The sequence below is a fragment of the Pinus tabuliformis genome, chromosome J (genome assembly GCF_031772625.1).
Source record: "Pinus tabuliformis cultivar Carrire ecotype Pingquan chromosome J, CPIR1, whole genome shotgun sequence".
In the NCBI taxonomy this organism is placed as follows: domain Eukaryota; kingdom Viridiplantae; phylum Streptophyta; class Pinopsida; order Pinales; family Pinaceae; genus Pinus; species Pinus tabuliformis.
The window spans coordinates 674,034,465-674,106,553 of NC_142295.1; positions in this window are offsets into that span (position 1 = coordinate 674,034,465).

Sequence of the window (72,089 nt, forward strand, 5' to 3'; positions counted from 1 at the left end):
AACTCTGCTTGGATTTAGTTTCATGTTTACACAAGCTTGAAAAAAAAAACTATTCTTGCTATAAGTTTGCATGCCCCCAACATAACGACTCAATTCAAGGTACATGCCCCCTAAGCGTCATTTTAGTCAACGAGGTGGATGGAATGAAGGTTCACTTTAGAGATCCAAGAAAGACTCGATTGGGATTTTATGAGATCTTAATCAAAGACTCGATTTGGAAAAGGGAGTTGTTGCATTTTTTAACGAGGTTGACATAGTAACAAACTATCCTCGAGACCCTTGTTTCATTTTTAATGAGCTTACAAGCAAAGAACTATGCTCACACCCTTTATTTCATTTTTTAATGAGCTTGACACAAGACTAGGAACTATGCTCACACCCTTTGTTTTATTTTTAATGAGGTTGACACAACACCAGGAACTATCCTCATGACCCTTGTTTCATTTTTTAATGAGCTTGACACAAGATAATGAACTATGCTCACATACTTTGTTTCATTTTTTAACGAGATTGACACAAGAAAAGGAACTATGCTCTGTAACATTTGTTTATGAACCATACGAGAACATGGCTCCCAAGAGGTCTTCACTAGAGGGAAGAACCACGCTCTAGGTGCAATACATGTCATTTGGTACCAAAGATAGATTGGGTTCCGAATCCCCCAGTACATAATGTAATATATCATCTGTGTGATCATTAGCAGATGCTTAGATGGAACAAGTAGCCACATAATTGACCTATGGCAGGGAAGGTACTTCTTGCAAACAAGAGCCAATAGGGGATGATGGTTGCAAAGGAGGCCCTTGGTGACCAATGAACGACAATTGATCAATAGTCACAATTCTTCCTTCGTGCAGAAAAAAAGCGAAGGAACAAGAGCTCCCATGACATAAACATAGTTGCGTCCAAGGAGAAGATTGAAATCTAAGGGACCTTGGACTACCATCACGTCTATATAGATGGTATTTCCTCCCAAAGGAATAGGGAACTTCGGAAGGACCCCCAATGGTTGACTGGTTCCTTTGTTGAAAGCCAACAGATTCTGAGGGACAAGCACAAGCTGTGGGGAGATCAAATCTTTCCAAGTAGTAGAATACATGATGCTAATAGATGCACCTTTATCTAACATAGTGCCATGTACTACCATATCATAGGCTTGTACTGTAATATAGGAAGGCACATAAGATGGGAGGTGGAAAGAATTCAAGTGACTCCAATCGAAAGAAATGATAGAACTACTTGTTGGGGGCATCATATGGTTGCGCCCATGCTGTACAGGAATCGGAGAAGGACTCTCCTGAATAATTGGGATGGGACGGTCACTCTTTGATTCATGAGAATCTGAGGAGATGAGAAGAACATGAGCAGTATGATCACCACTCTCTTCCAGAACAGAGTGATCAACTAAAGACAGAGACAAGTTGACACTCTTTTCAACCAATGGTTGGTCAGGAACAGACACAAAAGAGTCATGCTCAGGAAGAGAGGGATGGGAAAGAGATGAATCCAAGTTAGTCTCTTTACCAATCGGGAGAGTATTAGAAGAAATCCTCTGATAACCAAAAGGAAGTTGGGGTTTAGGAGCTACAAGATTTTCCATAATTTTGGAAGCTTTATCCATAAGAGGACAAAGGTGAAGAAGATGCTCTCCTTCACATAACCTGTAGGGGAATCTAATATTCCCTTTCTTCTTACCATCACTAACAGAAGGTGCAACATCTACATGATCTCCAAAGGTCAATGGGAATGGCTGATCCAGATTTTGAGACCATACCTCTAAGACTCTGGGAATTCCAGGACAGTCTCGAAGGAGATGGTCACCCTTACACATCTTGCAAGGGAATCTAACATTCCGTGGAGGATTAGAAGGTTTGTCTACAGGAGGTGCATTTGGAGTAATAGCTGCATGGTTGGCCTCTGCCTGATCTGACTTCTTCTTCTTTGTCTTCTTCTTCTTCTTCTTAGCCTCCTAGTTACTAGACTTGAAACTTTCACCAGGTGAAGTAGAAGAGGAGGGTGAAGAAATAGGGGAAGAAGGTGAGGGGTCAACCTTAGAATCATTGTGACGTGATTCAAATGAAGGAGACGTTTGGATAGGAGTTGGGACACTCGGGACCATCGAGGTCGAGAATAACCAAATAGGTAAACCAATGCTTAACCTAGGGAGGGACAACATTCCCATATAAGGAGCACCAGCATTTCCAAAAGAAGGAAAAGGACCAAGATTTCCATCCTAGGTGAATCCTTGACTGGTAGACTCTGGAAATGTTTCCATTGGAAACAACCCTAAAGAATCACTAAGTAAGATAACTTTTACGAGGAATATTTCGTGGGAATTTAATTTTAGAACACTGAAACAAAACTTTACCTTTTCATGTTTTAAGATTCGAGAAAAGGACGAAAGATGACTCTAGTCTCTTTCGAAGTTAACGATCTCGAAAGGAAAAGTGCTCGATGATCTTTTCAAATTTAAAGAGTCAGTAAAGATCAAAAATGATAGCTCCAAATAATCTACTAAGGCAAAAGGATTACTAGGTAACCGTGAACCGCAAAATACCTCCCAGCGACCCGAGAAGTATGGGCAGGCAATCTCCCCGAATGTTGTGTTCGATGTATCACGTTTATAAGGTGGCAGACTCGGCTTCCTATGGATAAAGGATTGTAGACCTAGTTTGATCTCCCTTCATATACATGACAGTATGAGTAGCACAAGTCCATACTAGCATTGTCTAGTGCCGAAGTGAATGACAACGCTAGGTTTAAAGATGCCGGAACACGTCTCTAGCCTAGACTACTAAATGTGAGAATTAAGTTTCAATGCTTCCTTAGGTTAATTCAATAAATTTTAATGGTTGATCTTGAATTAGGTTTCAATTACAAGGCCCTACTACTGTCATCTTAAAACTCCTATATGCAGCTATATGAGAAAAAATATCTTTGTCTTCGATGAAAGTTATCACTAATTGAGAGATAGAGAACACAAAATTAATGCAACAATCGAAGACTGAAATCTTTCACTAATAAATCTCCTAAAAGCACTTAATATTATTATAACAACATAAGAAGTTTCATTTCATTTCCAATGCTTATGATGATGCAATTCTAACTTCTCAATAATGCTACTAATGAAATATTTTGGCTTAAGTAAACTAGAATGATGTTCTCCTTTTCATAAAATGCAAAATGAATATTTCACATAAATCACTTTAAATGAAAATTTTCACAATTCTGAACAAACAAGCATCAATCAAATCCAAAGCATTATAAATGAAACTAAAAGCAACTTATTCCTTGAATTGAACAAACCAAACACATAAATGCTTCAATCATCAAACCAAGCAATGTAATCTATGCTTGGAAAGAGAAAAGAGACACTCGAAATAAGAGAACATATGAGACTATTTCACTCATTCAATTGAAACCAAAGCATCTTAGTCACTTTTGGGTAGAAGAAGAGAGTCTAAGGGTTAAGACACACCGGCACTGGAATGGGAGAAATTCTACTTTTTCCTTAACTCAAAGACTAGAGCGACTTGGGCCAAAAGTAGCACTGGTAGGCTTGATCGGCGTGACTGTTTGGCCAAAAATAGCACTGATCGAGGGATTCAAAGAAAAAATAAAAAATAAATTCACACAGGGCCAGACTTAACACATCATAGGGTGGGCTATACCAAGCAAGCACACAAACCAAGCTAAATGAAGCTTTCTAGTTAGGATGAAAACGGTCTAAAAGGCTTACATGGTCGAAATCATGAGAGAAAAACACACTGGCCAAGATTTGGGACAAACCCTAATCTTCACTTACAAGCATCGACGTAACTTCCTAATTGGTAACGAGCACTAGAGGGAGGTCGATGCGATTGTTTCTCCACATATCGCACTAATCGGCACGACTATCAGTGAATTAAGCATGCTGAGCGAGGGAGCCAAGAAGAAAATATATATATATTTTAAGCTGGGACCAAATCTGCTACTATGAATTTCAACCTTAGACCAGTAAGCAAAGGAAAAGAAACAGAACCAAAGGAAAAAAGTGGAACTAGAAAAGTTCACACAAAATCATGAAATCTAAAACAAGACAAACAAAAGGATTGGCTCCCTAGTATGGTCACCAATTTGTGGTGAAGTAAAATTATAAGTGCAGACACAAAGAAATTCATCTAGCCACAACCGATACATTCTATGGAAGATTTCCTTATGTTAGAACCAATTAAGAGGGCCTACCTCTTAGTACGCTTATCCTATTTGGTGATGACCTTGCTTGCTCGCTCCAACTATCTCTCGTTTCCTTCTCCAAACACCTGAAACAAGTAAACAACAGTAAACAACAACCATTATAATAGAAAAATTATAACTCAACCTACTTAACAAGTCAAGAAACATTAAGCCATGAACATGTAAGATGAAAAATCATGTAGGAAATCAATCAATAGTTGCATATATATTGAATCAAGAAGATATTACAACCATTGTCTTGATGTTGCCATTCTCCTATGACAAAACTAGGTTCCCACACACTTCTGCTAGCATTCCATGATGGCCTCAACAATAATATTTTTAAGGCTCTTCCCTTTAGGCTTCAAACAAAACCAAATTGACACTTATCTCTCACATAACTAGAGAGCTACAACTATGAATAGCTTGTTGTTTACTCCAAATTTAATTAGCACTAGCACACCAATATTAACACTACAACACTAACACAAGCTTGTGTTTGGGAAAAAGGGAGGTTTATATAGTATGAATGGATGTGAGATGGATCCCCTTCTCATGGGATAAGGTCTTATCTCTTGAGGTAGTTCCATCATTATAGGGGAAAGGAGCCCAAATTGAGATCCTCAACCCCATCTTGCCAAACCATTTACCAGACTTCCATTATGAAGTTTCTAGAGATGGAAGCTTCAACACTTTATTTAAAAACTTTCCATAACAAGACTGATGTGACTGGAACAAATCTCAGTCGCTTTGGTTGGTGATAGGGATAGTGTTAATCCCTGCATATTGGTGGAAGGAGGACAAAGGCCATTAGTGTTGGTCTTGCAAACTGGGAAAAATAGAAGTTTTTGGGGAAATGGTGCAAAAGGGAATTGTTTTACTCATGAAGATGGACAATTTGGGAGTTTCTTCATGAAGGGAAAGCATGTAGGGTTCACTATAGAGGTCCTCTAGGATCAAGGAATAGGGAGTATAGAGACAGTGACAAAATTTTGTGTAACAACCCCTTTTCTGTCTCATGTAGGTATCCAATAGGTAGACAACGAGCATAAACAACCTGTGCCATGAATATCCAACTACTCTGTGCCTGCAAATCACACAGTAAGATCTGCTACCCCAACTCCTGATGAGGTTCCTAGGTACTTTCGGAAGCCTAGGCATCATCCTGCCAAAAATACTACTGTCCTCCACACATCATACTCACCTAATGCCTCGAGCTATCCAACTAAAAAAGCACCATGTAACTCCCTCTTGGTCACCTCCCCGAGTGTGACCCTAGGGGTGGAACATATGCTACCTCGACAATCAACCATGCCATCCCTAAGCCTGTAACTGTCAACTCATGCATCTACCAAGTGTCTCAACTAGAGAGTCACCTCCTGGCTCATGACAGGAGGTATCTCATCCAACTACCTAGGGTGATCCTCCCAAGCCTTGTTTCCTGAATGGAGAGTGTCAAGGGGCAAAAAACAAACACTCTACAACTGTAAGTAACACCAGAGGAGGATGGGTGTCATCAAGATTCCGCCAGAATGCTTAAAAGTAATCCTATGGACAACGCCCTCTCTATCTCGAATCTGTTGATAACCCCCTCGAAGCCCTGTATCCACTAAAAATGGTGTCCCCAGATGCTCAATAGTGTCCTCATCAATCCTAGGTGGGTTGCATCTAGTGGTACACATAGTTCCCCTATCCATAAGTCTCATAGGAGGCAATGCTCCAAGCACTTGTTGCGTTGCATGATCTGCTACTACATACCACCTAGTATGGCCACAATATTCAACATGCCACTATACATCACAACATGTCCTGGTACACCAATGGATACTCCTGACTATAGCTATACCATCCTATACCATCCTATGTCCCACCTGTGTCACTGCACCTGTCACTCCTTGCATGTACTCAATGCAATGTGAGGCACTCCCACTCCACAATGTAGTCCAACATACTACGACACACTCCCATGCGTCTCAATTCCCATCTACGGACCGCTAGTCCACACTAGATTCTCCTACCCATCACTGGAAGTGATGACCTAAAGTTGTGTCCAAATGTGTCGGCCTACACCTGATCTGTATCATCACCTCCACCATCGCATCACTATGCTCTTTGATGAGGGGATCTCCCCTCCAAATCCTCTCTGAGGGACCCAAGAAGTGAATCTCCCTAGGTACGAGTAACAATTCCACCACTACTTTGCTCCTCCATGTCCTCCATGCCCCACACAAATATGAAGAATCCCCAACTCCATACAAGGCATTGTCAGGTGGCCTATTGATGCCACCTCCTTTGAAAAACTCCCACCTTTCAGTATACCCAATGCATGAAATCTCTTGTTGAGATTCATATCTATCCATTAACATCTCCATAGCCCAATGCACCAAGTACCAAATCAAAATCTCTCAACATCCAACCCTAAGAGAGCGATTGAATATGCGAAATCTCATATGTAGGACAAGGCCTCCATCCAATGAATCATGCACCCTGCACCGCTCATGTCGCCTCATCTCTTTGGCCTAGTAAACACATAAAATATGTCAAAGTTATCCCTCCAAGGTGTAGAAGCAAACTACTAATGCTACAAGCCCCATGTATGTATTTCTGAAGAGCATTTATTCGATGTTCTAAAGTGTGGTCAAGTGTTACCATTAAGGAATCCAATTGTTCCCCAATGCGAGTTAGTTTGGACATTGAATCAGAACAAACCACTCTCATGCCCTCCAGCTCCTCATTTTGTTGTAGAATGGCCTCTCGTATTGTGGTGACTTTCTCTCTCAATGCGAGAAGGTTGGCCTCGAACTAATGAAACTGCAATGGGTATCTATCACCTGCAAACTCAGTCACAACTTTGGATACCTCAAAAACTATCAACATCTCATTCATGGGTGGCTCCTCCTCAACAAATGGCTCTATGTGTGTAGGGTCTATCCTCTCCACCAAGGTGTCAACTAGGGCTATCAAAGAGATCTCGAATAATGGTGACTCCAATGCCACACTGGGTAGATTGATGTGCTCCTCACCATCCTGTGGGATCTCAGCATCATGCTAAACATCATCCTCCGGCTCCTGATATCTAAAGCCAGGTATCCACCAGAAAAAGCACCCCCTGGTCTCACCCTCTAACTGTCCTTGTCCTTCCTGCTCCATTTCAGGAGATCTGGTGCCCAGATTTTGTCGATTTTCCCCACATGGTGTAGATGGTTTTACTCCCATGACTTGTGCACCTCTAGTGTCTCTACTCTAAGGAAAATGATGGATTTGATCTGACACTTTCCTCAACTAATCCAATTTCTCATCGTTCCAATGCATTCCACCCTAGAATTATGCATACTAAATCTCCCTTGGGCCATGGGTATTGTATGGTTTAACCCGTCACTGTGCATACATGCCCAAATCTCCCATGATCTTATTGGTTACCCACAACTAGACCAAGATCATGCTACGATACCACTGTAATGTTCCAAACTTAAATAAACAGTGATATGAAAAACAAAATTGATTTGTGACACAAGAAATTAAAACAATCAACAAATGCTCATTAAAACACCATAAGTGAGAACCAGTTGAGCCATTTTATTAATGAAATGGAGCAAGTAAAATAATATGAATAAATGCACCTGGGTTTTCCTCAAGGGAAATCTTGATAGGACCCAGGTGATAAAACAATAATCTTGAAGTTGGAAATGGATGCTCCTCTAATGCTCTGTGCTATCCCCTAGAAACTACACTATTGGCTGGAAATGAAATACAAGAAACCTTCTCTCCAGTGCTCAGAAAATGTTGAAACCTCATATCTAGGATCATTGTCAAAAACCCAGAGAAACCCAAAAAGGCTTTGGATTATCTCCAAGATGACGTCAAACTCATAAAAAGGTGCAAATTCCCGAGCTACTGGCAATTCTAAAATATTAACCACATGATGCTCTCAAAAAACACAGAAAAAACCTAGAAATGGTTTGGCAATATTTTGACCTTCCAAAATCAACCTCCAATATGCCCCACACCCTCCAAACTGCTCAAGAATACGACTTGCAATGGACGCCAATGAAATCCTCCTCCCAAGCTCTGAAAATGAAGCAAACTCCTCCACAAATTCTTCCCATAACTTCTCCAGCAAATTTTAGCCTCAAACACTGATACTCTATCTCCCACGTGTGCATTAATTTTTGCCTCTGTGCTAGCACAAGAAGTGGCAAAATCACACTGCAAAGAAGCACTCTCCTCCAGCTCTCAAACTCTCCAAGATGAAAAAAAATCTCTTAGGCCTCCACTCTGGAAAATCTACCAACAAAACTCCAAGACAAGTCACCACAAACAAATTGGGCCTCCTCTTCACTATGTCCTCCAGCAATACGCACCACCAGAAGATGATTGCAACTGTTGGAAATCGCAACAAAATCCCTCCTCTGGAAGAATGAAGAAAAAAATTCCTAGGGTGGTACTCAAAGTCCCCCAAGAAAGGGTGAGATCTTCGTTTGAAGAACTCTTGTTGAACAACAAGTGACTTAGCTAAGCAACTTGAGAAACCAAAGAGAAATCAATATGCAAAAAGATGAATGAAATGAGGGGAGTTGCCTTCCTTATATAGATTTCATGGAGCACTTTTCCCTCCAATTTTACCTCCATCATGGGCCCTCACTTAACCACCTCCATGAAAAACGTAACCACCTCCATGTAAACCAAACTATGGAGTGTGTATTTCCCTAGTGTGGTGGCTCCCTTATGTAATTTAACCACAACAAAATACCTTATCCTAAGTCTAATCTCCTAATAAAAATTGAATGAGCCCCACTATCTCCAATATTGGCCCCAAAATGCAATAATTAGTCTTGATCCAAATTAATTTAGGAAGGGACATGACAAAGGTCGCCATCCATCTAAAGTTTATGAGATTGGTTCTTGACATCTCTATATTTTGGTTGTAATAAAAGATCTCATGGACTAGAATACATCATTTTCTTACCTCTTCTCACATAATCATCCATATGTGGCCATCATATTTTCCCAACTTTTTCCCATAATATCCTCCATATGTTTGGGTTTTCATTCTCTTTGGGACTTGCTACATGAGTAATCATATAGGTAGACATATTTATATTGACTTGATGATATGTTGGTTGCATTGGATTTATGATTACACTTAATAATAACTTACTCATATGTATGTTAGGGTAGGATGCATTGCATGCTCATGCCTACATTAGAATTAACATCATATGATATGTATGACGATAGATAGATGCATATTTTCATATTTTATTTTATGTTGATTTTATGGCCTAACATATAGCATGTGTGATCATGAGACGTTGCGAAAGCATGTTAACCCGTGTTTTTCGTCTATCATATGTGCAGGTGACAGGTCTATGGTAACCAAGATATTGTTGGAGTTCTCGTGACCTCCCATTCGAGTAGTTTTTCCCACTTCTTTGAGAGATCACGTCCCAGTTGGGGCCAAATGTTACCCATGATTTTGTGGGTGCTATCCCTAGGAGAAAATTTTTCTCCAAAATGGTCATGGGCTGGCAACTAGCAACCACCAGCTAGCTTACTATGCCATTTCTCTACCACATAATCTAGCCATGTGTTCCCTCACCCATATTCCATGATCGTATGTTTAAAGGTGAGCCTCCCAAACCTAAAGGTATACCTTTTAATTTGGTAATTGAGTATTGTATTTTTCTTATCTTGGACACTTCTAGGCATGGATTAATGGGGGGATTCGATGAAAAGAATGGGTTAGGCATGTTCCCTTGTCCCCTAGCCCCATTTTGGATATTAACCTTGCATCCTAGTCCCGTGGGATCTCTTTTACTGACCATTTGGATTTAGGGATGATATTTCATGGGAAACCCCGATTTTGGTTGCATGGTCCCACTCCCTTATTCACTTATATTACCCTCTTTCCATTCATTATTACCCAATTCATCATTTTCTCCCATCGGGGTCCACATTCCTCCATTGGGTCCACATAGGGTTAGCATGCCCCTTTCCCTTGCCCACACCTTGGGTCATGGCTTGGAATGAAGCCCGGAGGTTGATGTAGCTAAAAATAAATATAAAAGCATATATGGCCACATTCAATAGGAAAATGTACCACAAATGAAAAATATGGCCAAGACAAACACATTTAGCACGTGGGAAAGAGCCAATAAATGAGCTTCCCCATCATCATCGTCATTGCCTTGGTTCCTACAGGTTCTATGAGCCTCCTTCGTCATATAGGAACCCATGATTGTCCCAACCCCTAGTGGGAAATGAACCACCCCACATTAAAAGGGGGATATTCACTGCTATATCTTATGTTAGGTCCCTATAATGCTAGTGATTACCCCATTACTACTGTAGTTGTATCCCTTATTAATATTGTTGTGCCCCTATTGCCCCCATATTTTTATTACTGTGCCCCCTAGAATCCCTCTATTGTTAATTTTGTGGCTTTATATTATTATTGTTAGGTCGGCTGGGTTATATTGTGACTCTTTAGACTCCTATATATAGAAAGGAAGTTTTGTCATTTGAATCATCAAAGAATCATTCATTTGTGTAATGTAAAGGAGGTTGCCCCCTTGAAGAGGCTAAATTCTAAGGCGTTGATCTCTCTTTTCTATCTATTTGTGAGCTGGTTTTGTAACATCTTATACATCATGCTCTTACCCCCTTGAGCCCCGAGTAATTAATCAAAGAAAATCATAAAAAGGTAAAAGGCATATAAAGAAGTGTGGAAAAATCAAGGCTGGGGCACCTCATGTACCATGATTTCTCCCTCCTACACATTATAAACCCAAGTGTGGTCTCCCCTCTTATTAGCTAGCCTTGTACCCCAGCATGTGACCCAGGGTTGTCCATTCTCATTTCCTATTTCATTCACCTATTTTTCACATTCCACCATGTTTCAGAGAAAAATAGTGTCTTGTCAAACAACTAGCCCTCTAGGTTTGGTAGCTGGCCTAGAAACAACAACTTAAAGCAATTCAACAATTTCTTCTATGTGCAACAGATAAGAGAAAGATAAAGGAACCAGCCTAGAACTTCCGCCTAATCCCTTGCTTGATCTCTCTCCCCCTTGACAGAGCTTGCAACTCCTCTTCATACTTAACCCACTTGGAGAGTACCTGCACAAGTACAACAACAAATAACTGTCAAAGCATCGTGATATATTACAATATAAACATTACAGAATCAGATATATAATGAACAAATGATAGCGTTCACAAATGATAACATTCACAATTGCACAATCATATGGAAGAAAACTTGAAGAACTTTATTAAATAGAAGGGAGAATTACAACCCAGTTGTCTGATCTAGCATCATGCTCCCAGCTTCAATCCCTCTTCACCTCATGAAATAGCAAGATCACACCAACAATACAATGATCTTTCCTCAATTACAAACTATCAACACTTCCTTGCAATTCACAATATTCCAGCCCCTGGATCTCTTAGATGAGGGATCCATTTATAAATGTGTGCAAGGGTGTGAGTCATCTTTGTAGTTTTGAGTAGTGTCATTCCACTTGTTACAATTGGTTCCACTTGGAGATTTCTTGGATCTCTTACACATCCCTGGGCGAATTCAGAGAGGTAAGTGGCATAGGAGAAGTTTCTAGAAGATTCCATGAGCAACCACCTAGCAAATTGTCTCGGACATTTGTCCATCCTCTCCATCGTACCCTATTGAAGGCCTAATCAGTATGCATCGCACCTGGGCAGTGTACCGCTCAGTATGCATCACACTTTTCCAGTGGAGCAGCCAATATGGTTCAATTTAGGCCATTTTTGGATGGTTTCTCAAGTGGAAATTTTGGGGAATGGTGAAATCTGATGATTATGTTCTTTTAGGGTATGAAACAACTCTTTTAGGGGTTGAAGAGCCCTAGTTTATCAACATATAAGTTTCAGGTTGATGTGCCAAAATATGTCTATAACAGTTGCCCCCTAAAGCATGAAGTCGTAAATATTGATGTCGGGTGAAATGCTTTATCATGAGGATCCAAGGTTTTGAAATAGAAGGTGACCTGCATAAGTTACAATACAATACATCATCATAACATAAATCTCATGATATAGTTGAGGTAGGCATTCCCATGCTCGGCTTTATAAATTCATTTCATGTACATAAGTCAAATAGTCGTCTGTAGATGTAGACTGGTGATTCTTCAGATGTAGAGTCATCATCCTTGGTTTCGATGACCATCTGTGTAACGCCTTTGTACATTTGATTGTTTTATATCCCTGAATATATCGCAGCTCGGATGGATGAAACTAGATTCGGGGCCTTCAAACTCATTCAATCTTTGCTCGATGTACAAGCCAATCCATGTGAAGAGATGTTCTGAAGTCGAACATGGAAATACATCGCCTGATTACCAGCCAATAACGTGAGTTGTTAACAGACGTGAGAGGAATCACCGATAATGATGACGATCCTCAAGGTACTACAGTACAATTCACGTGGTGTGAATATATGATTCGATGTCGAACACCACGCAAAATCTTTTGGTTGAAGGCCATTGATGTCAACCTATCACCGAAAGTGAGAAACTTGCCATAGATGTATGCAAGCTTCAAAGCACTGAAAGGGGTGCTTCTAAGTCAACTTCTTGGATAATGAGCTGATGTCAACAAGAAGTGACTCGTCGTAGGAGGGTCTTAATGTATCCCACATCTACGACACGAAATGAAGCAAATGATTTTTGGAGGTGAAAACGGACTGACGACACAAGGTTCAGGAATGGCGGTCATGGAAAAATGAAGGTTGGAGGTATTGCAGTGGATGAGACATTAACTGGTTTATGGTTTCTCAACTGAATGACTTGTCTTGAACATGTTGGCAACATTGAGATGGATTGGTAGTGTTAATCCAAAAATATGGATGGTGTGAAAGACCAATGGTGAGATGACCGGTGAACAGAACAACCCAACCCGACTCAATAATGGTGATGGAGTGAAAGTGTCATGTTCAAGAATGACCTGCTACCATAAATTCTTCAAGTTTCTTCCCTTTTTCCCCAGTCATTGCTGACTAGTACCTCTTTATTTTTTTCAGGCTTGAGGAGAATAACAAATGCTTGTTCTATAATTTTCCCTTCGGGCAAACCTGTCGCTATGTTTTAACGAGTCTAGCGACAGTGAAACTCGGTCTCGTCTAGAATGGACAAGTTTGTCGCTATTGTTTTAACGAGTTTAATGACAAGGATAACTCGGTCCTTTTCATGTTTACAAAGTTTGAAAAGAGACGAAAAGGAAACTTCATAAGTTCTTTTTCGTAAAATAATCCCTCAAGTCCGAAAAAGGATAAAATAATACAAAAGGGATGACGTTTCTGATTACTTTAATGAGCCAAAAAAGACAAGCACTCAAAAATCTTTTCATATTTAACGAGTCTGAAAATGGTTTAAAGGAGACTCAATTTGAGGAACGAGTGGTGTCTATGGTAGCAACTGGTTCTAGTGAATTTGGAACTTTTCAAAACATGGTGAATTCTATGAAGAGGCTGGCTAATAAGACCACTCATCAAAACTGTTCCTCAAAAGGGGTAAAACAACCAAGTGGAAACATATGATCGGCCAAAGGGATGGTGGTGATGAGAGGTACACAACCAAGGTTCAAAAGGCTGATAAAATGGTAATCACAAAGGTTATTTAGTTCAAGGTGGGTTCATTTTTTGACAAGCTTGAACCATGGGGGAACTATGCTTGGTTTGAGTTTTATTTTTATGCAAGCTTGAAATGACAAAACTAAAAAGTGAAAATTAAAATTGAAAATGGGTTCATTTTTTACAAGCTTGAACCATGGGGGAACTATGCTTGAGATGGGGTTGCATGCCCCCAGCAAGAAAAGAAAGTCTCTTGTAACCAGATGGAAATCACTGCAGTGAAGCAGGATGGCTTCATCCAGAATAGGAAAAGGTGAATGGTGTGACAGACCGGTGTGACAGACCAATCACATAACCTACAAGGAAACTTATCTTTACAACTAAGTGTACCCAAAGCTTCATTACATTCACCAGATTACTCCTGGCTATCAGGTGGGTGGAATGAAGATTCTATTGATACCATTGATGAAAATGGACCATTTAGGGATGATGATTGACTTAGAGCTGTGCTTGAACTGGGAAATGAAAGCTAGTCAATGGTGAAAATTTTACCTTCATGTGGGAAACTCATCACTTGGAAGAGTGCTGAAACAATAGCTTCCATGTTGTAAACATAGCCATGCCCCAGAAGTAAATTGTAATCTAACAGTCCTAGGACTATCGTCACGTTCAGACGAACGACTTTCCCTCTCAAAGTGATCAGTAACTTCAGAAGGATCCCTAACAGTTAACTGGTTCCTTTGTTAAAGCCTAACAGATTTTGTGTAACAAGCATAAGCGGTGGCGAACCAAGTGTTGTCCAAGCAGTTGAGGAAAGGATACTCACTGATGCACCTTCATCTATGATAGTGCCAGACATGATCATTTTAAAAACTTGTACTATGATCCGGAAAGGTACATAAGAAGGAAGGTAGGATCTTGCTAGTCGATTCCAATCAAAGGAAGTGACTAGACTACTTGGAGGGTGTATCGAATAGATGGGTGAATTAACCCCTTGTGTTACAAGAACTGGAAGGCTTTCCTCCTATCTAGATGGAACAAGTGGATTGCCCCTAAGTTCGTTCGAATCTGAAGTAACAAAAAGAATTTTAATGGTATCATTCTCACTCTCTGCGGGAAGGGTACGATTATCTAAAGGTGGAATTGGGTCAACTATCACCTCGACCTGTTGACTTTGGTCAAGTATAGACTCATAATATTCACTTTCAGAGCGAGTGGTTTCGATCGATGGTTGATTTAAGTCAGTCAACTTTTCAACTAGCAAAGGACTTAGGGAGAGTTTCTTGTAGCCAGATGGAAGTCATTGCAGTGAAGCAGGACGGTTATCCAAAACTCTTTTGGCTTCATCCAAAAAGGGACAAAGGTGAAGGGCATGGTTCCCTTCACATAACCTACATGGAAACCTAACCTTTCTCCTTTGTCCATGAACTTTACTATCACTAGTTGAAGGTGTGTTACCAACATGATCTCTAGAAGTTGATGACACGGGATGGTGTGAACGGGGAGACCATTCTTTCAAGATCCAAGGAAAGCAAGGACAGTCTCGATGAAAATGGTCACCCACACAAATTATGCATGGAAATTTTGCTTTGGGAAGTCTAATGTGTGGATTTTCACCATATGATACATTCAAAGCAATGGTTGCTTGGTTGCCCCCTTGCTGAATTGGCTTCTTCTTCTTCTCCTTCCCTTTCTTCTTCTCAGCCACCTGGTTACTAGTATCGCTATTTTCACCAAGAGAAGAGGAAGAAGGGGAGAGAGAAACGAACGAGGAAGAAGGAAAAGGGTCAACTTGAGGATCAACTAGACCTCGATTTGATTACGAAGGAATCGCGGCATTTGGAACCATAGAGGTTGAAAACAGCCATACTAGTAGGCCAATGGTAAGTTCCGGAAGGGACAATGTAGCCATATAAGGAGCACCAATATTTCCCCAAGAAGGGAAAAGACTAGGATTCCCCTCAAAAGGGATTCCTTGATCAGTGGACTTCGGATTCAATGCCATATGTCTCAACCTTAGATAAACTAAGAAACATGGATGTTATTCCAAATTCAATTAATTTTAATGATGCTTTGACACAACTTTGCTTTTTTAGTTTTTAAGAGTCGAGAAAAAGCTAAAGATGACTCTAGTCTCCTTCGATTTTTAATGAGCTTGAAGTGACAAGTGCTCAAATGGACCTTTTCGTTTAAAGAATCGAAAGGAACGAAAGTGACTACTCTGGAAAATCTAGATAGAGGGATTACCAAACCAATTGCAAAACTACAATATACACCTTGGTGATAAATTAAAGAGAAATTACCAAGGACTTATGTATGGCAGTCAGTCTTTCCGAATGCTGTGATCAGTGCATTGCGATCAATAAGGTGGTAGACTCAGCTTCCTATGGATAAAGGATATAAGCCTATTGTGGTCTCCCAATATATACGCAACGGTATGGGGAGCACAAGTCCATGCTAGCACTTGCCGTATCAAGGAGGAGAAATCACCCAAACTTCAATGAAAATGATAGCCACTAGTTTTAATGACGCCGAAACACGTCTCTAGCCTAGACCTCTAGATGTGTTGTGTTAAGTTTCAAAGCATTGTTAGGTTCATTGAAATTTATTTTAGAGTTGATCTTGTTTAAATTTTTCCTTTCAGTGGTTCACCGCGTGATGTTGATTTTGAAATTCCTAAAATGCAATCTACAATGATAAACAATCTTTGTTTATTTTGAGTAGTGAAAATCCTAGCTACTAGGGAAAGAAGATTACAATTATTTCAAACAAAGAGCAAAAAGCACACACTAGTGCATTTTCCTAAATCATTTTTTCGCACATAAACTAAAAAATGAATGTATTCTTTTTCGCTCTCCTTAATGTGAAAAATTTCCAGAAAGGAAAACTAAATGCAACAAAGATCTGAAATGTTTCTTTCAAAATGACATTTTCGACAATTTCTTCTTCAAAAGAGAAAGGAAGACTAAATGAAAATTTTCAATTTTGAATAAAAAATTATTTTGACACTTCGAATATAAAAAAATCAAACCAAATAATGAAGAAAATTTCAATTGACCATCCAGGGAAGGAAGAATCCCTGACACTTCTCTTTTTGACACAAAACAACAATTACGACCCTTTTTGTACCAAAGTGACAGATCGATTTAAGCAACTTTTCGACAAAGGATTGTAAATGATGAACAAATACATAAAAACATTCACTAATCCTAATCTAATGGAGGCTGATCTACGTGATGCAAGTAGGCTTCAGTAAGGAGGAACTGTTCATAAGTAGCAAAACAACTAAACAAAACTGAAAACAAGGTCGAAAACCCCCAATTTCTAGAATGGAAAAAGGGTTCAGTTAGTCATCCCACCTAGGCTTCATAGAAACAGGGATGCATCGCACTTACTACACTTGGGAGGTGTGATGCATACTGGGTTATAGTGACAGGCAATGCGATGGGCTAGGGAGTGCAACTGACATGCGTTTTGGCTCAAATGTGCAGTTGTTTTCAATGAGTTAGGCTGAGCTTTGATGGACAGTAAAGAGCAAAGTATACAGGAAGGTTTTAAGAGGTTACTGAGCTACCAAAAGGGCATCTAAAATTCTTGTGAGTCAAATGTTTAATTCATAAACTAAACCAGAGATTGACTAAAGCATCATTCATCTACTATGCAATTGCAGAGCCAGAGCAGTTTGAAGGCTACCTAGCTTACTTAAGGCTCTATCTATAGTTTATAAAACAAACAATAACTACAAACAAACATCTGTTCTTCCCCAGTGGAGTCGCCAATTTGTTTAGGGGAAAACTAGTGTCTTGTCGAATGACCAGCCCTCTAGGTTTGGCACCTACCCTAGAAACAACAGCAAGCAATTCAATGATTTCTTCTATGTGCAACAAATAAGAGAAAGATAAAGGAACCAACCTAGAACTTCCACTTAATCCCTTGCTTGATCTCTCTCCCCCTTGACAGATCTTGCAACTCCTTTCCGTACTTAACTCACTTCTAGAGTACCTACACAAGTACAACAACAAAGAACCGTCAAAGCATTGTGATCTATTACAACATAAAAATTATAGAATCAGATATATAATGAACAAATGATAGCATTCACAAATGATAACATTCACAATTTCACAATCATATGGAAGAAAACATGAAGAACTTTATTAAATAGAAGGGAGAATTACAACTTAGTTGTCTAATTGATGAGCCCCAGAAATGGGTAACTATATGGGCTCATTCTGCCTATTATTTTCATTTAATCCACCATTCTCAATAGTTTTGTGCATGTTTTTGAATATATTTATGTCAATAGAGTGAATGGGGATAGTCACCTTTCCACATAGTCTAATGAGTGTTTATTGCAGATTTTTGGACAATTTTGGACAAGGACAAGGCATTTATGAGCAGAATGGCAGCCAAACTTGAGGAAACAAGGCTGAGGATTATAGGAGGGGTGTCTCCTTCATTAATCACCCCTTCCTCGAGTTCTCCATCAGCATCTCGGTACAAAGGCCCATATCGATGATTCCAAGGGGTAGTTGAGCAAGTCAAGTAGGGCTGCTATTATCTCCAGATTTAGGCAGCCGAGTTCCTTAAGTTTAGGAGGACTGTTGGGAGTCCCCACTTGTATAAATAAGAAGGCTTAAAGCCTTAGTAGGTTATCCATTTCATAGGATATTTTTGCACTTTTGTGCAGCCTTGTACTTAGCTCATTTTCGAGCTCTTTTTGAAGACAATTTTGTGATGTAACTGCTATTTTTGTTGATCAATGAAGATGAATCCAGTTTTGAACTAGCACTGATCTTTTCTAGAGGGCTGAAGCTCTTGGGTTAGGGCCCAACCCAAGCTACCCAGCACCTCCTTTGTGTATTTATATGTTTTTTCTTGCATTCATAGGATAATTTTTGTTGTTTAGGTTAAATCTTGCTTTAGTAAAATAGGTTGCTTTTGATGGTTAAAATAGTTTTTCTTGCTTCAAGTTGCTTAAGTAGTTTGTTGTAGTAACAGATAAAGATCCAAAAAGGCTACCAGCAGGTCTTGATCTCCTTTCTCCCTCCTTGGGACCATGATTTGAGGTCAAGGCACTACTGCTGCCACCAAAAACACAGTTTTTGCCCTTTATGCAATTGCTAGTGTGATGTTTTGAGTTGAAAAAGTAGATATTAGTTTGGATTCACATGCTTAGATCCTTTCTTATTCATTTACCATGGATTTCTCACATAATTTTCTGTTCATGAAGTTCTGTTCAGCAGGTCTCTATTTTTAGGTCAGATTTTAGGTCAAAATAGACAAACTTTGTTTTTTCGGTTCTTGCTTAGGTCAGTTTTGGGAAGTAAGTGTGCAGCTCACTTGTAGAACACTCTAGCTTATCATTCCTCCATATCACAGCCTATACTAGTTCATCTCTCAATATTTCCCCACTCATTCGCCTCATTTCGCCAATCTGCCCTAATTTCTGCGTTTTGTACAAAGTTGCTTTCTTCCCCTTTCAACAAATCCAACCATCTCTTTCGTTCTTGATCTTCATTAATAGAGTCCTAGACCCTTCAACACCTTCATCCAGCCTTCATTTCCGTTTTCCCACCATTTTTCCACCTTCAAACCTCCAAAAACCACTTTTGGTCTCCTCTTGTAGATCCTCCTGTAGAACCTCTTGTAGATGGCCTGCGGCCTCCTGCAGAAGTTCATGCGAGTGCTTTTTCGAAGTCTGATCAAAATGGAAGTCTCTAGAAGGGTACAAGGGACTTCTCAGGACCTATCCACACCTTCCTCATCTTCAGCAAAAGCCAACTCCATCCTCCTTTGCCACCAAACCTCTACACAATCACAATCAGTCAAACCATAAGCATAATAATTCCACATAAAAATACCCAAAAGTAAAAAAAGATGATTTCTTCTCATTTCTCTTCAAAAGTAGCTCGAATAAATTAAATTTACCTTTTCAGTAGCCAATGGCACCCATTTCAATAGTTTCGATCTCTTTTCTTGCAAAATTAGGGTTTTCTAGGGTTTGCTAGGTTTGTGTTTCATTTCAGTTTTCCTTCTCTTTCTGCAAGTAGAATAGCCCTTGTAGAGTTAGGTTTCTTCCATCACAGAAAAATTTTCTTCTGAGAACTCATAGAAGTTGGCTTAAGCTCCCAGCGAACTTGCGCCAGATGATCAAGTGATAGCTTGTAGCAAGAGCTAGTACTTGTGCATACAGCACCATCGCTTCCAAGTTTGTTACGAACTACCGGGTTTATAAAAGTAAAGAAGGAAGCCCCAGGAGTTGTAGAATTATTGGTGCAATACTGGATATCACCACCCTTTTAGGCACTGTTGCTGGGGAAACGTCAAAGTATTTTGTGATTACTGCTTTTTTTCTATTTTCTATTGCAACATTCTGCTAAGTAGTTTTTTTCAACAAGAGTAGAGTAGTTGTTTCATTTCAATTCTGCAATTTCAATTCTGCAAAAGTAGATTAGACATTTCCTACTTTCATTTCAATTCTTCAATTTCATTTTAGCAAGCGTAGATTAGACATTTCCTGCTTTCATTTCAATTCTGCAATTTCATTTCAGCAAGCGTAGATTAGACATTTCCTACTTTCATTTCAATTATGCAATTTTCGTTTCAGCAAAGTAGATTCATTTCAGTTAGTTTCAATTGTTGTTCAATCCATTTTAGTTTTTGCAGGTAAATGCAGAAAAAGAAACAAAAAAAATCACCCAAAAAAAACAGATTTCCTTTCATGCCTCGTAGGAACAGAGACAATTCAAGAAAATTCCTACCCAACACCCCCACCACACCACTGAGTCACCCTTATCTCTTCTTTGGTGGCAATGATCTAGAAGAACCTATAGGTGAACCTCCAGAGATATACGAAGATCCTATAACAGAAGAAGAGCAAGAAACCATTCCTCCTGAGACCATGGCTGAAAACAGAAACGTTAGAGGAAATGGGGAAAGAATAGAAGGTGTATTTCCTATCCGAAAGACCAATGGGGACACAAAAATGAAAAACATAAGTCCTTCAGCCTTACCTCACTTCCATGGACTGACTATCGAAGATCCTGATACTTTCTTGTTTGAATTTGTTGTTCTCTTTCAAACCTATGACTATGCAGAAGACTAGCATAAGTTGAAATTGTTCCCTTCTAGCCTCAAGGATGCAGCCTTGTGCTGGTTCATGGGGCTACCTGAAATAGTATCACAACTTGGGCTCAGATGCAGCACCTTTAACAACAAATACCGAGACTATTGTAGGTCAAAGGATACTAAGGAAGAGATCTTCCGAATGACCATGGGTAGTGATGAATCTTTAGAAGACTATGAAGAGAGGTCTCAACTCAGTTATAAAAGGGTCAAGTGCACACTTGACCCTGAATCTCTGAAGTTGGTACTGCCCAGAAGGGTCCCTGTGTTGGCATTATGATTCAAGTGTTGTCCTTGATGGCAACTCACTCAGAGGTTGGTACAGGTGATGGCAAATTAATCAGAGGACAGATCTTAGTACAGCAGGTCAAGAAAGTTCATACACGCAGGTTCATTAAGCCCAAGTCGCATATACACGCTGGTTCACTATATACCAAGTTGCATGTACGCAGGTTCGCTATATACCAGGTAGGGTATACACGCAGTTTCATGAACGGAAAAGAGCGTACATGTCGGAAAGCTTACTTTTGGTCTGTGGTAGTTAGTCCTTGGAATTTGTGCCTATGGTTTTGGACCATGGAGTCTCGACAGACGTGTTGATCCCTAGTATTGAGTTGATGGTATTGGGTTACTATGGTTTTGGACCGTGGTATTGTGAAGGGCCTAAAGCTATATAAGGAGAAAGATCATTAGGCCAAAGAAAGAGTGTGTGTGTGATGAAGATCTGAGGAAGTGTGTGATCCAAGTGCTGGTTATGGGTTGGTGATCTGAACCAAGGTTTCACTCATGTGGAGGATGATGAATGATGGAACGAGATCTCAAGGCTTGGAAAGATTATCTTCATATGGTTTGACTGTGGATAGACTAGATCTACTGACGCATGTTTATTATTATGATCTGGGTATGTTTTGATGTCTGATATAGCTGTAGAGTTTTAAGGTTGAATTTACAGATCTGTACGCGGGTTGTCTTTGGTAAAAGAGCGTATACACGCAGGTTGGGTTCGTCGAAGTAGCGTATACAATGTGAAGTATGAAGATGGAGTTGGATCTTGTTGTTGTTATGTTGTCTGTGTTCTTGACAGAGTTTCAGTGATTCAGTATTGGGTGATTCAGAGATTGATGATGCAGGTTGTACTACAATGGTGATTGTTTCATGGATCCAGTATGAAAATGTATGAAATGTGGTCCCGGGAAGATCGTAGGCTGGCACCTACGTACTGGTAAACATATCAGCCAGTACAAGAGCCAGGGGGTTGTAGCTCCCTTCCAGGAGCAACTGGAAAACGAGTGAAGGTTGTAGCCTTCTGTAGGGTTGGCACCTACGTACTAGTAAATGGATCGGCTAGTACAAGAGCCATGAGGGTTGTAGCCCTCTACAGGTTGTAGCCTGCGTGCTGGTAAAGGACTGCACCAGTACATTGTAAAAGAAGTTTCTATTAAAGAAGAAAGAGACAAATTGCAGCAGGTGGTTTTCACCCACATTGGGTTTCCACCTTATATCATGGTGTTCATGTGTGTGGCTTTTGTGTGATGATCTGTTCTGTTATACTGCACCTGTTTACTGTTAATATGGATAATAATGTTCTGATGCATTTACTGAAGATAAGCTAACTGAGTCATAAGATTTCTGGATATACGCTAGTTGCTTTAGACACAGTAGCGTGTACACGCGGGTTGACTTAACTGAAGTAGCGTATATGTTTCTGAGTATGAAATTGGAAAAATATTATTGATCTGATAATACTGATTCACCCCCCCCCCTCTCAGTATTATTTCCAACACCCTGAAGACCTTCTAGATACCCTCCATTTGCTAGCTGGGGGAGACATCTACCATCTACCTTATGATGACATAAAGACTATCTTTAGAAACCATTCCAGGTTAGCTAGAAAGAGAGGTAGGGGAAGTCAACCTTTAGCCAATACATCCTCATCCAGTTCATCCCTTAGGAACAAACTTGAGAATCGACTGGAATATTTCAAGAGCGAGGTGAGGCAGACTCTTGCCATTTAAATGGATACCTTGCATATCAAAAGGAAACAAGAGAAAGCTGAGATGGCTTTGGCCATTTTTTGTCCTAGGTGCACTAGAAAGCATTCTAGGAACGAATGTCCATTACACTCTATAGAAGTGTGTTTAGTCTGTGAAGAAGACCATCCTACGAATCAGTGTCCTTCCTTGCCCAAAATCAAAGCTGCATATCTGGGGGCTGAGGGAGCTACTGAACCACTCTATTTCATGAACCAGAGGAGGCCACATGGACCTAGACCTTACCAACAGGGAATGCAAGGGACATCCCAGAGCTATTACAACACCAATCAAGCCACTTCCATGCCTTCTTAGGGACCCCCTGCTCATCCTTCCTGGTCCGCACCCCCTCCTTTGTCAAATCCTCCTCAATACCAGACTCCTCTAGTTGCTCATTTGTTTCATCCTTACGCTTAGCCACAACCTCAGTGGAATGCACCTCATCAGGGGTGGAGGCCCTAGTATAACTCTTCTCCTGCTCTTTTGCCTCCACCACCTGCTCAACCACAACCATTACCTCCTACTCCCCCAATACAACCACAAATACCTGCTCAATCGAACCCAAACCTCAACAACAGATAGGCCCAATAGGTATATAGTGGAGAAACATCATGCCCGACCTATGCTGTGGAGATTCAGGAGATTAACCTACGATCTGGGAAGGTTCTCCCAGATAGCCAACCTCCTCCTAAGGAGGATGAGGAATAAAAACAGGAAAGTGAACCAAAAGTCATTCCACCCTTTCCTAAGAGACTAACTGGAACCACACAACCAACCCCAGAAGAAACATAACTTTTGGGAGAACTGAAACAGTTATGTGTAAAAATAAAACTTCTCCAAGCCATAAAGGATGTGCCTATATACAACAAGATGATCAAGGAGAAGTGCTTCAGGCACCCAGGCAAGCGCAAGAGAGATGCCACAACTATCAATGTCATAGGACAACTGTCCAACCTGATGTTGGGGTAGGTAATCTGTCTGAAATATCTAGACCCTGGGAGTCCTGTAGTCGATGTCCACATCAATGGCACCATAATCCCCCATACCTTAATTGATCTAGGGGCTACCATTAATGTGATGACCAGGGACACTATGCTCAAACTCAACCTTCAGGGTTCCCTAAGAAAGACCTCAACAGTACTACAATTAGCAGACCACTCCACCATGACCCTTGAGGGGACTGTGGAAGATGTCATGGTCTCTATTGATTTCTGGGAGCACCCTGCTGATTTCCTAGTTCTCCAACCAAAAGCAAAGCTCACTAGGTATCCTCTCATCCTGGGAAGACCTTGGTTGGCTACTGCAGATGCCTACATCAGCTGTTGAGCTGGGAACATGACAATCAATAATGGGCATATGTCCAAACAGCTAGTCCTCTATACTCCTACCCAAACTCTACTAGAACATGATTTACCTCTCTGGTTGGAGGAGGAAGATGAGGATGAAGTCTATTCCACACCATTGTGTACAGTAGAAGCTACCATGGGGGGTCCATAAACTGAGGATGATCTTATTGAGAACTCTATTTAGAATCCACCCCCTAGTGTGTTGCCCTTAGAAGAGCTGGTGGAAGAAACCCAAGCCAATCCTTTAGTTGATCTCTGTGTGGCTGATCCGACCTCTCTCATAGTTAAGAATGTGGAATTTGGCACCGAAAAAACCTTGAAGATCAACTCATCCCTATCCACCTCTCAGGAGAAAGAACTGTGTAGCTTGTTGAACAATCACTTGGATGCTTTTGCTTGGAGCTATAAGGAGATGAAGGGAGTCCACCCTAAAGTCTGTACTCATCACATTTATATTAAAGAAGATTGTAAACCAGTCAGGCAGCCCTAAAGGAGGATGAATCTAGCCCTCAAGGATATTGTCAAAGAAGAACTGCAGAAGTTTCTAGATGCAGGATTCATCTACCCCATCTCTGACAGCAAATGGGTTTCTCCTTTGGTGCTAGTACCAAAGAAAAATGGGAAGTGGAGAATCTATGTAGATTATCGAGAACTAAACAAGGCCACCAAGAAAGACCATTTCCCTTTGCCTTTCATAGATCAAGTGTTCGATGGCCTGGCAGGGAAGAAGTTCTTCTCCTTCCTAGATGGGTTTAGCAAGTACAACCAGATCCAAATCAGCCTGAAAGACCAAGATAAGACCACTTTCACTTGTCCATGGGGTACCTTTGCCTACCGAGTCCTTCCTTTTGGGTTGTGTAATGCTCCCGCCACTTTCCAGAGAGCAGTACTGAGCATATTTGCTAAACTGGTTCATGATTCAGTGGAAATCTATATGGATGACTTTACCCCTTATGGTTCTAACTTCCAGGAAGCTTTGACTAACCTGGGGAAAGTTTTAACCAAGTGTATTGAAATGAACCTATCCCTCAGTCCTGAAAAATGTGAATTCCTGATGACTGAAGGGACGTGCTAGGTCATACAATTTCTCAGCAAGGATTACAGGTGGATCCCAACAAGATTGCTATCATCCAAAGGGTCCCACCTCCTCAAAAGGTAAGAGATGTTCAGAGGTTTCTAGGCTTAGCAGGGTATTATAGAAGATTCATTAAGGATTTTAGTAAGCTAGCCTCTCCATTGTTTGGTCTTTTAGGAAAAGATGCTGAGTTCATATGGACTGACAGTTGTCAAGAGGCTCTGGATGCCTTGAAAGGTAAGCTGGTAACTACCCCAATCTTGAGAGTTCCAAACTAGGCCCTACATTTCCACATGGACACAAATGCCTCGAACAAAGCGATAGGAGAATCCTTAGGGAAAGTTGAAGAGAAGCTACCTTATGCCATACACTTTGTCAGTAAAATCTTGTCCAAGGTAGAATTAAACTACATTGTGACTGAAAAGGAGCTCCTAGCTGTAGTCCATTCCCTAAACAAGTTCAAACACCACATCACCGGCGATCAAACATTTGTACACACTGATCATGCTGCAATTAGGTATTTGATGAATAAACTAGATGTAAATGCTTGTATCATTAGATGGTTACTTTTATTGCAACAATTTGATTTGACAATTGTTTATAAGCCAGGTAAGGAAAATGTTGTTGTTGATTTTCTGTCTAGACTAGATCTGCCTTCAGGTGAAGAAGGAATGGTGGATGATCAAATGCCAGATGAACACCTATTTTCTATTTCAGTACTCTCTCCATGGTTTGCTAATCTAGCAAATTATTTGGTTTCAGCACAGTTTCCGCCACACTTGTCCTCAAAGGAGAAGAGCAAGATCATGAGGAAAAGTTCCCCATTCACTTGGATTAGGGGCAATATTTTTAAACTTGGCCCAGATCAGATTTTGAGGTTATGTGTCAGGGAGGAGGAAGTTTTTGACATCCTCCTAACCTATCATGATGGGTCCTGTGGGGGCCACTTTGCAGCAAAGAGGATTGCCTTCAAAATTCTGCAAGCACGTTACTATTGGCCCACTTTTCATCAAGATGTCAGGAGATATATCAGCCAATGTGACCTATGTCAAAGGATGGGAAAACCTACTCCAAGGGATGAGATGCCCTTGCAACCCCAAGTGACTTTCGAGCCATTTGAGAAGTGGGGCATGGACTTTGCGGGTCCTATCAACCCTCCTTCCAAACAGAAATATTATATCATTGTGTGTACTGATTACATGAAAAAATGGGTAGAAACAAAGGCAATCAAGGTAGAAACAGAAGAAAAAGTAGCTGAGTTTCTGAGGAAAAATATATTCTACAAGTTTGGTTATCCAAGAGAGTTAGTCACTGATTAAGGGAGTCAGTTCACCTCCAATTTGGTTGAAGACCTACTCACACACCACAAGATTAAGCATAGAACTTACACCCCCTATCATCCGCAAGAAAATGGGTAGGTGGAAGTCACTAACAGAGCTTTGGAAGGGATTTTGACTAAGGTAGTGAGCAGCAACAAAAAAGATTGGGCAGATAGATTGGTTGAGGCCACTTGGGCCTATAACACCACCTGGAAAACCACCACAGGGTTTACACCCTATGAGCTGGTCTATTGGAAGAATGCTCTATTGTCAATAGAATTTGAATATAACACATTAAGGATGGCAGCTCAGATGGACCTAGATCTCAGCCTTGCACAAAAGGAAAGATTGCTTTAGCTAAATGGATTGGATGAACAAAGAATGCAGGTAGTCCAACTTCAAAGAAAAATATGGCATGATAGACAGCTCAAAGAAAAACAATTCCAGTAAGGAGATTGGGTGATGTTGTATGATTCAAGATATAAAGAATTCAAGGGTAAACTAAGGACAAGATGGTTGGGACCATATATAGTAGAAAAATGCAATGAAAATGGTTTAGTATTTATCCGGACCATAGATGAAGAAGCCATCCCCACACTTGTCAATGGGCATAGACTGAAGATCTATAGGAAGCCCCTTTCCAAGCAAAAGTTAATTGAGAATCTAGGAAAAATAGTGTTGGTAGTGGAGCAGGTCCCTCTCTCCACTCCACCCACACCTTGAGCAAACAACAAAAAAAAAAAAGAGAGAAAAAAAAAGAAAAAACAAAGAAAAGAACAGAAAAGGAATAACAGTTCCCTGGGTGAAAACCTCTTGGAGGCGCCCAAGGCAGGCAGTGAGGGTGGAAACCTCCTGGAGGTGCCCCAGCTATCTCAAAAAAAAAGAAAAAAGAGGAAAAACAAAACAACAAAAAAACTAACTTCTTTTGAATAAATTGCAGGTTGTAGGAGGGTCACACAAGAGGAAAAGACATGGCTAGGCTACATACACCCTTCATAGTCCATCCCTCCATTGTCGTTATCCTTTCCTAAGCCTTGGTCTCATTTGTGCTAAAAAATTTGCATCCTACAGGAAACTCTGTGTATTCTACAAGAGGCTCCTGTAGAAATCACAGAGAGGGAAAAATCAAGTTTGGAGAAGAACCCAAGGGCTGGAAATGTGTCTAGAAGGCCTGTGAACCCCCCTGCCACCATCCATCCACCGAACTCTCCATTCCATCCTTGCACACCCACATTTCCACTCATTTTTTCTTTCCCTGCACAGACAAATACAGAAATTATGTTTCTTTCATTCTGTAAACACAAAAAATAATGACAAATAAAGTAGCAGTGTTCCTTGCTTATTCCTATCTGATACCTTCCAGCTACTATTTCTTTTCATTCAAGACCTTATTTATCAATCTTTTTATCCCCTACTCAAGCACCAGCCTGAATTTCAGAAGGAGAAGTAGCTATAGGAAATCCTACAGGATTCCTGTAGCAGCTGATCCCTTTGAAAAACAAACTCCAGAGGCAGGGTCAGCGTAGCAGGATGTATGAAGCATTCAAGGAGCAGAGCTTGATCGATAAATCACAAGCATAAGCCAAAGGCTGAGCATGCAGAGCACTAGCAGCAATAGCAACAAGGAAATAAAGTGCCAAGGTCTGAAGCATGCTGAACACAGTAGCGATTAACACGTAAGTGGCTAAACTTATTCCTCGATTGCATGAATATTATTTACAAACTGCATGAACTATGGGAATGGTCACGATTAAACAAAATCGGTGGCCAGCTAACTGGCCACCCTAGTTCAGTTCACACACCCTCGTAGAGTTCAAATGAGCCTCGTCCAATTCAAATTGCAGATCAGATATGCAGTCAGTACGTGTGGCCCGTCAACCTAGGAAGAAAAAAGCTCATAACTGGTAGTGGTGACAGCGTATAACAGGATGAGGGAGGTGATGGTAGTCAGATGACATGAAGAACCATAATTACATTGGCGTAGGACCAATAGTCCAGATGGGGATAACATACCCTTCTGGCCACCTCACCTCCTCACTGCGAATTACGCCATCAGTTAAGTATAGTGTGGTCTAAGCCTCCACCACCCTTTGTTTCATTTTCATTTATGAAGTTCTCGACTGTAGTACTCACCTACCACCTTCAGAATAGTGAACCAGTTGTTTTCTACCATTTTTTCAAAACCCTCCTACCTATTGGGCTCTACAAGAGCACTACTACATTCTACATGAGTAGGAACACCGTCTACAAGAGGCTTTCTACAGGAAGGCCAGAGAGCAGCTCTGTAATAGAAAAAGTCGTAATTTTTGTCAAATTTGAGCTTGAAAAGAGGTAGGCTCAAAAAACCGCTCTGCATATGATATATTTATATAAGGTGGTGGATTAAAAATACAGTATTGGGTTGAAAAAAGAAAGGAAAGTGAAGCTTAAAAGTCTGCCTGTATTTTTCTAAGTTCTACACAGTCTCTCCGTTTCCTTCTCTGCATTCAAAATCTGTCTTTTTTCTTCCTCACATTCTTTTGAAAAAAGGGATGCAACTATAGAAACCAAGCCTGTGGAAAAAATGAATTTGCAAGTCTATCTACTCTCTGAAGAAAAAAACATTGCGTTATATATTCTTTGTTCTGTCAAAGTCTTGATTATTTTTTCAAAAACTGAGAAGCAAATTCAGGTTAAGAACAGTTTGAAGAGGGAAGAATTGCAAATTGATGTTGTAAAGAAGAAGCACACGGGAAATTCCTCCTACAGTTTCAGAAAAAAACAAAACTCAGTTGTCCCTCTGTTTCTGGTTTTGGAAATTGTTTTTTCCTCACTTGAGCACTTTCAGAAACCACTAAACACCATGCCAGGAGGTTTTATGAGAAAGGAGCCTTTGAACTCCAACAAATTGCATGAGCACCCCGAGGTGGTGGCCCTCTTCACCAGGGAAAACTGGATGTCTTTCTTTGAGAGAATTCATGGACATGATGAGGAGGTGACTAAATTTTTTTTGATGTCCTTAAGACCCCACTCGAAAACACATGCTACAGTCAGTTTCAGGGGTCTGACCCTAGAGCTTACACTAGATTTTATCAGCAGGATCACAAGTCTTCCACTTGGGCTCCCTTGGAGCAAAGCGGAAAAACCACTGGGACAAGTTGCTAAAAAGACATTCTTTGAGCCTGATGAACATCCTATAGAGGATAAGAATGGGGTCAGAAGGACAATATTACCTCCTCCATGGAGTGAAGTCAGCTACCAGATCATGAAATACATCACTTGTGAAGGAAGATTTAGTTTAGTTTATGGTTATCACTTCAAGTTATTGCATGAATTGAGATATGGGATGGACCTACCTGCAACTAGGAAACTCAGTCTCCCATATTTCCTCCTCTAGTCTTTGAGATAATGTGGCACCAAGTTGAATGCAAGGGTTCTAGACCAGCTGGCCCACCATGGCCTCATTAAATTATTGGTGGAAGATGCAATACACACATACACCATCCCCATAGCTTGGGAAATTTTCAAGAATATGTCTAGAGGAGATGACATCAAAACTTTGACTGAGGACATTAGCCCATCTGGTAGTGAGGAGGAGGAGCAGAAAGAGACAATTGAGAAGGAAATTCATGAGGAGGCACAAAATATTCAAACAGAAAGAGAAACAGAGGAGAAGTAGAAAGAAGAGGAGAAACTTGAAAAAACCCCTATTGAGCCTACGATAGAAAATCATGTTTTCATGACAGAGAAGAGGTTATAACATCATAGGCTTGGGATGTCAGGGAAGTTGTTAAATCTATTAAAGATGAACTGGATTAGTTGCTCAGAGGATGAGCAACCTATTCAGCAGGGAGGTGATGATGAGTCCCAGAAATGGGTAACTATATGGGCTCATTTTGCCTATTATTTTCACTTAATCCACCATTCTCAATAGTTTTGTGCATGGTTTTGAATATATTTATGTCAATAGACTGAATGGGGATAGTCACTTTGCCACATAGTCTAATGAGTTTTTATTGCAGATTTTTGGACAATTTTGGACAAGGACCAGGAATTTATGAGAAGAATTGCAGCCAAACTCAAGGAAACAGGGCTGAGGACTTATAGAAGGGGTGTCTCATTCATTAGTAACCCCTTCCTTGAGTTCTCCATCAGTGGCTCGGAGTACAAAGGCCCACATCGATGATTCCAAGGGGCAGTCAAGTAGGGCTGTTGTTATCTCCAGTCTTAGGCAGCTGAGTTACTTAAGTTTAGGAGGACTGTTGGAAGTCCCCACTTGTATAAATAAGAAGGCTTCAAGCCTTAGTAGGTAAGCCATTTCATAGGATATTTTCGCACTTTTGTGCAGCCTTGTACTCAGCTCATTTTCGAGCTCTTTTTGAAGACAGTTTTGTGATGTAACTACTATTTTTTTTATCAATGAAGATGAATCCAGTTTCGAACCAGCACTGATCTTTTCTAGAGGGCTGAAGCTCTTGGGTTAGGGCGCAACCCAAGCTACCTATCACCTCCTTTGTGTATTTATATGTTTTTTCTTGCATTCATAGGATAATTTATGTTATTTAGGTTAAATTTGCTTTGGCAAAATAGGTTTCTTTTGATGGTTAAAATAGTTGTTCTTGCTTCAAGTTGCTTAAGTAGTTTGTTGTAGTAACAAATAAAGATCCAAAAAGGCTACCAATAGGTCTTGATCTCCTTTCTCCCTCCTTGGGGCCATGATTTGGGGTCAAGGCACTACTGTTGCCACCAAAAACACAGTTTTTGCCCTTTATGCAATTACTAGTGTGATGTTTTGAGTTGAAAAAGTAGATATTAGTTTGGATTCACATGCTTAGATCCTTTCTTGTTCATTTACCATGGCTTTCTCGCATAATTTTCTGTTCATGAAGTTCTGTTCAGCAGGTCTCTATTTTTAGGTCAGATTTTAGGTTAAAATAAACAAACTCTATTTTTTCAGTTCTTGCTTAGGTCAGTTTTGGGAAGTAAGTGTGCAGCTCACTTGTAGAACACTCCAGCTTATCATTCCTCCATAGCACAGCTTGTACCAGTTCATCTCTCAATATTTCCCCACTCATTCACCTCATTTCGCCAATCTGCCCTAATTTCTGTGTTTTTGTACAAAGTTGCTTTCTTCCCCTTTGAACAAATCCAACCATCTCTTTCATTCCTGATCTTCATTGACAGAGTCCTAGACCCTTCAACACCTTCATCCAGCCTTCATTTCCCTTTTTCCACCATTTTTCCACCTTCAAACCTCCAAAAACCACTTTCAGCCTCCCCCTGTAGAACCTCCTATAGATCCCCTGCAACCTCCTGTAGAAGTTCATGCAAGAAATTTTTCGAAGTCTGATCATAATGGAAGTCTCCAAAAGGGTACAAGGGACTTCTTAGGACCTCTCCACACCTTCCTCATCTTCAGAAAAGCCAACTCCATCCTCCTTTGCCACCAAACCTCTGCACAGTCACAATCAGTCAAACCATAAGCATAATAATTCCACATAAAAATACCCAAAAGTACAAAAAGATGATTTCTTCTCATTTCTCTTTAGAAGTAGCTTGAATAAATGAAATTTACCTTTTCAGTAGCCAATGGTACCCATTTTAATAGTTTCCATCTCTTTTGTTTCAAAATTAGGGTTTGATAGGGTTTGCTAGGGTTTGTGTTTCATTTCAGTTTTCCTTCTCTTTCTGCAAGTGGAATAGCCCTTGTAGAGTTAGCCTTCTTCCATCACAATAAAAGATTCTTCTGAGAACTCATAGATGTTGGCTTAAGCTCCTAGTGAACTTGCACCAGCTGATCAAGTGACAACATGCAGTAAGAGCTAGTACTTGTGCATACAACATCGTCGCTTCCAAGTTTGTTACGAACTACCAGGTTGATAAAAGTAAAGAAGGAAGCCCCAGGAATTGCAGCATTATTGCTGCAATACTGGAGTTCACCATTGATCCAGCATCATCCTCCCAACTTCAATCCCTCTTCACCTCATGAAATAGCAAGATCACACCAACAATACAATGCTCTTTCCTCAATTACAAACTATCAGCACTTCCTTGCAATTCATAATATTCCAGCCCCTGGATCTCTTAGATGAGGGATCCATTTATAGATGTGTTCAAGGGTGTGAGTCATCTCTGGGTTTTTTAGTATTGTCATTCCACTTGTTAAAATTGGTTCCACTTGGAGATTTCTTGGATGTCTTACTCATCCCTGAGCAAATTCGGAGAGGCAAGTGGCATAGGAGAAGTTTCTAGAAGATTCCATGAGCAACCATCTAGCAAACTATCTCATACATTTGTCCATCCTCGCCCATCGCACCCTATAGAAGGCCTAATTAGTATGAATTGCACCTAGACAATGTACCACTCAGTATGCATTGCACTTTGCTAGTGGAGCAGCCAATATGGTTCAGTTTAGGCCATTTCTAGATGGTTTCTTAGGTGGAACTTTTGGGGGATGATGTAATCAGATGACTATGTTCTTTTAGGGTATGAAACAACTCTTTTAGGGGTTGAAGAGCCCTAGTTTATCAACATATAATTTTGGTGTTGATGTGCACAAATATGGCTATAACACACCACCTTTTGAAGGATGTACCTTGACTATATTATCCCCTTTAAAAGTAGAAATGACCTAATAGGATTATCGGTTAACCCCATTTGGAGTTTAGGAGACATTGGCACATCTTGAAACCCATTATGGAAGGGTAGGCCATTATGGAGTCCCCACCTATGGTCCATGATGGGTAAGCTCATTTACTCGATTTCTCTAATGACTTGTTGTACTGGAAAGCTAGGAGATGCATTGGATCTTATGCAGGGTTGCAAATGGTATCCATTTTGGGTTTGGTCTCCCCATACAGGGTCCTAATCCTCTAGAGGGCTATATTGGCACATTTAGGGTGTGCATTGGGATCCATGGGTCTTCACAGTAGTAAGAAACACTCCATGGATCCCCATATTGATTCAGAGATTTCTCGTGGTTAACTTAATGGACAAGGAAGATACACCTAATCCATCATTCCCAGTCGGCCCTAGATTTCCACCATACACTTGGAAAATGATCCAAGACTTAAACAATGATGTGGCATGACCTACACCATAATCCTATCTCTTGTAGATGATCTATAGGCATCTCTGATTTGTTTGGAGACCCATGAGGACACCTGTGTGCCCCCACATGTCATTTAGAGGACCATAGGTTATTACAAGGGTCCAAACCCTTGTTCACCGCTTTTGATGGTCATATTCTTCATTGTGGCACCCATGGACCTCATTAGGCATCTTAAAGGGCCCTACGACAAGCATAGATTATTATTTGACCTCTTGAGAGGCTTACTTTTTCATCTATGAGCTAGTTTGGTGAGCTAGTCACCAAAAGTTGAATTATTAGGACAATATTTTATTTTTTGGGATTTTGTAGGCCAAGGAGGCTAATTTGAACTCCTAAGTTGTGTATAAATACAAGTGAGATAAGTTCATTTCTTATCATCACTTTTTCTTGGATCTCTTATCTCACTTTAGATTTTCACACCTTTTCTAGAGGATGAATTGGAGATTTATGGATGTGTTTTGACGTGTGGATATTGGTTTATATTCTCTTGGAGCTTCTCTCTTGTCAATTGTAAATGGTTGGATATACTATGTTACATGTAAGTACATGATTTTTAATGTTATTCTTTTTTGCCTTTGTCGTATACATTGGACTGGGATTTTTGTTCTTCTAGGGATAATTGCTACATGCATTTACTGCTTAAAATTGTGGAATTTGTCTCTATTATAGAATCTCTCAATGTATGGGCCATGTAAGGTGAGAAACATCTCCTAGGGGTAATTATATCAAAGAATTTACCTTGACAATCCATTTCCTTTTCACATCGAAGTATAAAAGTTGCAAGGTTGCTTCGTCTTGACCTAGAAGGCTAGCGAAGTGATCTTGAGGCCTCCTTGATCGGGAACCAAGAAATCCTTCTCATATTCATCATATAATCCATTCTACCAAATATTAAATCATTTATATCCCAAGGGTGGTCACTAAAAAGCATATTATTTCACCTCCTCCCAAGTCTATCCAAGTTCGGGTACCTAGGGCATCAATTTCCTGACAAGCTAGCCCTCCAAAAAGTTCGATCTCCTAGGGTCTCCTACACTAGACTTTCCTCAAGATATCCTCCAATTTTGAAGCCATTCCGACGGTGGAGTTGGGAGAAAATCTAAGCCTTATCTCTATTATCAAATCTTGCCCTACGATCCCCATGGCTAGTACCTCATAGGGTCAAAACAACTTGTTCAAGTGAAAAATATTTCTTTGATCCTTTCCCCACCTTTTCTAGGGTAATAATATCATTGGTTGCTACATTCTTTCCTCATACCCTAGACTGGGTCCACTTGACCTTGTGTGGTCCCATTCCTTTGAAAGATCATTCTTAAAAAAAAAAACATCTAAGATACAAATCACAATAAGGATTTTATGGATTTGAAAGTTGCTTCATAAGTCATATCTCATAAACCTAACCCTTAAATCCTCCCTTCCATTCCCTAGAAAACATTGTACCTTGCTTAGAAAGCAAGCAAGCCTTATCTTTCTAACTCTTCTAGTAAAGGAATTATTAGTGTCACCCCCACCATCTCATGGACTTATCCTTCATCGGTGACTCCATAATACATTGGGTCTCTTATCATCAATGAAAGTCTGTAAATAGAAGGGAGCCTTATCTGGGGTGATAGTGGACTAAGTCTCCATTTGTTTCCCTTGGTCTAGCATTTTCCCTTTAGGGATCCCCCTTAAGTCCTCTAATAGTTTGTGCGATGACAAGTACCAAATACAATTAAGTAGCTCAATTCCCTTAGTACATATGAAAAAAACATATACTGCAAACATCTAAAGAATAGTCTTACAATATTCACGATACATGCATGAAAATGTGTTGCCTCAATGAGCTTCTGATTATTAGGTGAAAGATCCCAGTACACAGTTACAATGGTGAGTCACTAGCTCTAATATTGGAATATTAAGTCACTTCTTTCTTCTCCAAATATTTTCTCTCCTATGTTAAGCTAGAGAAACCAAGGCTAGCTCTCCAAAGGATAAGCCTCCAAAATCCATTTGTGTGAGTTATGAGGTTCCTTTTATAACAAGAGGAATGACCTTTCATATCCCCTATGACTCTTGAGTTACCCTCATGGCTCTTGGACTTCGAATGTGACTTTTGGACTTCTTATGAATTTTGGAATTTTCCTAAGGAACCTTTTGTCCTTGTATGACTATGTGACTTTTCATATTCCACATATAACTCTTGGACTTCCATACATTACATTTTTTCCTTTCCTTTTGATAATTACATCCTTACATCCACAAATGATGTGGCAAGACACATGGACACACATGCCATTGTTATTAAAGTGGTGCAAGCCACAACTTGACAATGATGGCATGGACTTCATGATGAGGTGGCAATTCCAAGCTATTATTCTTGTTGCTTTGTTTTCAATCTTTGTGAGAGATCTCTTCAGTACTTCATCTCCATGAAAGATCCACTTTGTTCTTAATCTTCACCCTCTAAGGGACTGAATGATATGGAGTCTTCATGTGATGATCTTTGGACTTTTGTCATAAAGTAGTGTCCCTTCATCTTCTTGCTTGATGACTTCTTCATGGTTCCTATGTCATAATTGTCTTATAGCATAATCTTCTCCTCCTTGTTAAGAAATCTAGGGGCAACAACATAGAATGATTTCTCTTGCTTTGATAATTGTTTGCGGTGTATTTTTACTTCACTTAATTAGATTCTTCTTTCACTTTGTTATCATATGGATTGAACCTCAGGATGAATAAGGCAAATTCGGGGTAACCACAAACCACGCTTAGCCAAGTAGCTAGCCCTACTAGGCCAAGAGAGGGCTATCTCCATAAGGATATTAGCCAAAATGACTGGATCAAGAAACTGATATTAGGCTAGGTATAGTAGCACAGGGTTTTTATTTGACTTTTACAGGTTTTGCTGGATCAGGAGGAGCCAAACAGTTAGGGCAAGGAAATTAGGTCAAAACTATAGGGTGTTCGATGGGGTAATGTAGGCACAATGATCAAAACCTTAGGGCTTGATGGACGAGGTGAAAAGACATGTGAGGGGCTAGGAAAAGCATGTAAACCTCATGGATCCTTCCTAAACTAAAGAAAACAGACACTGTGAAATGTCTACCCAAAACAGAGCTTAAAAGTTATGGATTCTACCTTTCAAACTTGTAGACATTCACATAAGAATATGAACTGATGAAATGGAGTCAACAATACATTTTAACACATGAAAACATAAGAAAAACTGAATTGAGCATCATACCACATGGATCCCAAACAAATAGCTGCAATTTTTCATTGATCTCCTTTTGTAACTGATACAAACTGATATTTTATCAAAGCATAAGCATCCCACTGAGCCCAAACACTACAATGATTGAGGAAAAGCATCATATAGACCCCAAATGACTCATCCTAAGCTCAGGGAATCGAATCCAAGAGAGGAGGAGATGTCTCCAACAAAACTTAAACTGTTAGCAAGAAAATAGGGTGGTCAAAGTGACTCATCCCTAATCCAAACAAACTGATACATTATGCCTCATAAACTTGTTTTACCTAATGAATCTACCCTAGTAAGCTCTAGAAGAATCATAATTACATTAAACTTATATCATTTTCCATTGTAGAAGTGAAAACTGGGTCGAATTTGTAGAATTCTGGGCAAAGTGTCAAATGCACAACACCAAGTGCCAGCACACAGCGCCAAGTGTAGGCGTGTCGTTAAACTTCAACTGCACCTTTGGAGACTTTCCCTATGTCCAAATTGGGCCCACAATAACTTGCTAGAAAGATCTACCTGTCTACTTTCCAGAACAACTTGAATTTCTAAATTTGGATATCATTTGTCCAGTCAAAAACTAAATCTCCCAACATTACTCAACGCGCAGCGCCCAGGGCAAAAAGAGGGTAGAAAGGTCATTTTTTGGGTTTTTTTGACGTTTTGACCAACAAGTTCTCCTCCAAATCCTTAGAAAAAGTACAAGGTGTATGAAAACATCACTAGAAAACCAAAAATGTTGACTTTGTGTTGATTAGATGCCTAAAAAAAGAGCACAGTGCCCAAGGCACTGCGCGTTTGCCTTCCATGACTGTGTAAAAACTGAACTAAAAAACATAGCAACTTTTTTCAAGCTCAAGAATGGTCCAACATGCCCAAGAATGTGTTTTTATGACTGATAAAAGGTTAGAGGCATGTAGGGATTCCTCAACAAGTATTTCAAGTCTCCTCTTCTCCTCTTGCTTGGTCAATTTGTCAATTTTCTCATGAGATCTTTTGAGCTTACTCCTTGCCACTTGGTTTCTCCTTGCATAATTCTTGGCCATCTTCCTTTGTATCTCAACATCTCTGTTTTCTTTTTCCAAGAGGATCTCCAAGTGTGTGTTCACTTTCTCAAGCCAAGAATCTCTATTCTCAGCTATGTCCTTGACCAATTACTCATTTAAAGTGAGATTCTCCTCCAATTCTGCCTCCATTTGCCTTTCAAGCTCTAAGGCTCTCTTTAATCCTCTTGTTCTTCACCTTTTTCTTTGTCTTTGTTCATCAACAGTGAGTTTTTCAGCAAGATCAACTTGTATTTTCCTTTCTAGTTCTAGAGCTCTTTGTAGCCCTCTAGTCCCAGGTCTCTATCTTGGACATTGGTCCTCCTCATCATCAGGTTCACCATAATTTTTAATGTATCTTCAAGCAATACTTTATCCTTCTCTACTTCTCTTTGTGCTTTGATGCATTTCACTTCATCAATGAAGTGTTTGGTTTTCAGCTGCTTGTTTTCTTGCTCTAGGAAGTCAATATCATGTCTTGCCCTATCAAGATTGGTTTGGAGCTCATTGATCTTAACATCTTAACCTTTAACGAGAATTTGAAGTTTTTGTTCATCCTCCATTGTGTCCAAGTCTATAAGTTAAAAATATGTTTCTTTCTCATGGAGGCCTTTCTCTTCCTACATGTCCACCTCTACCATTGTGTAATTTAGAGTGAAAAACAAAACCCTATGGAGGTGCTGGAGGGGTATATAGATAAAGGGAATATGTGGTAATGAGAGGGAATTTTGAGGGGATGGGAAGGATATTTGGAATGTGAAAGGGATGATAGGGAGGTAGCAGTGATATGGGTTTTTAGGGATAGGAGATGTGAATTGAGGGTAGGGTATAGGGAGCCTAGGCAAATAGGTGCCTTAAGGTTAGGGTTTTTAGTTAAATTTAGGAAAAATTAAACACAATGATACATCAAGTAAACAATGTATGAGAAAAGAAAATAGAGAGAAACCTACTTGTTTCATGTGATGAAAGCCTTTAGGTGAAAAATTTCTGAACTTTGGAGGTGTTTTGCTGAGTTTTGAGTGGCCCTGAACCTCACTGGGCAAACACGTAACACTCTTAACAGGCACACAATGCCCTTTTGGCAGGCCACGTTTGGAGGCTTTCTTGGTGTCTAAATTAGGCTTGGGATAGCTCATTGGAAATCTTGTTGGGTATACTTTCCATATCGTCCTTTAGTTTTTAATTCGGAGCTCATTTCACCTATCAGAAACTCAATTTCTAAAAACTGGTCAAAACATGCAGAATGAGGGTGAAAAATGAAGAGTTTTTTTGCAAGAAAATTTTGGAGGTCTTCCTGAACTCCAAATTGAGCTCGTGATAGTTCATTGGAAACATATTCTAGTCTAGTTTTCATTTGACTTATCATGAAAGTCATTTGGACATTCCAGCTAGGAGAAAACTTGATTTTCCCAAGGTCGCTCCATAAGTGCAGCGACTCTCTTGTGGCACCTGTATTTTTCACATTTCTCCAAGACCATGACACCTGTGTAGAAAAGGGAGGAATTTTTTATTCCTTTTTCTATGATGGACAAAAACCTCTCTCACTTTTTTCAAATTAATCTTTTCTTGGTCAGAAACATAGTTTGAAGAAAAATCAGCCCTTATGTGTGGCGAATGACTTGTCCCTTGGAATGACTTCTTGACAAATGATGGAAACATGATGTTGATGATGTTGGGTTGTGTTATATTCTTTCCACATAGTTAATAGGGGGTTTGAAGGGCACCCATAACCCCAATTTATGGGGTTTGAGATAGCGCCCCGGAAAATTTTGGTTATGGACCCTATGTTAGGTTAGCTGGACCCACCTATGGTTTTGTGCATGATTTTCACACATGTTTTTTGGACGCGATGGTTTTCGGTCCATGGTATTGGATGCTTCAGCATGTATAAATATGTATTGTAAAATTGAAAGGAATATAATGAAAAATCAAGCTGGTAGTCCCGGTTTTGGGATCCAGGGGATAATCTCTGTGTATATGTGTTTTATGTGTTATGCTCTCACATTGTTTATTTTCTGTGTTTTAGAATTCGTATGCAGGTAATTTCTGTACAGGGTTAAAACCTAAATTTGGTATCAGAGTTGTTTTTGCTTCAAGGGGATGCCTTTGTTGCTAAGGGGTTTCGCTCGGGCCTATGGTAGACCCTGTTCAGTGGGACATCTCTGAGATCGATTCTGGTGGTGAAAGAAGATGGCGAGCAGTGGAAAGATAGAGATTGAGAAATTTAATGGTCAAAGTTTTGAGTTGTGGAAACTCAAGATGGAGGATATATTGGTGGATAAAGACTAGTGGATCACAGTAGATCCAGGTACTAAACCAACGGGAGTGTCCAATGAAGAATGGAAGAAGTTGGATCAAAAGGCAAAGAGCACAATACGATTGTGTGTCTCAAGTTCAGCATTGCTGAATGTATCAGGGGAAGCTACGGTGAAGGTTTTGTGGGACAAGTTAGGGACTTTGTACCAATCTAAGTCTATGGTGAATAAACTATTCCTGCGAATAAGGTTGTATAACCTGAGGATGAAAGATGGAGACTCAGTGACAGAGCATCTAAATGCATTTAATACTGTGGTAAGTCAGTTAGCAACTGTTGATATTAAAATTTCAGATGAAGATAAGTGCATCAGTTTGTTGTGTTCTCTACCATAGTTTGGTTATTGCAATAGGTAGCAATGCAACTACCTTACATTTTGATGAAATAGTCTCATCCTTATTGATGGAGGAGATGAGACAGAAAAATATGGAGAGCCAAAATGGTGATTCCTTGTCTGTACGAGGGCGGAACCAAAACAGAAACAAAAATAATTCATCGAGTGGGAGATCTAAATCTAAAGGGAGATCTAAATCTCCAAGCAAACCTGTAAAGTTGGTGTGCTGGAAATGTGGAAAGGAAGGGCACTACAAAAGGGACTGTAAATCTAAAGCTCCTAACAAAGGAAAGGGGTCTGATGAGGCTCCTTCCGCAGAGATGAAAACCACCTCAGATGAAGGTGGGGATGTGTACTTGTCTTCTTCAAGTACACATGTAGATCATGAGGCATGGTTGATTGACTCAGGTGCATCCTTTCACTTCACTCCCCATAGAGAGTGGTTCTGCGAATATGAGAAATATGATGGTGGTGATGTCTTCTTGGGGGATGACAGGAAGACTAGAATCGTTGGTCGTAGAAAAGTAAAGTTGAAGTTCTAAGGTGGAAGGGTTAGAATGCTTCCAGGTGTTCTACATATTCCCACATTAGCCAGAAATCTGATTTCTGTTAGAGGATTCAGCTGTAAAAACAATGTTCGAGAAGGATACCTGGAAGATGGTTCAGGGAGCACTGGTATTGATGCGAGGAGTTCAGATTAGAACTATGTACAAGCTGCAAGGTAGCACTGTTATTGTTGAGTGCAATAGTTCTATGGTTCCTGAAAGTGGAGCAGAAAATCTAGTGGTCTCTGGAGAGAAGACCATGCTATGGCATTAAAGGCTTGGACATATTGGAGAAAATGGCCTTCAGATACTTCATGGTAAAGGTATAGTAGAAGGTATGAGTAATAGCTCTTTGGATTTTGATTTCTGTGAAAATTGTGTATATGGGAAGCATAATCGGGTGAGTTTCCCCTCTGGTAGTAAGAGGGTGAAACAGATATTAGAACTTGTGCACAGTGATGTGTTTTTACTTGTGAAGGTTCCATCACTCGGTAAGTCTATGTACTATGTATCATTTATAGATGACTTCTCAAGGAATACATGGATATATTTCCTTAAGAATAAATCTGAAGTCTTTGACAGGTTTAAAGAATTTAAGGCTCTGGTGGAAAACCAAATAGAGAAGAAGATAAAGGTGCTAAGGACAAATAATGGTGGAGAGTTTTGCAGTAAGGAATTTGAAGAATTCTGTAAGAAGTGTGGTATAGCATGGTAGAAGACTACTCCATATACACCTCATCAAAATGGATTTGCAGAAAGAATGAATAAGACGTTGATGGAAAGGGCAAGAAGCATGTTCAGTGGTGCCGGGTTAGGACAGCAATTCTGGGCAGAGGTAATGGATACTGCATGTTACCTGGTCAACAGGTCACCTTCATCAGCATTGGAGGATAAGACTCCACAAGAGGTATGGACTGGTAAGAAACCCTCTCTTTCACATTTGAGAGTATTTGGATGTGATGCATATGCACATGTTCCAAAGGAGAAACGAACCAAGTTGGATAGTAAATTCGAAAAGTGCATCTTTATTGGGTATAAGGATGGTTTAAAGGGTTACAAGATTTGGAACCCAGTCACACGGAAGGTTGTGTACAACCGAGATGTGGTGTTTAGAGAGGTGAAAGATGTTATTAAACATGAAGTCCAATGAAAGTAACCTAAGGAGATAGAGTTTGAGCTAAAGGAGGAAGAATCAAACTCTACAACAGAGGAGGGAGTGGAAGATGAAGAGCCACAAATTCCGGCTGTGAGAAGATCAGTTCAAGAAAGAAGGCAGCCTGAAAGCTATAGTCCATCTGTTTTCTGTTCAAATTTTTCTTTATCTATTACTGATGATGATCCCAGAACTGTGAAGGAAGCAGTAGATTCAGAGGATGGAAAACTCTAGAAAGAGGCCATGGTTGATGAAATGGCATCTTTACACAAAAATGAGGCTTGGGATCTGGTGGAGTTGCCAGCTGGAAGGAAACCTATTGGCAGCAAATGGGTGTTCAAAAAGAAGACAAATGCAGAAGGAAAAGTGGAGAAATACAAAGCTTGGTTCATAACAAAAGGTTATTCCCAGGTGTCGGGAATTGATTTTGGTGATATTTTTTCTCCTGTTGCCAAGGTAACTTCTATTAGATTACTTTTATCTGTTGCTACTGCTTTTGATTTTAAAGTAGAACAGATGGATGTGAAGACAAAATTTCTTCATGGGGATCTGGAAGAGGAAATCTACATGAATCAACTTGAAGGCTTTGCATCGAAGGGTAATAAAGAATTGGTATGCAAGTTAAAGAAGTCTCTGTATGGGTTAAAATAGTCACCAAGGATGTGTATCAGAAATTTGATACATTTATACGGGGACTTGGCTTCACCAGAAGCAAAGTAGATCACTGTGTTATTTATCTAGTCTTGTATGTGGATGATATGTTGTTGGTTGGAAATGACAAAGAAATTATCCAGGATTTGAAGACCCAATTGTCCTCCAAATTCGACATGAAAGATCTTGGTGCTGCAAACTATATTTTGGCCATGGAAATTATAAGAGATCAGGAAAAGAGGAAGCTCTAGTTAAACCAAACGAAGTATGTCGAGACAATACTGCAGAGGTTTAATATGCAGGATAGTAAACTGGTAAAGGTTCCTATTCCTATAGGTGTGAGGTTATCTGCTGAACAATGTCCCAATACACAAGAAGAGGAAGAGGACATGTCCCGTGTTCCATATGCAAGTGCAATCGGTAGCCTGATGTATGCAATGGTCTGTACTAGACCAGACATTGCACATGTAGTGGGAGTATTGAGCAGGTTTATGTCAAAACCAGGAAAGGAGTATTAGACAGCAGTGAAGTGGGTTTTCAGGTACTTGCATGGCACTAGTGATTATGGTTTGTGCTACTAAGGAAGACCAGGATTGGATAGAGTGTTGGATATTCATGGCTTTGTTGATGCAGACTGGGCTAGAGATCTAGATCAAAGAAGATCTACAAGTGGGTATGTGTTTAACCTATTTGGAGGCGCAGTTATTTGGATGAATAAGAAACAATTTGTAGTGGCATTATCAACTACAGAGGCAGAATACATTGCAGCCACTCATGCAAGCAAGGAAGTAGTTTGGTTGCAGAGATTGTGTTCAAGTATGGGGTTAGTACAGGAAGCTATAAGGATAGACTGTGATAGCCAAAGTGCAATTTTCTTGGCAAAGAACCCTGCATATCATTCAAAGACAAAGCACATTGATGTTCAGTATCACTTTGTGAGGGATATTATAGAAGACAAAAAGGTGTTGTGGTAAAGGTGTACACTTTGAAGAATATTGTAGATGCATTGAAAAAATCTATGAGCTCTGAGAAGTTCTCTTGGTGTAGAGAGACAATGGGCATTTCAGGGCTGGGAAAATGACTAAGCTCTCTTGTGGCCCCCTCTTGAAAGAAAACAACAAATGGGAGAATGTTGGGTTGTGTTATATTCTTTCCACGTAGTTAATAGGGGGTTCGAAGGGCACCCATAACCCCACTTTATGGGGTCCGGGGCAATGCCCCCGAAAATTTTGGTTTTGGACCCTATGTTAGGTTGGGCGGACCCACCTATGGTTTTGTGCATGATTTTCACACATGTTTTTTGGACGCGATGGTTTTCGGTCCATGGTATTGGATGCTTCGGCATGTATAAATATGTATTGTAACATTGAAAGGAATATAATGAAAAATCAAGCTAGTAGTCCTGGTTTTGGGATCCAAGGGAAAATCTCTGTGTATATGTGTTTTATGTGTTATGCTCATTGTCTATTTTCTGTGTTTTAGAATTTGTATGCAGGTAATTTCTGTACGGGGTTAAAACCTATAGATGATATGAAATGGCCTCATACCTGCTGATATCCCTTATGTCTCCTCTTCTCAGGTATCTATGATTCCATAGCAAACCCTAGCTCAGTGAGAGAAGAAATTAGGGTTTAGTGAAGGGAAAATAGGGGATTTGTAGAAATGAAGGGGATGGGGGATTCTAAATTCTTAGAAAAATTTTGGGAGGTAGGGAGGGATGTTAGGAAACAGGGGAAAGTGGAATTTCAAATATTGAGTGAGGGTAAGGGGTCTAAAAGGGAAAATCACAGGCCTAGCCTAAACAAAATGTCAAATTATAACAATAGGCTATGGTTTGTGGGAAAATGGTGAATTTGAGGGATATTAGTGATGGGAAGTGTTTAAAAGCGTATATGAAGGGTAGGAGAAGGTACATGAGCATTAGGATATAAGTTTTGTTGATTTTTTTATCATGGGATTCATGGAACCAAGAAAAATGCCCTCAAAACCCTAGGAGAGGGAAATGAGCCTTAAAAGCGCAACTAAGGCAATAAGGTATAAGACAACCCACTCACTTACAAATTATAGTTTGGAACCTCTAACAATGATGAAAACTCTTTGAATGATGGCACACTCAGCTGAGGGGTGACATGGACCAGTACTTGGAAAACTTTGGAAGGAGTGAAAACAGTCCTAGAGCTAATACCCAATGACCAAATTTTTAGTTGAAGACTCATTGAAATGAAAAAAATTGACTTTGACACCCTAAGACCACTTTGTAAGAGAATTTTTGAACGCTAGTGGAAGGTTGCAAGTACTAACACTAACATTGGCCTTACTGGGTATGAAATCTCCTTAGAGGTGTCAAGAACACCATAGACCAAGTGCCTAAACATGTGGGCCAATGCAGTGAAAAAATAAAGAAAACTGACTAATTGCTGAAACTCAACATAACAAATTGACTCAATACTTACTAAAATAAAAATCTTTCTAAACTTATTGATGGTAGTAAATCACCGAGACGTGAGGGCTTCAAATCCTGATGACAACCACCTACTTTCTAAATACATATGTACAATCAGGCGATATCAAAATTCCAGTGTAGCCAATAAAGCAAATGCCTCCTCGATTGATTCTCCCAATCATATTTTTTGGAAAACAATAAATATTTACAATTTGATAGCCAAAAATAGAGCTGACAATGATCTCCATCATCATTGAATACTGCAATAATTACCTTCACTGCTGACTATAATAAATTTTCTACTAGACCTTGAAAAACATGAAAAATTACCTCTTGCTGATCTAGAAGAAACAAGGTACCTTTTTCTCTTGAATCTGATCTCTTCATAATGTACCTCAGCAAGAGTGTGTTCATAGTCTTCGAAAATTTTTGAACAAATAGGTGGGCAGTTGTATTCTTGAATTAACAATTCAAAACATGAAATATTAGAAGAAAAATCTTAATAATAGTCCTCAATTCCCTGGTCTTCTGCAATTTGAATACATTGTTGATCATCTTCATATGACATGGCAACCAGATTGTCATGTCTCTTATCGCACTCATCAATAATACAAGGGAAAACTTCAGATAGGTCTTGAAACTCAAAACTAACACTTCTATCATTTACCACTGAGTTATCCAAAGAATATTTTTCACTTACTTGAACAAGGTTCTCATCTTATTTTTCATAAAAGGACTGGATTACCTCCTCGTGAAGGCTTTGTTCTAATAAAATGAGAACACTTGGGTCAATAATTTTTTTTCTTCATTCCAGATGATCTCAAAAATAGAGCTATCCTTCATGGGATTCAGAACAAGGTACTCTTCATCATCATGATCTGAATTTAGATCTGAAATAGCCAACTTGAATTTATCACAGTCTGAAATTGGAACTTGATTTTCCTGCATACTGTCTTCTGCTATGAGCAGAACTGAAATAAGACCTTGTCTTCCACCATTTTCAATTGTACTAAGATCGTGAACCTGCTGCAAATTTTTCTGAGCATCTTGATAAGTATCCTCTAAGCTCTCTTTATGCTGCTGAAATGGATTTTCATACAGGGCTTCCATGATCTCATCATCCATAAAGCCATCATCTTCATAAACTTTCTCAAGATTTTCAATAAAACTATAAACATGTTTACAACAGTTCTGAACTAATATTAAGGATGGACAAGATTCTTTATACCTTTCAAAGAACATGGTATGAAAATTCTCTAAATAGTAAATACAAGTAGGCGACAAAATTTCATACTAGATCGGGCTTCATCTTCCAGAGTGGCCATGAATATCTTCATCAAGCAGTCTTTAGGAAAATCAACCTTCAACTTGTGAGTATGCATGTGAAATCTAACCAGATGTAGAGTAGCATCATTCCTATCATCATCTTTAAATATAGGCAAATTCCTTTGCCAATCTACCTTAGGAATTTTATTTGGGAAACCTAGAATGTGATATCAGCTCATGGGAGCATACCTTCGAGAAAACAAATCCATTTTGATAACAATGAATTCACTAAGAAATTCTTCAGGCTACTGGTTCTTGAAGAGTGGAGTTGCCATAAAAATTATGAACCTTGGGATTTTTCAACACTAGAGTCGCCAGGTGAATGATTTCAGCCTTCACATGCATCTGACCGTTGTTCACCATCAAAAATCAGATATGAACTTTGATGATATTTCCTGGAGAACATCTATCACATCTTCCCCAGTATGGTCGCCACTATTTTATCACCTGGATTGAACCTCAGGCTGAATAAGGCAAATCTGGGGTAACCACAAACCACGCTTAGCCAAGTAGCTAGCCCTACTAGTCTAGGAGAGGGCTCTCTCCGTAAGGAACTCAACCAAAATGGTTAGATCAAGAAACTGATATTAGGTTAGGTATAGTAGCACAGGGCTTTGATTTGATTTTTAAGGGTTTTGCTGGACCAGGACGAGCCAAACAGTTAGGGCAAGGGAATTAGGTCAAAACTATAGGGTGTTCGATGGGGCAAGGTAGGCACAATGATCAGAACCTTAGGGTTTGATGGATGAGGTGAAAAGACAGGTGAGGGGCTAGGAAAAGCATGTAAACCTCATGTATTCTTTCTAAATTGAAGAAAACACAGACTGTGAAGTGTCTACCCAAAACAGAGCATAAAAGTTATGGATTCTACCTTTCAAACTTGTATACATTCACATAAGAGTATGAAATGATGAAATGGAGTCAACAATACATTTTAACACATGAAAACATAATAAAAACTTAATTGGGCATCATACCACATGGATCCCAAAGAAATAGCTGCAATTTTTCATTAATCTCCTGTTGTAACTGACACAAAATGATATTTTATCAAAGAATAAGCATCCCACTGAGTCCAACCACTACAATGACTGAGGAAAAGCATCATATAGACCCCAAACAACTCATCCTAAGATCAGGGAGTTGAATCCATCAGAGGAGGAGTTGTTTCCAACAAAATCTAAATTGCTAGCAAGAAAATAGGGTGGTCAAAGTGACTCATCCCTAATCCAAACAAACTGATACATTACACCTCATAAACTTGTTTTACCTAATGAATATACCCTAGTAAGTTCTAGAAGCATCATAATTACATTGAACTTACCAATTACAAGGGTAAAAACATCATTTTCCATTATAGAAGTGAAAACTGGGTCGAATTTGCAGAATTCTGGGCAAAGTGTCAAATGCACAATGCCAAGTGCTAGCGCGCAGTGCCAAGTGCAAGCATGCCCTTCAACCTCAGCTTCACTTTTGGAGGATTTCCCGATGTCCAAATTGGGCCCACAATAGCTTGTTAGAAATCTCTGCCTGTCTACGTTCCATAACAACTTGAATTTCAGAATTTGGATGTCATTTACCCAGTCAAAAACCAAATCTCCCAACACTGCTCAGTGCGAAGTGCCCAGGGCAAAATGAGGGCAGAAAGGTCATTTTTTGGGTGTTTTTTGACCTTTTGACCAACTAGTTCTCCTCCAAATCCTTAGAAAAAGCACAGGTGTATGTACTCATCACTAGAAACCCAAAAAATATGACCTTTTGCTGATTAGATGCCTCAAAAAAGAGCGTAGCACCCAAGGCGTTGCACGTTTGCCTTCCATGACTGTGCAAAAATTGAACTGAAAAACACAACAACTTATTTCAAGCACAAAAATGGTCCAACATGCCCAAAAATGTGTTTTTATGACTCAGCAAAGGTTAGATGCATGTAGGGATGCCTAAGAAAGTATGTGAAGTCTCCTCTTCTCCTCTTGCTTGGTTAATTTGTCAATTTTCTCATGAGCACTTTTGAGCTTACTCCTTTCCACTTGGTTTCTCCTTGCATAATAGTTGGCCATATTCCTTTGTATCTCAACATCTCTGTTTGCTTTTTCCAAGAGGGTATCCAAGTGTGCATTCACTTTCTCAAGCCAAGACTCTCTGTTCTCAGCTATGTCCTTGACCAATCTCTCATTTAAAGTGAGTTGATCCTCCAATTCTACCTCCTTTTTCCTTTCAAGCTCTAAGGCTCTCTTTAATCCTCTTGTTCTTGGCCTTTTTCTTTGTCCTTTTTCATAAATAGTGAGTTGTTCAACAAGCTCAGCTTGTCTTTTCCTTTCTAGTTCTAGAGCTCTTTGTAGCCCTCTAGTCCTAGGTCTATGTCTTGGACATTGGTCCTCCTCATCATTAGGTTCACCATATTTTTCTAATGTATCTTCAAGCAATAATTTATCCTTCGCTGCTTCTCTTTGTGCTTTGATGCATTTCACTTCATCAATGAAGTGTTTGGTTTTCAGCTGCTTGTTTTCCTGCTCTAGGAAATCAATAACATATCTTGCCCTATCAAGATTGGTTTGGAGCTCATTGATCTTAGCATCTTAACCTTTAATGACCATTTGAAGCTTGAGTTCATCCTCCATTGTGTCCAATTCTATAAGTTAAAAATATGTTTCTTTCTCATGGAGGCCTTTCTCTTCCTACATGTCCACCTCTACCATTGTGTAATTTAGAGAGAAAAACAAAACCCTAGGGAGGTGATGGAGGGGTATATATATGAAGGGAGTATGTGGTAATGAGAGGGAATTTTGAGGGGACGCGAAGGATATTTGGAATGTGAAATGGATGAAAGGGAGGTAGCAGTGATAGGGTTTTTTATGGATAGGAGATGTGAATTCAGGGTAGGGTATAGGGAGCCTAGGCAAATAGGTGCCTTAAGGTTAGGGTTTTTAGTTTAATTTTGGAAAAATTAAACAAAATGATACATCAAGTAAACAATGTATGAGCAAAGAAAATAGAGAGAAACCTACTTGTTTCTTGTCGTGAAGCCTTTAGGTGACAAAATTCTAAACTTTGGAGGTGTTTTGCTAAGTTTTGAGTGGCCCTGAGCCTCATTGGGCTAACGTGCAACACTCTTAATAGGTGCACAATGTTCTTTTTGCAGACCTCTTTTGGATGCTTTCCGGTGTCCAAATCAGGCTTGGGATAGCTCGTTGGAAATCTTGTCAAGTCTTCTTTCCATATCGGCCTTTAATTTTCAATTTGGAGTTCATTTCACATGTCAAAAACTCAATCTCCCAAAACGGGTCAAAACATACAGAATGAGGGTGAAAAAATGCAGAGTGTTGTTGCAGGCAACTTTTGGAGGTCTTCCTAAACTCCAAATTGAGCTCATTATAGCTCATTGGAAATATATTCTAGTCTAGTTGTCATTTGACGTATCAAGCAAGTTATTGGGACACTCTAGCTAGGAGTAAACTTGATCTTCCCAAGGTCACTCCAGAAGTGCAGGAACTCTCCTGTGGGACCTATATTTTTGACATTTCTCCAAAACCATGACACCTGTGTAAAAAATGAAGGAGGTTTTTCTTCGTTGTTATATTATGGACAAAACCCTCTCTCACTTTTTTCAAAGTCATCGTTTCTTAGTCAGAAACATAGTTTGAAGAAAAATTGGCCCTTATGTGTGGCGAATCACTTGTCCCTTGGAATGACGTATTGAAAAATGATGGAGACATGATGTTGATGATATGAAATGGCCTCATACTTGTTGATATACCTTATGCCTCCTCTATTCAAATATCTCTGATTCCATAGCAAACCATAGCTCAATGAGAGAGGAAATTAGGGTTTAGTGAAGGGAAAACAAGGGATTTGTAGAAATGAAGGGAAATGAAGGGGATGGGTGTTGTAGGGAAAAGTATCCGATTCGGATGACCCTATCCCACTCTAAGGGTGATAGTACCTCAGCAACAACTGTAAACAAAACTACTTAAGGTTTACTTCTTTATGAAAGCAAGAGAGAATGAAGAAATGCACTAACCGTTGCCTTGCGCTTAATATTTGCTCCAATCTCTTCTTTTTGCTGCTTGCTCCTAGCTCTTTGCTCTTTTGCTGGCCCAGCTACAATGAGATCCTGCAAAATAACAAAGAAGGAAACTACAAGAAGCATGCATTCATAACTGATTCAAGGATTAGCATAAATCAAATATACAATCATTACAATACATCATTGAAACAAATGCATATAGAAGAACCTCAATAGCTTTTATTAATAGAAGAAGTAAAGTTCTGAGAAGGTTACAACCATTGAAGGCCCCAATCCAGCAACACCTCCCAGTAGAAAGAATTTCTCCTCTTCACCTCCTTCAAGCAATCACCCAATAGTTCTATAGTGAAACCAACAGCATATCATTACTTTGCACAAAATTCCAGCCCCCTGAGCTCATAGGAGAGAGCTCAATATATAGATGAATTGAGAAAGGATGAGTCAGCTTGCAACTGGTGTGTAGCTGCCTTGTGTCCTCTCTCTCTTCAGTTGATCTTCAGTTCTTGAGTCCACTTGGAGAACCTTGCTTCCACTTGGAGAAACAGAGCCTCTGACTCATCACAAGGCGAAATCCCTGATCCAAGTGTCATTTTTGGAAGATTCCAGAGCAATGAATCAGTGTGCCACTTGTCCCATCTCGCTCAGTGCAGGTGGCCTTTGTTCTACCTGCTTTGCAACGCAGGTACACCATGGAGGAGTTGAGTTTCAGCGCAGAAGTCTAGTGGAGCACCTGCTTTGATTTCAGGATTGCTTGTTTTTGAGTGTTTTCAGGTGGAGAACTGATCTGAGAGCTGTTGGTTTGCTGACCTTGTTCCTCTAGGGGTAGGAACATCATGTTTAGGGACTTTGGATCCCTTGGATTATTGACAATTCATGCCTGATGCTGCAAGGTACAAAATTGTCTATAACAGATGCCCCCTAAAGTATGAGGTCGTTTATCGGGTGAAATGCTTTATTAGGAGGATCCGAAGTTCATTCAATCTGCTGAGAAGTGTCCTGTAATAAGATACAATACAATACATTATTTTTCATACTTTTTCATGATCTAGCTGAGGTGGGCATTCCCATGCTCATCTTTATAAATTCATTTTGGTACATAGAACAGACGATTGTCTGATGGTAGACTGATAATTCTCTGCTGAAATTATCATCCTTTGAGAAGGATGATCATCTGCTGCAATGATGTACACATCAAATGTCTTTATATCCTGAATATATATTGCAACCCGGATGGATGGAACTAGATCCGAGGTCTTCAATCTCTTCCGATCTTCACTCGATGTACAAGTCGATCCATGTGAGAATTTCTTGAAGTCGAACATGAAAAGACATCGCTTGATTACCGGTCAATGATGTAAACCGTTAACAAGCGCGAGAGGAATCACCGATAAGGATGATGACCCTCAAGGTACAGCAGTACAATTCACATGGTGGGAATAAAGGAATTGGCATCGACCACCATGCAAAATCTTCTGGTCGAAGGTCATTGATGTATACCTGTCGCCGGAAGTGAGAAACTTGCCATTGAGGCATGCAAGCTTCAAAGTACTGAAGGGGTTGTTCCTAGATCAACTCCTTGGATAATGAGCTGATGTCGACAAGGAGCGATCCGTCAAAGGAGGGACTTAATGAATCCCACATCAGTGACACGGAACAGAGCTAGTGATTGTGATGAGGTGAAAACAAACTGTGATGTATGATTCAGGGTGGCGGTCATGAAATGGATGAAGGACAATGTATGGCAGTGGATGGGACACGGTTGACTCTTTGCAGAACAACATCTCTTGAACATATAACGACACTGATGTGATGGATCGGTAGCATTACCCCAAATGTGGATGGTGTGGCGAGGACCATGGTGATGAGACCGGTGAATGAAACAACCCAACCCAATGTGATACGGAGGACAAAGTGTCATGTTCAAGAGCGACTTGCTACCATTAAAGCTGTGAGGTTCTCCCAATTTTTCCCCAGTCATTGCTGACCAGTACCTCTTTATTTTTGTCAAGCTTGAGGAGGATAACATATGCTTGTTCTATAACCTGCCCTTCGGGCAAGCCCATCGCTATGTTTTAACGAGCCTAGCGATAGGGAAACTCGTTCTCGTCTAAAGACAAGCTTGTCGCTATTTAATGAATTTAACGAGTCTAACGACAAGGATAACTCGGTCCTTTTCATTTTTAGAGAGTTTGAAAAGGTACATAAAGTCAACTCCAGAATTCCTTTTTCGTCATCTAATCCCTTAAGTCCGAAAAAGTATAAAACAATACAGAAGGGATGAATTTTCGATTGCTTTAACGAGCCGAACAAAACAAGCGCTCGATCTTTTTGTGCAATAATCCCTCAGGTCCAAAAAGATTAAAATCTAGAGGAGGGATAGCTCTTCCGGTCATTTAACGAGCTGGAAGGCCAAAACTCGGCAAACTTTTCATATTTTACGAGTCAGGAGAAAAGAGCTCAAAGAAGACTCGTCTTTTGAGGAACGAGTGATAAACAGGGATAGCAGCAGATTCCAGGTACAGGTTGGAATATTCCAATCACGGCAGTGTCACAAGGATGGCTAAGTGAAATCACTCTTCGCAGCTGTTCCTCAAAATGGATAAACAAACATATGGAGATGAACGATTGGCCAAATGAACGGATGGAGGTGAGACTGCAAGAACACGACCAAGGGCTTTAATATGGCTGTCAAAGGTTACATTTACCAAGGTTATTTACCGGTTCATTTTTTCTGGGTGAGCTCGAACTCTAGGGGAAGATTGCTCACAACTTATGTTTATTTTTTAACGAGCATGAACTATGTGTTAAAACTGCTCGGATCTTGCGTTTATTTTTTAACGAGCATGAACTGTGTGCTAAAACTGCTCGATTATATGGTTTACTTTTGATTTTTTACCATAACTAGCTTCTCTTTTTCACTGATAGCACTGCATTTTCAAATTGCTACAACAAACTAGTTAGAAATGAGTAATATTTACTTGAAAATGAGATTAACACATTAATATTTACCTTGAACTACGTAAAAAAGCAAATAAAAAGGGTTTTTACCTCTCACTTTACCATTTCATTTGCATTTTGCTTGTTGGAGCTTTGGAGGAGCCTCTTTCCTCTTGATTTTCATCAGTTGATTCCGGGAGATTCTGCGGACGTTTTTCGGCGCCGTTTGGACCAGGTAGGAGCTAAACCTTAGCTCTTCATTTTCATGGTTTCATTTTCCTATTTTATGCCTGTTTTGCTGTTCTATTGAGCCTCTGGGGTTTTGCCAGGGCGCCCTCTGATCAACGCAGGTTCCCCATTCGAAAACTGCGTTGGGATTCAAGCTGTTTGGAGGTAGCTTGTCCCCCAACGCAGGTAGTACACTGGGCACCTGCGTTGGGGCATAAAAACAACAATTTTTCACAGATTTTGATGAAATTTTCGCCAGTTTTTCATCAATTTCAGGAACTGACTCATTCTCTTGTTTGTTTTGCAGGGATTCTTGATCAAGATGGCCCTAACATGGCGAGAACGAGAACATGAAGAAGAAGATATGATTGCCCTTCATGATCCTGTTACGGTGGGCGCATTACGAGACTGTGGTTTGCTGAAGTTTTTCCGTATCTCTAGCATGAGAGCACAGATTTCTCTACTGCAGTATATGCTTGATGCTTGGGATCCTGTTAACCAAGTATTCCAGATCAGGAACAAACCTATTCCATTGACCGTGACAGATATTTATTTCTTGACTAGCTTGTCAAGGCGGGGTGCCCCCATTTCTTTATCAGGTACAGTTCGGGGGAATGATTCCGTGAGATATTATGTCCGCCAGTACTGCAGGGAGGGGTCCCAGCCGAGCAGAGACGGCAAGGTGGTTATCCGTGATGTTACTAGCAGGCCTCTCAGGTCCATTCTGTATACTCTTGGTAGGATGGCCGGTAGCGCATCTTTACATGTTGCCAACAGGTCTCATATGCAGCATGCCTTGGAATGTCTCCAACCGAAGATCTTCAACTGGAGTGATGCGGTGCTTACTCAGATGAAAAACCAATTGAACAAGGTGAAGGACGGGAAGCTGAAGAAATTTGGTTTTGGTTCGATTCTGACTGCCTTCGCCTTGGAGAAGATCCCTCTGATGCAACCTCAGTACATTGATCTCGGAGTGCCTTCTCCTACCGAGCCACGTATGCAGCGATGGGTTGATCACATGTCCAGACATGCAGGTCAATCCCAGATTTCTTTCAATGCTGCTTTCTTCAGGTGGTTCGATCGCCAGGAGATGGCTTTTTCCGAGTACCCATATGTTGGTATGGATTTCCGGGGTGATCTGGATATGGTACTGCCAGACGGTGCTCAGTGGGATGCTACTGGTAAGAACTTCAACCATATTACTGTTCATTGTTTTCATTTATAATGTTCTTGTGCTTTATTCTATCAAGACTTTAATTGAACTCATGTGTGCTTGCAGATGTCGGTCCTGTTCGTCCGGCAGTTCGTCTGAGACCACCTGTTGCTGCCCCGGCAGAGGAACCTGCTCGGAGAGTTATTATCCGCGATCTTAGCGATACTGAGACCCTTACAGCTGTGCAGGGGCAGGTTGAGAACCTTACCCGTGGTCTTCCGGATGTACAGATTGATGAGTTACCTTTACCGATGCAGCAGCATACTATCGGTGTACCTAGACGATGGACCCGTCTTCTGCGTATGATAGCACAGACTGTGGCTTATTATCAGGAGCATCACTAGGCTAGGGTGCCCCCTAACACTTTTGAGTTTTTAGGTCACATGACCAATTTTGTCTCGGTTACAGAACATTATGTATGAACTTTATGAACAACTTATATATATTTTGATTTTCGAGTTTCATTCTGGTTGATTTGGATGATTCATATGTACACTTTTTATGATGTGTCCTTTTTATAAATGTTGCAAATGTCTATCTAACACATAGTTTGCCAATGAGTCAGTTAATGTGTTTAGATTTCTTGAAATATGTTGATATTGAATTGAATCAAATCGTCTTTCCAAGATTTTTACTCTTAGGAACATGCGATAAATAGCTGGATTGCGCACAGAATATATACCATTGAGTTGTCGTATTACGAGCTGTGAGTCTAGCCTGACAATTAGTCGGCATATGCCACGTGTGATGGCATCAGAGAGTAGTTCTATCAACGCGCTATACTCAGCGATGTTATTCGTTGATTGCCCAATACATACACCTCTGAAACTTACTAACTCGCCACTTGGATAAAAAATGGCCCATGCTGCGGAGGATAGGTTCCGCGAACTACGACTCGCTCCGTCGGCATATCCAACACATGTCTCCATAAGGTTTGACATCTGCAACGAACGAAAAAAGGGGAATCACTCAACCAGAACAAGAACTTTGGCGAAAACAAAATACAACAAAAGCATGCAGGTTACTATTTAAGCATAGTAACGCTTGAGGTACAGCCCGTTCCGGGGCTGCGCTAGTGGAATTCCGTCGTAATCTATTAACTCATAGGCTCCTTTTGCTAACACTCTTTTAACAATATAGGGGCCCATCCATAAGGAATTGAATTTACCTGCTCCTAATTTATCGGATTCTTGGTCATAAAGCAAGACCAAATCACCTTCTGAGAAGACACGGGGTTTGACATTTTTGTCGAACTGAGCCTTGACTCGTTTCTTATGGGCTTCGTTAGCCAAAGCGGCATCACGACAGGTTTCATCCAAGTGGATTAATTCCAAGAAACGAGCCTCTTCTTCCGAAGTTCCGGGGAGGAGATCAATTGCGAGTTTAAGCGACGAAATTTCACACTGGATCGGTAAGACTGCTTCTAGACCGTACACCAATTGGAAAGGTGTGAATCCGGTTGCGTTTCTTACCGAAGTTCGGTAGGCCCACAAGGCTGCATACAGGATTAGGTGCCATCTTCTTTTATGAACTCCAATCATCCTTTGCAACATACGCTTCAGGACCTTGTTGATCACTTCAACTTGTCCGTTGGCTTGTGGATAATACGGAGTAGAGCTGTCGTGAGATAGCCCTAGTTTGGCAGTTAATTCGACCATCATGTGATTGCGGAAATGCGATCCATGATCTGTAACTATAGCCTGGGGTATGCCGAACCTGGCGACTACATGATTGAAAAAGAATAGGGCAGCTGTTTCACCAGTATTGTCCAATGTAGGCATCGCCTCGGCCCATTTGGTAAAATAGTCAACTGCGACTATAATATACCCATGCCCCCCGGTCGAGGTGGGGTTACATTGCATGAAATTGATGCCCCATTTGGCGAAAGGCCCAACTGTAACTATTGGTTGCAGGGGTTCGGGCGGTCTTCTGGTTTTGCTATCAAAGATTTGGCAGGAATGGCAACTTCAGACTGCGATTATGCAATCTTTGAACATTGTTGGCCAAAAATATCCTTCTCTTAATATCTTTTGGGCTGTAGCGAAACCTGATTGATGCCCCCCACACGCGCCTGAATGACACTCATTCAGGGCTTTTTCGGCTTCTTCATGGGTGAGACACCTCCTTAGAACGGTATCGATACCACGACGGTAAAGAGTATCACCGACGATCATGTAGTCTTTTGCTTGGTATCGTATACGTTTCTGTTCGGAGTGTGAGGTGTCTGGCCGAAACTTTTGGGTTTGGAGATAGATAATTATATCTCCATACCATTCATCGCTTGCAGATATCAGAAACAAAGTCTCGTCCACGATTGATTCCTTGGAAGTTTCATCGTTGGACGACGATGGGAGATCGCATAATAATTCTGTGAATACCAGAGCTTTCTTTGACTTGGATTTCACAAATTCCAGATCAAACTCTTGAAGGATCGCTATCCATTTGGAATACTTGCCCCCCAGCAACTGTCGCGATAGTATATAAGTCATGGGGTTGCAACCTGACAGAATGGTAGTTTTCCTAAAGAGGATATAATGTCGAAATCTCTGTACCGCTTGAACAGCAGCAAGCGCTAGCTTTTCAACGTAAGAATATTTACTTTCTGTATCATTTAAGTTTTTACTTAAATAATATGCAGGATGTTCAACTCCATCGACTTCTTGAACTAAAACCATCACAATGGTTGTATCTGCTGCAGCCAGATACAAGTTAAAATCCCTAAGATAATCTGGGGCGTACATTAATGATGCTTTTACTAGAGATTCTTTCAAAGCGTCAAAGGAAGCTTGTGCAACCTGGTCCCAGTCGAAGGGTACATATTTTTTCAAAAGACGTGTATAACCTTTAGCAAGTTCTGCGTAATTTGGAATGAACCTTCTCAGAAAGTTTGCTTTCCCTTGGAGTTTCTGAATCTGAAGCAAATTCGAAGGTGGAGGCAAATTGATGATTGCCTGAACCTTACAAGGGTCGAGACGAATCCCATCTTTAGAGACTACAAAGCCAAGTAAACGACCAGAACCAACGCAAAACACACACTTGTGTGGGTTGAGTCTTATCTTGTAGTGTCGGCAACGTAGAAATATCGCTCTTAAATGCTGCGGATGATCAGTCCGCTTTCACGAATGAGCCGGAAGATCGTCGAGATATGGTTGAACAATGCTCTTGATGTCATGGAAGGCATAATTCATAGCCCTCTGAAAATTCGCCCCTGCGTTCTTCAATCCAAAGGGTAATTTTCGATAAGCGAATGTGCCCCACGGACATATAAATGCAGTCTTTGACTGGTCCTGTGGGCGGATATTAATTTGATTATACCCGAAGAATCCGTCCATAAAGGAAAAGATTTCACATCCAGCGCATTCATCAATTATCTGGTCGATGAAGGGTGTAGGGTAGTTGTCCTTCGGACAAGCTTGATTTACATCTCTATAATCGACGCACACTCGTATTGTTCCTTGTTTTTTCATAACAGGTACAATATTCGATACCCAATCGGTTAGAGGAACCGGGTAGATGAATCCAGCATGGAGAAGTTTCTCAACTTCTGCCTTAATGGCAGTGGCTTTCTTAGGGTGAACCTGTCGAAGCCGTTGTCTTACTGGTTTGACATTAGGATACATTTTAATTTCATGTTCAACGATACTCGAGTCGATGCCTGGCATTTCATCATACGACCAAGCAAAGACATCTCTAAATTCGTGAAAGAGAGCGTTATATATTTCCAGTTCTGAAGGGGAACAACCTTTGCCAACATGAATATTCTCTACAATACCTGTTTTGGTCGAGATATTTATGGCTATAGTCTCTTCGATATTGGATAAGTTTCGCTCAGAATCCACCGTGTTTACAGTATTTGTTAGGAATTCAAAGACTGAAGGGTGGTAAAGATCTTTCTGAGTATCTTCTTCGTATTCCGGAAGAAGGGAACGATGGTGGTGATCATTCCATGGTGCCCCCTCAATCATCATTGATTGCAAGATTCCTTCGTCAGTCCCATGTGCTTTCGACCAAGGATCTAATGGGGTACCATATTCTCTAGATCTATCTACCCAAAGCTCGAAGAGCGCTGATTGGGATTCGCCTCCCAGGCATGAAACATTGATTGCTACAATATTTCAATGGGGCTTGGTGGCAAAACCATTGCATGATCCATAGCGACTTTTCCTTCTGTGTCTTTCAAGGTGGATACCATATTGCATGTTGCTACAAATGGTACATTTCCTATGCAACTAGGAGGTGGTAGCGCGAAAGTTCCCATCATAGTGGGATCTTTCAACAGACCTACTCCAATATCTTGAATCGACCGGTCGCTGCCATGGATCATGGGAACGCTTCCTGTAACTTGTGAACCATTAGGGAGGAAGTTTTGTTGATCAATGACCGTAATCCCTCCTTCAAAGGGGAATGCGATCTTCCTAAAATAAGTCGACACAACAGCTTGCATGGCATAAATCCATGGCCTTCCCAGTAGGATGTTATAGTCAAGATTGCCATCAATGACTTCAACATCTATTTCTATTGTTTTTCCCCCTAGTTCAACTTTCAGGTTACTAAGGATACCGTAAGGGGTATATATCCTCCTGTCGAATGCTTTTAATGTTGTCGATGATCGCGACAAGGTTGGAGATCCTAAAGTTTTCCAGCAACTCATCGACATAATACATGTCGATGCCCCCTCATCAATAATCGTTCGATGAACTGTTTTGTTGAGGGCTTTCACTTGGACGAGGAAAGCTAGTTGAGCTGGTAACTGAGGATCATACCCTTTGTGATCAAAGGATACCAGATTGGAATCTTTAGGATCTATCCCACCAATTGCTGATAACAATGCCTGCCTTTGGGATGGGCAATGTTGTAGTACCTCAAGAGTCGACATAGCAGATGGCGATTGCGCCAAATCTTCCACTATGTTATAATGCTGTGCTGCTCTGGCACGAGGATTAAATGTCGACATGTGTACTACTCCCTTTGGCGGTTTTATCGTTAATTCATGCGTGATGGGGGGAACAACTTCTGCCGAAGTTGTTGTCGAACTGCTAGGTTGATCTTTACCTTTATCGTTCGACACCTGTGGATTCCCGTAATCCTTGTTCCTTGTCGAAATCAAAGCATCATTTTGCTGTTTTGAAACCGACAACATAAGCACTTGAGATGGGGAAGCGTTTCCACTATCAACCAGATTTTGACCTGGGTTAGGAAATGGATCACTTGACACAGCTGAGGTATGCGGACTCTTAAAGAACCTCTTTAGCTCAGCTTTGAATGGGCAATTCTTAGTGTTATGATCCTTGTCATCGCATATTTGACATGGATTCGGTTTCCTATTCCCAGGAGGGTTCGAAGAATTTTTCTTAGGGGATGACTCACCTTGTTTATTCTTCTTCCCTTTGTTTTGCTTCTTCTTGCTTCCTGGTTGATTGGTTTCTTTGCCTTTATCTGTCGATACGGCATTTACTTCCGAAGCAAGAACTTCTCCATGCGCATTTTGATTCGAATCCTTACGGGCCTTCTTTTGATTGGTCCTTTTCGGATTCGTGTTTGCCGTGCCAATCACGCCATCACCGGCATGAGAGTCACTATTTGATTTAGGAGGAGGAGGGATTGAAAATTCTGGTCTAGGGGCGTCTGGTATTTTGTCATAGAGCGTGCCGGACTGAGTATATACTAAGTCCAAATATTGTGCACGAGCAATAACCTGCTCTTCTGTTACGACTCCCCCCTTTGCCACATCTTCCGTTATGGCCGGAAGTAACGACTTTATAAACCACTCAGCTAAAAGCTGATCAGGAACATATGTTTTAACCATTCTTCGTCGACGTCGCCACTCATGTATATGATCTGATATATGAGTTGCAGTTTTCTGTTTGAAGTTAGTCAATATCTCTGTTCCCGTTTCATACCTTATTGGTAATTGAAAGTGGGTTAAAAATGTCGTGGCAAGGGAGCTAAAATTGTCGAACGAAGCTCTTGGCAATTCTATATACCATTTCGCCGCTGGACCTGTCAATGTCCTCTGAAAGAGGCGAAGCCTTATCGAATCATCATTTAAAGTGTTCGACGAACACCATAGATGAAATGTCATCACATGATTCGACGGGTCTTCACCTAGATTTCCATTGAATTTAGGAATGTCGGATGGAAGTTTGTGCGGAATCACTGGCCACCATGGGGCGTAAGCAATTGGATCATTGGTTAACCGATGTAAATCAGGCAACTCTAAAGTCGCCACGAATGGTAACTGTTGATTCAAGTTAGGTGAAGCGTAACCAGGATACGATGGAATCGCCTGAACAGTCGGTCTTTGCATACCAGCATAATGGAGTTGATGTTGGTATGACTGATACGGTTGATGGACTTGACCACTATAAAGTGGTTGATTTTGACCATTTTGGATATATGGTTGTCCAGTATTCGCAAAGATTTGCTGTTCAGAACCTTGGTACACTTGTTGGAATTGTGGCTGTTGGTATTGCACTATCCACGGTTGCGATACCATGGGTTGTTGTGCTATACTAACCATTGGACCAAGATGTGGGGTGATTGTACCCAATTGTACTTGTGTCGCCCCACCAGTAGGCAATTGTGGTTGGGTCGCAGGGTCAAGGGGCTGTTGCATGAGAACCTGAGAAATCTGAGGTTGACATACAACAGGCATTGTTTGAACTTGCGACATGGTTACAATAGCCGGTGTAGTTGGGATGTTCGTCACAGGTACACATTGTTGCATAGAATATACAACTCTTGGTGGCTGGGATAGCATAGGTACCCAACTACTCGTCGCAATTCCACCATAACTTGAATAAGGTTGAGAACTCCCGTATGGGTACCCTCCCGGAGGGGGTAATGAAAGGGCGTACTGCCCCCCATACGGTGGTAATCCAGAACTCAAGGCAATTGATTGTCCTGGAGGACTGGATGGCCTAAATTGATTCCCAAAAGGGTCAATTTGTTGAGTCTCACCATAAGAGTTACCAGACATTACTCCGGAACAAATAGGAACAGACCATACTGCCGAGATAGTCCCTTGGTGGACTCCTTCTAGCACCTGAGAGCTAGTTGGGACAGATGGTATGCCGGCGAACATTGTTGGATTTGCAGCAGGTAATTCTGCCATCGCCGTGTCATTTGACACAGTCCTAGATGTCGACGGTTGTTCAGACATTTTGAGTCTATCCAATTGATTGCCTAGTGATTCTACAAGAACTTCCACTGGTGATGGACAAACTTCTGTTGTAGCAGGAAATAGAGTGACCCCTACTCTGAAATGAGTTGGAGTGGATACTTGCGGTTCCTCTATAATTTCCTCTATCGCAATCAGACCAGGTGGAAGAGGAAGACCGTCAGGTCCGTAATAGATTTCCGGTGCCGAAGGAGGGGTTGTATCAACAACGACAGATGTTTGAGGAACAAAACTCTCTGGACCAGTTACAGATGGAACTGGTTCAGTTATACAAGTATTTGCCCCCATACTAGGATCAGTATTACTGTCCTTCTGCGGCGGTTGAACTTCTTCTATAGAGGCAGGATTTCCGGAAATGTTTGGAGTAACCAGAATCTCAGATGTTGTTGGAACACTTGTTCTAACTTTTAAGGGAGATTTTGAACTGGTTCGACGAGCTCGCTTTGTCCGGACTGTTTTCGATTCCGGAGACAAAGACGGTTGACTCGCGAGCCTCCGAGAACGACGGATATTCAATTGACTTTCTTCCACGATTGCGGATTACTCGATCAACTAAAATATAAAGGGGAAAATTTGTGTTTCCGATTTGAATGAATTTTATTAGACGCTTTTAAACATAACTTTGCTTTTTCATGTTTTAAGAGTTGAGAAAAAGCTAAAGATGACTCTAGTCTCCTTCGATGCATTAACGAGCCCGAAGTGACAAATGCTCGGTTGGACCTTTTCAGTTATAGAGTTTGAAAAGGGCCAAAAGAAACTGCTCTGGAGATCTAGGCAGAGGGTGTGCCAAACCTTTCGCGAAACCACACAATACGTTTTACGGTACGGGTGGTCGATCTTCGTGAATGCTGTGTTCACTGCATCGCGATCAGTAGGGAGGCCGACACGGCTTCCTAAGGATAAAGGATAAATGCCTATAGGGGTCTCCCAATATATACGCGATGGTACGTGGGAGCACAAGTCCGTATTAGTGCTATCGTCCCTCAGGAGGAATCACCCACCTTCGTAGAGATCGACAGTCACTACGTTTAACGACGCCGGAACACGTCTCTAGCTTAGACCTCTATGTGTTTGCGTTATGTTTCAATGCATTGTTAGGTTCATTCAGTATATTTTAAGTTGATCTTTTTAAAGTTTGCCTTTCAAGGTTCACCACGAGATGTATATGACAAAAATCCTAAATGCAGCCTAAGATGAGAAGCAAGCTTTTTCAAATCTTTTTGACTGATGAAAATCTTAACTACTGAGGGAGAAGAAAGGCAAATCTTTTCACACAGTTCATACAGCACAAACTAATGCACTTTCTCCTAAATCATCATGCAAACTTTTCAAATGCACAATGCAAGTATTTCTTTTCCCTTTCTTAATGTTGATGCACTACAGAAAGAAAGCTGTTATATAATTTTGATTTCAATTTCAAGCGAAAAACAAACAAGTTCGTCCAAAATCAAAAGACACCTTAAGATTTACTTGTTTAAACACTGGAAATGCATGGAATCAAACCATAATGACGAAAGTAAAAAGACTAATCAGCTATGGACAGCAAACAAGCTAACTCTTTAGACCAGCAAAATGCCTAACACAGGTTCAGATCTAAGAGGCCAAAGCACGACTAGTTCACTTTCGTTATGGGAAATTGTAAATGATGTAAGAAATACAAAAGAACAAGTACAATTTCGTTATATAACAGAGGCGGAATGATGGCAAGTAAGGTTGGTTTCAGAACAGGTACAAGACTGGTAACTGGCTGCAAAATCTATAGTGAAAACAGGCAAGAAAAAGGGAGGAAACCCCAAATGCACAAGGCAAAATTGGGCCAACGCAGGTGATGCACAGCCAGTCTGGCTCTCAGCGCAGGTAGCCCCTTCGGGACCTGCGTTGCAAAGCAGGTAGCCTGTGTACTACCTGCTTTGGAAAACGAAAGTTGCGTTTTCTCAATTTCCGGGTCACAATTTTCTCAAAAATTCACAGTTTTTGCTCAAATCAGAAGCTATCAGTAAAGCACACACTAAGGGATGACAAGGAAGATGAAAAGCTATCACTAAGAGCTTACAAGGATCCTTGTAGATCAGCTCTTCAAATCATGAACATGCTCAGAAATGAGCTAGAGTAGCTGCCCTCTACTTCGCTTTTGATATAGTCAAAAGCTTTTCGATTTGGTACTCTTTTGTTCAGGAAATGAATAGCAAAATACTACAAACAATCAAACAGATACGGTCCCCAGCGGAGTCGCCAGTTTGTTGTAGGGAAAAGTATCCGATTCGGATGACCCTATCCCACTCTAAGGGTGATAGTACCTCAGCAACAACTGTAAACAAAACTACTTAAGGTTTACTTCTTTATGAAAGCAAGAGAGAATGAAGAAATGCACTAACCGTTTCCTTGCGCTTAATATTTGCTCCAATCTCTTCTTTTTGCTGCTTGCTCCTAGCTCTTTGCTCTTTTGCTGGCCCAGCTACAATGAGATCCTGCAAAATAACAAAGAAGGAAACTACAAGAAGCATGCATTCATAACTGATTCAAGGATTAGCATAAATCAAATATACAATCATTACAATACATCATTGAAACAAATGCATATAGAAGAACCTCAATAGATTTTATTAATAGAAGAAGTAAAGTTCTGAGAAGGTTACAACCATTGAAGGCCCCAATCCAGCAACACCTCCCAGCAGAAAGAATTTCTCCTCTTCACCTCCTTCAAGCAATCACCCAATAGTTCTATAGTGAAACCAACAGCATATCATTACTTTGCACAAAATTCCAGCCCCCTGAACTCATAGGAGAGAGCTCAATATATAGATGAATTGAGAAAGGATGAGTCAGCTTGCAACTGGTGTGTAGCTGCCTTGTGTCCTCTCTCTCTTCAGTTGATCTTCAGTTCTTGAGTCCACTTGGAGAACCTTGCTTCCACTTGGAGAAACAGAGCCTCTGACTCATCACAAGGCGAAATCCCTGATCCAAGTGTCATTTTTGGAAGATTCCAGAGCAATGACTCAGTGTGCCACTTGTCCCATCTCGCTCAGCGCAGGTGGCCTTTGTTCTACCTGCTTTGCAACGTAGGTACACCATGGAGGAGTTGAGTTTCAGCGCAGAAGCCTAGTGGAGCACCTGCTTTGATTTCAGGATTGCTTGTTTTTGAGTGTTTTCAGGTGGAGAACTGATCTGAGAGCTGTTGGTTTGCTGACCTTGTTCCTCTAGGGGTAGGAACATCATGTTTAGGGACTTTGGATCCCTTGGATTATTGACAATTCATGCCTGATGCTGCAAGGTACAAAATTGTCTATAACAATGGGGGATTCTAAATTCTTAGGAAAATTTTGGGAGGTAGGGAGGTACATTAGGAAATAGGGGAAAGTGGAAATTCAAATATTGAGTGAGGGTAAGGGATCCAAAAGGGAAAAACACAGGCCTAGCCTAAAAGAAAAATGTCAAATTGTAACAATAGGCTAGGGTTTGTGGGAAAATGGTGAATTTGAGGGATATTAGTGATGGGAAGTGTTTGAAAAGGGATATGAAGGGTAGGGCAAGGTAAATGAGCATTAGGATATAAGTTTTGTTGACTTTTTTATCATGGGATTCATGAAACCAAGAAAAATGCCCTCAAAACCCTAGGAGAGGGAAATGAGCCTTAAAAGTGGACTGAGGCAACAAGGTATAAGATGACCCACACACTTACAAATTATAGTTTGGAACCTCTAACAATGATGAAAACTCTTTGAATGATGGCACACTCAGCTGAGGGGTGACATGGACCAGTACTTGGAAAACTTTGGAAGGAGTGAAAACAGTCATAAACCTAATACCCAATGAACAACCTTTTACTTGAAGACTCACTGAAATGAAAAAAATTTGACTTTGACACCCTAAGGCCACTTTGTAAGAGCATGTTTGATCGCTAGTGGAAGGCTGCAAGTACTGACACTAAGACGCTTGATTATTATTAGTGCTATACTTCATCAAACAACTACCAAAAACAATGTAAACTTTGAAACGGGAACCGATAAGATTACTCGCGTCGTTGAGGTAGCAAAAAAGTCAATCGATTTTGAAAAGTGGTGATGCAAAATACATTTATTTTTTTGGGGCATATTTTTGACACTTTAAGTTTTCTTATGTATCAAATATAAATATTTGTTTTTAAATGTTAGTGATTTTCATGCTAATTTTAAAACATGTTGATGCAACATCAACATTTTTTAGAGGGTTTATTTTTGACACTTTAAATTTTGTAATGTATTAAGTGTGGATATTTTTTTTAAATGTTACATTTGTTGACACTTTAAAATTTGTTATGTCCATATTTTTTTGAAATCATGATTACTTAAGAAATTTTCTAGTGGTCTTATTTTTCTTTTTTTAAATGTTGATTACTTAAAAAAACCAAATATAAAAATATATATAAAAAAGACAAAAAAAAAACATAAGCCATAAAAAAAATTTGGAAAAAAAAAAAAACCAAAACAAAACAAAATTTGAAATCCTATAAAATTAAGTAAAAATAGAAAAATTTAAAAAAACATTAACCAAATACTAAAAAAATAAAAATAAACACAAACTAGATTAAAAAAAATAGAAAATTAACAAAAAAACCAAAAGCAAAACAAAGCAAAAAAACAAAATAAAAAACTAAAAGAATAAAGATTAAAAACATTTAAAAAGAACACTTTGAAATACAAAAATATACTTAAATTAAAAAATAAAAAAATAAAAAATAAAAAATAAAAATAAAAATTTAAAATTTAATATATATATATATATATATATATATATAATATTTTCAAATTAAAAAAAAAAAAAAAAACAAAAAATATTTAAAATTATATATATATATATATATATATATATATATATATACCCGGATGCGGGTGCTCTCGAGGCTCATTTAAGGAGGGCTCATGTCAATCCGGCAGCTGGATATGCACCTGGCAATCCTGCATGGCCTTCGATCTCCTCCCGCGGATGATATGAATTACTCTCGGTACTGGCAGTTTTTCAAGCATTCGGTATTGAATGCGCTCCCTATTCGAGACTCTTCGCAAGTTGTTATATTCATGGCTTCATCTGTGGTTTCGGATGTCATTCTTATCGGGTCTCTCTTCATCAGCCTGTCTTTATTCCTGTAACCCTGTGTTGCTCTGGTAGCTTGGTGGCTTCTCCGATGTAAGCTCCTTACTTGGCTTGCCCACCTTCGTTCCTGTTCTGTCTGGTCTTGTTCATCTCTTCCCTCAGGTCTCTTTGTTCTCCTGACGATGGTGCACCGTCGGGGTTGCTCTCGCCATGGGGGCACCAGTGGAAACCACTGCCATTCTAAGCATGCTCCCCAGAACATCATACCTCTGGCTTCGTCGTCCCCGTCCTCTGATCATGGTAAGCCCTTCTCGCATAATTCATTCCAAACCACCCGCTTTAAATTTCATAGTCGTCTCAACAGACCGATTCTCTCAGCTAGCATTACTGTCATTTTAGCTGAGGAAGAAGACAAGCCCAGTAGCTCGGTCCATACCTCACCCTCGCAGTCTCAGGATGACAGCGTGCTCCAGGGAGATGTGGTAGGAACTGTGTTTAATCATGATGATTTGCAGGTTGAGGGGAACGTTCCTGAGGTCCCTAAGCCTCTAGAAGATAATGTTCAGAACAACTTGACCGCGGTCAATCCGGCGCACCCATCTGATTGCAATCCATGTTTGGTAGCTCCTCTAGGTGGCAGTGACACGGGCGCCAGGGACAATGTCGATGACATGTGGATGGGCTCTCCCTGCCGGGTGGAGAAGGATGCTCGGGACCCTTTGCAAAATGCATGATGCCTCCGGAATCGCGCCAACTGTTGCAGTTTCCCTTCTGGTTCTTCTATCCTATGTGTTATGCTATTCTGGCTTTTGTCAACATGTTTTGTATCAGGTCTTGGCTAGGCATAGTAATCAACTCTCATGGTCATATGCTTTGTATCACGTCTTGTCTCGGCAAGTTTATCAGGCCCTTGTTTTTGTTCAGTTTTGCATACGGTTATCAGGGCGGCACAAAAATTATCATAGCCATAGTTCTCATATGCCCTGTAATGTTGTTCACCACCTTGGCCAGCATTTTTTGTATGTATGGATTTTGGGAATTATGTATTGGGTCATCTCAATCACGGAATTGGGTTAACGGGTTATCTGGTCATCTAGTTATCTGGTCTTATGTTCTCTGGGTCAGTGTTGTTGGATGGCTTCGGCCTCCTCTGAGGTCTTGACCTCCTTGTAAATATTTCTCTTTATTAATAGATTTAGCCTTTACTTAGAATATATATATATATATATATATATATATATATATATATATATATCGAAAAAAAAACATTTAAAATTTTTAAAAATATATATATATGTTTTCGATCTTAATATATATATATATATATATATATATATATATTAAATTTTAAATGTTTTTTTCTTTTTTTGTTTTTTTTATTTGAATATATATATATATATATATATATATATATATATGTATATATATATATATAATTTTGTTTAGTTTGAATATATTTTGGTTTTTTTAATAAATGTTTTTAATCTTAATTTTAATAGTTTTTAATTTTTTTTTTGTTTTGTTTTGTTAATTTTCTATTTTATTCTTTTAATCTAGTTTGTTTTTACTCTTTTGTTAGTGCCTTTTTAAATTTTTCTATTTTTATTTACTTAATTTTATAGTTTTTTTAAATTTTGTTTTATTTTTTCCAATTTTTTTTTTATGTTTATGAGATAATTTTTTTTTACTTTTTTTTTGAAAATATGTTTTTCTTATTATTTATTTCTTTATTTTTTTTATTTTTTATCTTTTATAGGTTAATTTTGTTTTTTTAACATTTTTATGATTGATTTGTTTATTTATTTATTTATTATTATTATTATTATTATGTTTGAATTTTTTTTGTTTTTTATATATTTGATTTTTTTGTTTTTTTTTTTTTTTTATTTTGGGTTTTTTTTATATATATTTTTATTTACATTTTGTTATTTTTTTGTTTTTTTTCATTGTTTTTATTTTTAATTTTATGTTTTCATTATTCTTTTGAAATTTTTATGTTTTTCGGAGTCATGATAAAATCTTTTACACCGTTATTTCAAAATGTTGAAAATTTACCCTAGAAAAAAAAGTGTTATTGTAGCATCAACACTTTTCATTTCAAGGGTGTTTTTTGCCCAAATTTTCACAAAAAATTGGTTTTCACTGCCATTTCTAAAACATGTTGAAAATTTACCCTAGATGAAAAAGTGTTATTCCAGCATAAACACCTTTTGTTTTTAGCATTGTTTTTCATGCTTTTTTGGGGTTTTTTGGCTAGAGTTCCCATTTTGAGTTTATAGTTCATGTTTCAAACTTTACATTGTTCAAACCATAAAGAACAATAATATAGAGGACACAAGATCTAGGCGATCAACCAGGGTCAAAGCCTTTCCATCTTTGAGAGGAAAACTAACAAGAATTTTTCTTCTTATGGAATCTTCAATTGACAAATTCAAAGACCTAGACCCTTGACCAAAAACCCCTCCAAGGCCAAGTCAAAGCTTCTTATTTATGAATTGCTTTTCCTTCAAGTCAATGCTAGTCAAACTCATTCAACAACTTTAGATTTCGGCTCTAGTTCAGAATTTCTACTTGTTGTTGTAGACCTGTAACTTCGATTTCTTCTATAGAAACCCTAGGTCACATGTGTGGCTTGAAAATGGAAAAAATTGAATCCTTTTAACTTCTCTTGACCTAACTTCCTTTCCTTGACAATTCAACATGCTAGAGAGACCTTTCTTGACCCAAAATCTTTCCCTTGATGATGACTACAATTTTGGTACTTGTTGTTGCATAAGGATGCTCTAATCCACTTCAAAAGCGTGAGATGGATACCCAAAAGCAATCCTATAAACTCGATCTTCTCTTCCTTTCATCCTCTTACTCGTAATTCTCCTCTTTCTTGATTGAACATGAGTGAGTTGTAAGTGAGTTCTTAAATGAGGCTAAGTGCCCTTTATATAGGCTTCATGCCACTTCAAATTAGGTTAACTTGTCACTTGTGTAGGATGATTTTTTCATTTCACTTTGACAAGGTCTTGGAGGGTCTTTTGACTCTAATTTGGACTCAAATAATTTTCTTTACAATATGTAACATGCCCAAGAAGGGTCCTTCATATACGAAAATGACTCTTTTGATTTGTAGACTTAATGACAAGCCCTAGAAGCTCACAATGGGAGCTTGAACTAAAAATAAATTTCCTTGAGCATGAAACCCATGCCTCAAGATTGTTGAAAAATGTAACTAGTATCGGTCTTCATAAATGTAATTGAGTCATTATGTAATGTACTTGTAAAAAAAATGAAAAATAAATTTTTTATTATTATCACAATGACTTATTAAGCATGGGCTTCATGCTTGGGTCATCATGATTTAGGTCAAAGTCCCCATTGAGTACTTCTAGGATTTATTCTAAGCCATTGGAGTCATTTCCCCTTTAAAGAGACCCTTCTTGGGCTTTTCAATCGTGTAAAAATATTTATTATTGAGTCAAATTAGTTTGACACCTCCCCACCAAGTCAGCGTCAAACAAGAAAATTCGACCTCACCTCAAGCCTATATATACTTGGAGATTGAAATCATTTGGTGCACTCTCTCAATCACTCATAATTTTGATATCTAGAAGAAAGAGATGGAAAAGTGCAAAGGAGGAAAAGGAAACTGGAAAAAGTGCGAAGTTGGAGAAAGAGGAAGGAAAAGAGAAAATCAAAGTTTTAGGCTATATATCTCTCTCTCTCTCGTTTAGGTTTCATTGGGAGATCAAAGCTTTTCTTGTCTAGTTGAAGTTACTACTGCTGTCATCTGCTGGGTCAAAGTGTTGTTGCTTCAAGGTCCAAATTCTGGGTCGAAGTTGCTGGAAGGGGAGGCTGACTTGGTGGTTGGATGAGGTCTATGTCTAGGTTGAAGAGTCTCAAGAAAAATATTGAAGGAAGAGATTTTGACTGGGTTTTCCCCTAGATAAGGTTTTTTCCCTGGCAGAGTGCCTACATCTTGTGTCTTGTTTTTTTGTGATCTTTGTACACACATAATTTGATAATTACTTGATGAAAGATAATATAACAAATAAGTAAAAAAGCCAACATAATTCATAAGTAATTATCAAGAAAGTGAAATCTAACCCTAATTCTACTAACATTCATTTCTCAATATGGTATCAAAGCTAAGGTCAAAGAATATTGGATATCACTGCGTTGGCTTGAAGGAAATGATTACTCCCTCTATGATAAGAATGGGATTCAATACTGCAATAAGTTTGATCAAGAACATCATCTACTACTTATTCAATAAGGTCAAAAGTCAAGGGTTCTTAGATGTACTTACAAGTTCACTTAATGATGATTATGCATGTATCATTTACAGTGGAGCATCAAGCCATATGGCAGGAAAATGTAAACAACCTCAAACTCTATCAAAGGAACCATATTCTCATGTAGTGGAATTGGGAGACAACAAAAGCTATGATGTTAGAGGTCTGGGATCAACATCTTTGAAACTGGAGAATGGAGCTAAACTACATCTAAACAACATACTATATGTTCTAGGTTTGAAAAAGAATTAGTTTTCAATTTCTTGCTTAGGATATAAAGGCGATAGAGTTTCTT